This window comes from Parasteatoda tepidariorum, chromosome 1, assembly GCF_043381705.1.
Source record: "Parasteatoda tepidariorum isolate YZ-2023 chromosome 1, CAS_Ptep_4.0, whole genome shotgun sequence".
Taxonomy (NCBI): domain Eukaryota; kingdom Metazoa; phylum Arthropoda; class Arachnida; order Araneae; family Theridiidae; genus Parasteatoda; species Parasteatoda tepidariorum.
The window spans coordinates 104,887,382-104,959,470 of NC_092204.1; positions in this window are offsets into that span (position 1 = coordinate 104,887,382).

Below are 72,089 nucleotides of genomic sequence, written 5' to 3' on the forward strand. Positions count from 1 at the left end.
CTTTATGAAGCAACTTCGAAGTTCATTTTGATTAATTTGAAAAAATTCTGAATCTTAACAAAAATTCTTAATCATGCTTTCCTTTGCAACTTATTTAAAAAGTATAAAGAATGGAAATAATACTCATTTTTGAAATTTCTTTGTTTAATTATATCTTTTATAAAAATGGTAAATAATTAAAATGGAAGCTTATTCATATAATCATGGTTAGTCCTTAATATACAATACAGTGCTGAATAATGGGATAAATCTTACGCTTAAAAATATTCATAACCATTATTTAATAATTTTCATTTATCTTCCATTCTTTGAATTTTTTTCATCATAATAATAAAAACTGAACTCTTTTCATTCCCTCGAAAAGGGAAAATTTTAGATTTCTGTCTTTTCTTCGAAAGATAATTAGGAAGTTATTTTAGATATCTCATTATATTTTTATCGAATCATATTGCATTGCAAAATGCCCTAGAACTGTAATTTAATTCGGAATCGTTTCGAATTCTTGAATAAATGAGCAAATTATGGGAAATTTAAAAGTGGAATTTACGATGATTTTTCTAAGTTTAAATTATGGTTTAGAATTCCAATGACTTCTTAATGTCATATTTTTTAATGAAATTTTTCATGTATTTCTTTTGATATTTAAAATTTCTTAAAACTTTGATTTGATTGTTAAAGTCACTTTAAAACTACACTTATAAAGTGTTTCTCAGAACTGGGAAAAATAATAATTAAAAATTAAATTTGATTAATTCATGTTTCTTTTTATAATAAATTAAGTTTCTGTTAAAATATATGTATCTAAAAATTTAAATAGTGCTTTTACAAGAATTCAAGTAATTATATTTAATTATCTCTTCCCAACACTTGATTTAATTAACACTTGATTAATTGATTTAATTAACATATTCCAATAGCTTCTTATTGGCATATTTTTAACGAAATTGTAATGTGTTTCATCTCACTTATCATTGAAAAGCTCTTAAAATCTTGATTTAATAGTAAGAGTTGCTCCAGCACTGCAATTATAGGGTATTGGATAAAACATAACTAAACAATAATTATATAATAAATTTAATTAATTCCTGTTGCGTGTTATAATAAGCTACGTTTCTTATGTCCACTTAAGATAAGTAAGTGTATAAAAATTTGTAAATAATGTTTTATCAAGAAATTTTGATCAAGTAAATTCTACTAACTTTTCTCGACATTTGATTTAATTCAAACTAAAAAGAGAGACGAACGAATAAAGATGCACTAATGTGCAACAAGATGTTAGTCAATTAAAGAAGTAGAATTATCTCTACTCATCGTTTCATAAAAATCAGACTGTCCATTTAAATCCATTCCATTTAAATCAGATCATCTGTGTGGTATAGCGCAAAAAAATATTTATTGGTTACATATTTATTTTTTAATAAAACGTATTTTACAGAAATTACGTTCATGTGCTAGTTTTTTTTCGTTGAGAAAGGTGAGTGAAATCACATTCTATTCTCCTCATTTTGCTTTAATGGAACGAAAAAAAACATGCATCAATCTGGTATGGTGTAAAAAAAAAGTATTTTTGATTACATTTTTATTGTTCAACAGCATTTTCATATTATTTTTCTCACTGATATTCCTCTAGGATACTAATTAAAATTGGAAAAGAAGAGAGATAAAAAAAAAATCTCTAAAAATCGTAGCATTCTAGGCAAAGATTTATTTTTTTATTTCTAGGGACAGAGAAAATATATGCTAAAATCAGGTTACAGACATTTGTTTTTAAACTTAAAGATGTAAATGCTTATATACCTGGTGCATAAACTGCAATTTTATGAGAATAATTTTGGCGTAGATTAATTTTAACTTTCAATGGTAACTATCAATATTTTACCAGACATAGACGCGTTTGTAAATTCTAAGCGATAAAAAATAGATGAAAATAAAATTCTAACTAGGTTTTTGCACAAAAGTCTTAGTTAACTGTTGAAGTCATGGAAAAATTTACTTATTTTGAAATAATTCTTTTTTCTTAAATTTTCAATGATTTATTTTTTTACTAAAATAAACGTAATTTAATTTCTTTTAAATTGTTAATTTTATTATATAGTATTGAAAATTATATTTAAGTGCGTTTTTAATTTTTAAAAGTATAATTTATTAAAATAGACTTCTGAGCAATTTTGTTTAAATCAAATCATTTTGATAGCAATTTTGTTGTCTTATAAAAATCTTATTAGTACAATAAAACAGTAGTACGCTTTTTCCCTCTAATAGTTCCTATTTATAACTATACTTATCTATTTGGGATCGAAATATATACTTATCTATAAAACTGAGAAAAATGAATGTGTAAAGATATATAGCAGAAACTAAAAAACTGCTACCAAGTTTGTTTGCAATGTGAAATCGTTCCCACATATTTAAACATTCTGGCGTAGTATGTTCCACAACACTTAATAAATTAATTTTCCGAGAAAAAATAAGGAAATTTGTTTTTATTACTTTTCGTTTGCGTATTCTATATTGAAGCTAAGTATCTTTTAAATGTGTGTGCAAAGAATAAGAGTAAACGCGTAAAGGACTTATCGGGAAATAGTGTTAAGAAACATTTGGAAGTAAAAATGATACCTCTAAAAAATTTAGGACTTAGCATTACATTGTTCATGGAACTTTAGTTGCTTTGAATACAGAATTTAACCCGCCTGATTTACAAAGTGAAAATTTTTTAAATCGAATAAAACACCAGCTTATAGAAATTACAAATTTTATGATTATCTGTGCCAGACTAATTTTTTAAGTCACTAATAATAATGTTTTCATCGAAGTTCATTAAAAAAATTTTTGTTAAGAAAAGTGTTGCTATTTTTTTTATCGTTACAAATTTCTATACCTGCCGTATTTTCCATCGCAGATTAAGTATCTATTATAAGCCAGATTTGTTAAACTAGGTTTCTTCTACGTGTCTGCCGCCGGTCATCAGCAGCTCACCCATGATACTTTAGTATCGCTTTGGATTATTTCAATTAGATAAAGAAAATTGATAAGAAAAAAAAATCAGTGCAATTAGTTAAGTTTATAACTGATATAGAAAGTTCACGGATGCTTAATAAAATATTGACAAATTAGTCTTGACATTATTTTTTAAAACACCAATAAAGAACAACTTTATACCGACTAATACTGGAAAATATCACAAAATCAGAAATAAAGTGCATATTTAATAGAATAGCAATTAGATAAAATATCAATTTTAAATATTTCAATCTGTAGTGAAATTCTTAGGCAAAAATAAGCCTTTTAAAGAAATCAGTTGAAGCAAGTTCAACTTCATATTAACCATAATTGGTTATTTAAAAATTTTGCAATACTTTTTCTTTTGTTCAATAGTATTATAAATACACAATCTGATCAAAAGTATCCTAGGTTCCCTCTAAGGAAGTGGATCTGGAGATTTTTCATTATTGTTTGGCATGGGACCTTAAGTTCCTGCAATTAGAAGCACGAATTCTGAGAAGTAGACACATTCGACAATTCTGCTCACTAAACTCCCTGGTAATATTTCGAGGAAGGCCCATTTCTCTTCCATCAGGATAACTGTTATTGTTCTCACATCTAGACTAGGATATGGTTGCATTAAAAAACTTAGTTGACCATGCCAGGGCCTAGATCTAAATTCCATAGAACACTTTTGGAACGAATTAGGACGCAGATTACGTAACCAACCGAAATGACCATCCCCTCTGCCAACACTCAATTACTATCTTCACTATCCGCCAGTGAAAAACTAGTGTAAAGTTTCCCCAAACATACGCAGGCTGCAACATTGCAAAAGAGGGGACCAACCTCATCATACAAAACAATGTGATCAGAGTCAGCAGCCAGGGAGCATTTGGTCAGATAGTACACAATTAGTATTTCAATATAATCATAATTTGTCTATTTCAGACCACAATATAAATTCCTATTCTACTTTGATTTTTTTTCAATTTATAATAAAGCAGCAAAAAATTAGAAAATAATGAGTTTATTAATAAACTTAAAATAAACCTTTACCTCCGTTCAGAAAAAGATTTTTCGGCTACATTTTTTGGCAGTGATTATGTTACTGACTCTCAATATTCCTTGTAATTATTGGTACTACCTTATGAAATAAAACCAAGAGAATCTTTGTTCCAACTATATCAAATAAATGAACAAATTCTGCACTCTCTCTTGCTCCAAGATCCCATTGAAAACGATTAACGCTAATTGAAAGTGTCGAATTCTCAAGCACCAGTAGTGAACCTGATATTAAATCAAGTAAAGATAATCAGTGGAATACTAAAATTAGAGTTCAAAATTTAATTCAATTTCTGTATCCAATTTATTTTATATAATTACAAAAATTCCATGTTATTATAGATTTAAATCTTTCTTATAGATATAATATGTGAAATGTCTACTTCTTTTCATGGGTTAATCTCTTCCTTATTTACTTGTTTGAAACAAGTCTAAATTATAATGTTTCTCAATTAACTGAAAAACGTAACGTAGTTTTTATATTCTTATTTCAAATTATGCGGCGCTAGAATTTTGGAAAAAGTAATGCAAGGAAATCAATTTAGAGCTCTGTTTTTTTTTTTTTTTTTTTTTTTTTTTTTTTTTTTTTTTTTTTTTTTTAAATAATAAAAGCAGTCCATTTTATATAAGATTCAAATCCAAAACTTAAGTTATTTTGGCTGTTCCTATCACTTACGGTTATCACTGTTTGACAAGTTAAATTACAAATACTTCAAATGATGAAAAGAATTTCGTAAAGTTATTATATTTTCAATTTCCCTTTGGCAGTCTCTCTAACTTGTTTCTATTATTTCTAAAGAATTTATGTCTGCCTATTGTGACATATTTTTTTAATGCCGGCACACATCGGATTTAATTGTAAGCTTTGAAAATGTCTGAAATATGGACACCAAAAAACTGAAACAATTTTTTTCGTCCCTCTTTTGCATTTTGAACAAGTATGTATTTGATTAATTAATATTATTTTAAAAGAATAATGTTCAAAATCAAAGGTATTTATAATTCAAGTTACAGTTTCTGCTAGCCTATAAGACATGCTAATTCCTACTAATGAATTCTGACGCACTGTTATATTATTCATGCATCATTCTGTGAGTTAATGTTTTTCACGCTTGTTATGTACCGCCTTTTCAGGTAAATAGTAATGTAAAATATGTTCTTTACAATAAATTTCCATTTTTACAGTGAATAACATGAACGAAATCTAAACTGTACTGTTACCTCTAAAATTTAGGTTCACGCTATCCAGTGATCAATATAGTAACTTTGGTAACAGTGTTACCCAGGTTCAAAGGAAGATCAATCAAGGAATTATTTGAAACAATAAACATTCACAAACAATTTTATTGTTACTAAATATTTACAAACAAAAACAAGTGCTAATACGTAGATATCACACATGTACAAATTATTAGTTCCTTCAGGTTTAAAATTTAGCAATACGAAATTATATTTTCAATAAAATGCATTTAAAAATATAAGGCTCAAAATTGTCTAAATCCAGTAAAATCAATTAAAAATAAAAGGCACACTTATCTTAAAATCTACTAAAAGCAATTAAAAATAAAAGTCCTTTAAGACTATACTAAAATTGAACTTAGAGTTTTCAAATTCAAATCAAATTTCGGAGCAAATCCCTTGAACGCCCACCAGTATTGCCGCCAGAATTCGTGGATCAGGTCAACATTCCAGTTTCTGATATACAGCACACTAAAACTCCGTTCAAGCTTCCTTCTAGAATGGCAGTTAGCACACTTGAATCAGCAGACTTGCAGCAATGGGACGACTTGGAAAGGCAATCAGATTCTAACTTAGCCTCGCCGGCCTAACCTCGTTCACCACTTTCCTTCATCAACTCGCTCAGCTATTCTGCAAAACCTTTATCCTTGTGTCAGCAAAGCGAATGAAACTTAGGCTGACCTTTTTCCTTCCACGAGCATTAGCGCAACACAAGTGAACGTCTTAAAAAAAATTAAATAAATAAAATAAAAAAATAATTCAACGATAAAAACAGTCACGAATTAAATAATACTTTATTAAAGTGATAAAACAATACTAATTAAATATAAATAAACTCAAATACACATAATTCAACCAAAAATTTTATTTAAAAAGACAATTAAAATGTAAGATAACTATCACTAATGTGATGCAATTTAAAACCTATAATAGTGGTGCCACCTGGAGGCAAATCAAGTTATGCACCATCAAAACTCACAAGAATTCTATAATAAGCAGAGCTAACCAGTGCAGCCATCTATTGAGGAAATAAAGTGAACTATTTCCGTTGGAAAAGTAAACCCATCTTTAAAAGTATTTTTCAAAAAAAAAAAAAAAAGAAAGAAATGCAGCAAATTTTTATTTATTACAAAACTCGTGTCAAAGGGGAAAAATGATCGTTAAGAGTTATCATTGAAAAGAAAACAAACGTTTTTCTTATAATTTTTATACGATTTCAAAACCATCTGTACTTCGAGATAATCGAAGTATTAATGTGCTTACTTGACAAGCAGCTTTCTTGGCTTTAATTTATGGCAATAATAGAATTTCAGCCGCACTCTCTTATATTTTATTTATTCAAGCGCTATGTCTTATTTTAATCAGTGGGTTGCATTGAGCTTAATGACTTTGGCGAAATTCGAATCTCTAACAAGTAAAGAAAATTTCTTCAATTAGGTTTAACTGTTCATTCCGAATAGCTCCCAGAAAATGGTTTCGTCAGCAATAAATACCGTTAAATTACTATGATTTATAAGCATCAATGAATCTCGTTTCAGAAATGCAATTTCATCTTATTTTATTTTATAGCCGTCGTCGAACAGCCGGCCCATTTTTCTGGTTTACAACTACTAATGTTCAACTCCGTAGCCTTGCAATTTTGAACCCAATCCAGGAGACAAGGGAGCTTCTGGATCAAGTATTTCAAAAAATATGCCTTCGTGGAGAACTTTTTGATTTAACTATCTCGCATTTGCATTAAATGGAGAGGAAAGCGAAGAAAACCTCCCAGTATTAGCTTGCCGGAAAGGGAACTCTAACCATAAGGTCTGCACTGTGGTTGGTGCAAGCCGGATGTGGAATTCGTATCGAATAGCCATTGCTGGGATTTGAACCCGGTTCACCTCATGCAAAGGCAAACGTTTTATCCCATGAGCTATCACGGCTCCAGAAATGCAACTAAAGAAAAAAAACTTTATAATTAGCATACAACAGACCATCCTATCTAAGAAATTCATATTTTTACTAAAAGTAACACTATTTTAAATACTTAATTTTCTTAACTATATTATATTTCACCATTTAACACTTAAAGTGGGATATAAGAATGATATTTTAATAAATGAGACAAATTATTTATATTATTTATATAATAGAGACATTTTAATAATTTATATAATAGACACATTTATATAATAGACGCGTTTCCTAAAGCGAGTGGCACACTGCATTCATTCTGGTTATCAAAAAAGATCTTTAAGTAAAATAAATACTGAAAAAAGTGTTAAATGCTTCAGAAAAAATAAAAATTCATTTATTTTAATATAAGTTAAATTAGTAAATAATTTCAACAAAATTACGATGCACCTGTTTAAACGATTATAAACCTATTATATATTATATACTAATATCTTATAAAGGATTATATGATATTATTTAAGAAACATTATTTTTGAAAATAGACAAATGAAAGTTAAATATTTTTTATCTTTGGTGTCAATATATAAACTTTTAGGCAGGAACTTTCAGTTATTGTGCGAAAAATTAAATAGTCGGCATCAAATTAATAAAAGTTTCATACCAAATGTGTTCAGTAAAACATTTGTTAATAATCATATACTAAAACCACGGTAGAATAAGTAATTAAAATATTTTTCTGAAAGTTTGCATTTTGTTCGCTTGTTTCTCAAACATATAATTACATTAGGTAAATTTTCTTTACAGTTTTAATGAAACTACTTCATGTTTCAAAAATTACTAGACAAAACTCCTAACGCTTGATGGAATTTTTTAGTTGATTAATAATATTCTAGATAAAATTATTTGGTTAAACAATTTTTTTTAAGTACATTTAATTAAAATAAGTAAAATAATATGAATTATTTATTACCATATAACGTAACTGATATGTTTATTAATCGACATATATATCTTAGATCAAATATAATACTATAATCAAGAAATTCACAGAAATAATAAACATAGTAAATTATAATTATGACAGTTTTAACAAATGAACTTAGTCTTCTTGATTTTGTTAAAGAATGATAAATTTGATTTAGGGAACTTTATAATTTAGAATTGTGATACAAATTAAAATAATTATTCATTATAATTGAAGTGCTAATTTGATAAAGGTTTTCAGTAACAATTTTATAAGTAACATAAAGTAACATTTTTTTTGAAGAAAGGAATATATTCAAAGTTTTAATTAACTATATAGAAGTTCAGTTAGTCAAATATCAATTTTGAAGCTCTTTGTGAATGAATATAGCTAACGCAAATTTTAAGTTTTTTTCGAAATGGAACATATTTCCAAGAACTTTTGACAGCAAATTAATATTTTCCAACAACGTTATGGCTCTATAGGTTTAAAGAAAGAGAAAGGATTAGAAATTCATTATTACACCAGTTGAATTCTCACGTATAAAAAACAAAAGACAAGGAACAATCTGTATTTCGTATTAACTTTAAACTCAACTTTTTCAAAGTTAAAAAAGTGTAGCCGGTAACATTTTTCTACTCAGCTCTTCAATCTTAATTTGTTTTTGTATGACAACATTTACACTATTACAATGGCTGTAGTTAACATATAATGGAGTATATGATGTCAGATTTGCCTAAACATTTAAAAATATCCCATGTTACAATCAAGAACATTATGTACTTCCACCATAGCCACATGTTGAGGTCAATACGTGGCAAACATTTGAAGAACATATATTACAATGGAATAAAAAAATGTGCGTTTCCACTACAGCCAGTTCGTGGAAGTCAATGTATGGATGACGTGGCAATGAGGATTGCTCGAACATTTAATGAAATTATTTTATATTACCATAAAAAATATAGACTCTGAAAGCAGCCAGTGGTCAAGAACACCGCATGATAGTCGCAATAACGTCAGCATTGCGCAAAAATTTAGAATGGGAATAAGCATTTAAACAAAAAATTTGCAGATATTTCTAAGGCAATATATTTTAATAATTATATGGAAAATCTAATGAAACTGACTCTTTTTAAAATGTTATATTACAAAATGTGATAAGTATAGCTTATTTTAAACTACGAAAAAGAAATCCCGATGATGTCGAGCAAACTATAATTTGAAAAGTAATATAAACGCTTTGTGGAACAAAATAATTTGAAATATAAGTATTTATGCATCATATTTCAAGAGAACTTTTTATTTTTAGCATTTCCTGTCAATAAATGTGAAAATATATTCCAAATATATTTAGGTTTTCAATGAAAATTAAAGTTCTCCGTTTAAACAATTTATGATCTTGAGAATCTTAAGTATAATTAAAAACTTCATTTGAAAGAATATAATTTAAGTTGATCCACAATATATTTAAAAATTAGCATTAATTCATTCCTAAATTATAAGTAATGAAAAGAAAAAACACTGATTTAAATTAAGATGAAAGCAAACTACTTATTCATGCTAATCTTATTACTTATTATATTACTATTTTTTCAACTAATCAATATATACTGATTACATTTAATAAATTCATATTCTCAGAAAAATTGCTGATCAATTTGTTGACTACAATTAAGTGAATTTCAATTTCGCAATTGTTCATCTGTTAGGTATGAATATATGTCGATAAGCGAGTATATGCTTTGGAATTAATCCAATTTCCTTTTCTACTTAACTGTTCTTATAACAAAATGAAGTAATGAAAAAAAAGCAAAAATTTTTAAGGTTAGCTAAGAAAATGATCATTCATCTACTTTGCTCGGTACACTATAATTTGTTTGGATTTGAATCGATTCTATTACAGAATGTCCTTCTGACTGAGTTATTTAAACAATCATTTGAAAAATTTTATTCAATAAAAATGCATGATGTCACGTGAAAACTGAAGAAGTTGAACAGGTTTGCTCGAAAAAGTGAAAAAGCAAATATTTCAGAGGCTGAAATAGTCCTGAGCGCGCGTCCCAACCTAATACGACTTGAAACAAATGATATTTTAAGTTACGAATTAAACACAAACATGGGATTTATCTCAATAAACATACTTCTTTTTTGATAGATTTGCACTTGATACCTTTAAAATACCTAGTGGTTTGAGTCCCTTAATTTTACATTGAAAACTGGAATTAAATTTTTAATTTGATAAAATCAATAACTATTTCTGCTAACAACCAAATATATANGACTGTGAATATATATATATATATATATGAAGAGGCATATTTATAAAATTGTAGTTAACTAGCTTCGTTAGAACTCTTCCAAATTATATTTATACATATATATAAAATAAATTATCACAGTTTAGAAACAGCTGCGAAATGATTTTAACAAATTCACTAAGATGCGGAAAAAAAATTGTATTTTTCCTAAAATAATTTAAGCCATATTATGTTAAAATATTGAAATTGACTTTAAAAAACAGTGTTAGAATAAAATTTAAAGTATGTATGGTCAGTAGGGCGTGAAGGACTAATAAGACTTAAATGACGAATCAGGCATGAAATTTTTTTTTCAAGAATAACATGCGAAATAAACAAAAACTAAAATTTTTCGAGAAGACAAAAATACGCAATCAGAGTACAAAAGAAATCAAATCAGGAAGTTCACCGTGGTCTTTACTTCTAATAAGAAGCATGGGAAACAATCTGCTTCAAAAAATTCTTTTTCAATTCAAGAAATCTAAGTTTTTGATCATTTTTCATCTAATTTTTCTTAAGGAAAATTTCAGATGCGGAACTTGAAGCATCTGTTCGCGAGACAGATTTCTTCCCTCACCCCCGCAATACAACGCGATTAAACAAAAGATCGAAGCCTCTTTATTTTGATGTTTTATTTCTTCAAGTTTTTCGTTTGCCTCATTTCCTGTTAGTTCTTCGAGCAGTTTTTTTTCTCTCTTTTGCTTTTGTTTTGACCCATTTTTTCGAGAGCAATTTTCTGTTTTGCTTTGATTGTTTTTAAGTAGTCCTTTATTTATATCGTAGAATGTGGTTAACCTAGTGTAAGAAATTGCTTCTGTTAGGTCAAGCTCTTTCTTTTACTAGTTTTGTACATTGTTCAGTTCTTATTTTCTTAATGTTATTTTTTTTCTTGGTGTGGGAAAGAACATTTACGAATTTTTGTACGATCTTGCTAATCATTATTAATCATTTTGTTACTTATGATAAATTTGACTGTTTTAAGAATGTATAAAGTTGTATAAGAATGTACAAAAATATTTATCATTTATTTGATATTCGAGTTTTTTTCCTTTCCTAATTTTCTGCTATATTTTCAAACCGTTTAGCGACGAGATTTTCAGTTTGGATTTCAAAAAATGGACATTGTTCAAAATGGTTATTTAAAAAGTAGAAAAAGCTCAAAATGTGTGTTAAAAAAATCGACACACTCAAAACGCGTATCTAAAATGGACTGAGCTTAAAATGCATACATAACAAAACGGACAAAACTGAAAAAACCGTATTTTAATAAGGTTCATTAAAGAAAATGAGCTTATCTTAAAAGGCGTATTTAAAAAAAAATGGACTCAAACTCAAAAAGAGTATTTAAGAAAATCAATGAACTCAAAATGCATATTTAAATAAAAAATAAGAAAAAGGTCAAATTTCTAGAAGAAAATTAACACACCTGAGAAATCCGTATTTGGAAAGATTGACTAAGTTTAAAAGGCATGCTTAAAAACATAAAAATAGTTCAAAACGCTTATTTAAGAAGATGGATAAACCTAAAAACGCGTATTTTAAGAAAAAAGATCCAGCTTAAAAAGCATACTTAAAAAAAAGTCAACATGGCCCGAAATGCGTGTTAAAGAAAATGAATATAACATAAAATCTGCCGTTTTAATGTTAAGTCCAAATTTTTACTACTAATCTAGGAATACCACTTACTTTCTCAAACACTAAGCGTAATTATTACGGAGCAAAGTCTGGGAATTGAAGTTCGTTGTTTCTTGAGTATAGTACAAACTTAGTTTTTCCGATGATCTCGTTAAGTTAACATAACTGTAAGTCACTGGTAGGTTTGTCTAAGGATATTTATTTCTTCATAATATTTTGCAGTAGTTTGAACTGCACCAAGAACTGTAAGCATCTCCATTTAAAAAAAATCTTGTATCTCCAGTACCATGGAATTAACAGAGATTCGCCCACAAAAAAATTTTACAGCAAAGTTTTAGTGGATCTTGCAAGATTAGAAAGTGCTGAAAAAATGAAACAAATGTCTATATTTTAATATATTTTAGATCCACCATGAGACATTAATTTTGAAAATAAATCTGTTGAATAGTTTTTAAATTTAATTTTTTAATTTATTTCAGAAAACGATAAAGTTATATTGTCTTTTATTAGAAAAAAAAAACGAAAGACGAACTTTTTATGTGTATTAACTTTTATATGTTGTCCTTAGTATAAAATTCACGTGGCTTTGTGGAAACAATTTTAAAAGAACTATAAATCTTTAAGATCTCTTATAATTTTTTCTATTGTAAAAATAAGATAATTTACATTTCCAGTCGAATAAGCAATAAAAAAATTTGTTTTTCGGCTCAAGATTTTTAAAGTTATTTTTGTCTTCCGGGATAATTGATGTATTAAGGATATATTTATGAAATTATTTTTCATCGGCATAGAACATCCGATTCATATGCAATTTTTTGTCATGAGTGTTCAAATTCATTATTCTTTAATATTGTACTTAGCCTAAAAGGCAAGGAAGATGTTGGTTAAAACATAAGAAAAAACTAGCCTGCGTGGAGGACTTTTTGTTGAAACTAACCATCATTTTTGCCACAAAAAATATGCGAATCACAAAAATCTCTCAAGTCTATCCCAAACGCAAAGAGATAGCAATTTATGATCAGACTAATATAGTCGATATTTCACACTAACACTGAGATCAGAGCAAGTCTGTAATCCTACACGAATTGGCCAGCCATCATCGACAAATACAAATATGCTATATGCTTTTATCAACAAATGTATCAAAAGATTCTTGAATACAAAACGGTTTCACAAAATATCTAACAAAAAAGTATTTAAAATCAGTTAGAAAAATCAGTCAAATTAAAAATCAGAGAATGGAAATAGCGATAGATTGGACCCACTATTCGAAAACCGGAAAAAAATTTCAAAGTAGAGAAGTTGCTAGACTTGGCAACCCTAAGGTAAAGGAATGAAGAGTGGACCTAAAATGACATGGCCCTGATGTATTAGGTATGCATGAAAGACAAAGCCTAAAAAATGGAGAAGAATAAAGTTCTTTGCCACCAACATGGTAAGATGCAGACTCACTACAAAGGCCCTCCACTCCCTGTGGAGTGTAGAGGTATGAGAAAAAGAAGAAGCCACTGCCGAGAATCGAACTTCATTCGACTTTAGGAGGTGTTCTATACCCAGGGACAACTGAAGTTGCTTAGCATTTGGGGTATTTTCTTTTCTTTTATTCAAATGATATTATTCTAAAAATAAAAACTAGTACTTTTCCTATCCTGCCCTACAATAACTCTATTTTGCGTATTCTTTATTTTTAAAATTAAAAAAGAAATATATACTTAGATTTCATAATTTCTTAAAACGTCACGATTTATTGATTTTTCAATAAAATGCTTTGTAATCTGAATGTTTCATCTCATTTTTTTGTAAAATTTTCTTTCTTACATTTTATTGTCTTTCATTTCCTCGTTTTACTTAGTATAAAAAATGCCATTTTTCTTGTGTTCAGGGTGAAAACACTTTACTAAAAACAATATAATAAAATAAAACTAAGCACAAATCTTACGCTCTTTAAGAGAAATATGGATTTGAATAACATTTGTCATTTCACTGTAAGTTCCGTTGACAGAAACGGGAGAGACAAAAAGATAAATCTTTTTGTAGTGAAAGAAAACATGCGTTCATTAGAATGTGACAACAAAATTTTGTTGAATAAGAATTTCTCTTTTGTTCACTCAAGATTAATAAACCTCAAAAGATGCAATATAAGCATCGTATGATTTTATTCCAGATGGTTTTTTTTTATTTGATTCTGATTGGAAAATAGTTAAAGGAAAAAAAAGAAAGAATAGTTAGTTTTATCTTTGAGCATTTAATATATTGAGTTGGCAACTAAGCTCTATATTATTTTTATATTCATTATAACATTCCAAAATATATTGCTTATAATGTGATAAGATCATTCGGATAATGATAAGTTGTTCCACTGGAATCTATATTTTTTGTTTTACTAAATTTATTCTACTTTTCAAATCATTAAGTTGTGAAAAATGACTGCATTATTATTTTTGCTTTTAATCAACGTTATAAAACCCCAAAAGCTGTTCATGACCTTTGAACTGTGTATTGATAGGGTGCGAAAGCTGAACGAATAGATCGTGATCGGCATGCCATGTTCAAGGTATCAGACTAGTTTAGACAACTTGTTTTTTAAATATTAATATAAAATTTAAAAAAAAACTAGTTTATTTGTTTTATTATGTTTAAAAACCTATACAACTATAAAAAATATTATTTTCCTTTTATATGGCTATTTTTGGTTAAAAATAAGGATTTATTTTTTGCGTACTAGCTAAACACTGTAAAACAATTTCTATCGCCTAAAACAAACAAAAAAAACGTTGACCATTTTATTTAGAGAGCTACGAACTATCTTTTGAATTATTATCATTAGGGATCAGTCTAGTTGAAAAGAGCAAATTAAAAGAAAACAATTATGCACATTTTCTTGCCAAGCAACATGCATAAAAAAGAGATTCGACTGTTTTCTCTTAGTCTGTAGTTCAAAACATGTGCGCTATAATCATAAACATTCATGAAAAACAGACAAATATTTTAAAAACAACATGAGATACCGTGTTGAAGCTGGCGTAAAATAGAAAAAAAAAAACTGGTAATGAGATAAATGCATTTAAAAACATTAAATCGTTTGTCTGTTTACTGTTATCACCTTGCACAAATACTTTGTAAATAATTTGAGTACAAACAAAAGTAAAGTATTTTTAGAAAACTGGGAGAACAGGAATTTCAAAATTTTGAAACTTTTGCCCAAAATAATGTTTTTGCACTTGTCAGGTACCTTAAAATTGGAAATTTTCATCTTGAAAATGAATCTTGTTCCAACCAACTAATTTAATTCTACCACTTTTGCACAAAACAACAAATTGCACATTAAGAAACAAAGTAACTGTCGGAAAACGGAATACTTTCACAACGTATTCCGTTTTCCGACAGTTACTTTGAATCTGGGAACATACTTGCTAACTGGCACAAACACCAGGTCTTGTTATGTAGTTAGATAAGTTCTCAGAAAATGAATATGAATTCTTTAAAAATTGTGCGATTTCTAAAAGTATCCTTTCCAGAAAAATGTCCCATTGCAATCTTGAAACTAAAAAAAAACAAAAACTATAACAATTTGGCCAGTACAGTATGTACAGAAATTTTTAAAACGGAATCTTCATATCTGTCAAAGTTAAAAGATGAGTTTATTCCTATTTAAAGAGGAGTTTATTTCCTTTTCATAAAACTTTCACATATACTGGTAACGTATCACGTCATATTACTTCGTTTATCATTCCAATATAATAATTGTAAAATTTGGTTAGCTAGTTTAAGCTCTAGTTCGCTAGATTTCATAAAAATTGCAAATTTTAAATCCAGGAGGGAGGGGCACGCAAATTGGAATTTATTTAGTTGGGTTCTAAAGAAACAGTGGTAACTAATAATTACGAATTTGAATCTTCTAACCTAGCCAGTTCCATGGGAATTAAATTCAGAATATATCTCATAATCACTGTCATCAAAACTGAGTTTCAACGGATATAGCATGTTCCATTTAGCCAAAAGGAACATTGAAGAGGGTCAAAAATTATAAAAGAACGTATATGCACATTTAAAATTGCCTAAAAATTATACGCATATTTATGCCAGTTTCATGTCTGTATCAAGTCGGGTGTTAGGTCAGATGCTAAGTCAGATGTTAAGTCAGGTGCCAAGACACTTTTCAAATCAGGCAACAAGTCAGATATCAAATCGAATGTCAAGTCGGGTGTTATAATAAGGTTTTAAAACCAAGTGGACTCGCAAACGAGATATTATGTATATATAAGAAATACCATACTTATACAGCTTGACACCGAAAAGACTAGTGATCCCAGTTGTATTAAGTTGCTAATAGAAACTTTCACCTACTTGGAGGTTGTTCAGGTACAAGGAAACCAGTTTTACAGCATGGAAATCAGTAATTTTTTTTCGATTTTTTTTACCGTCTCAAATTGCAAAAATTCCGTTTTTTAATCTCCCGTTCAGTGTTCATGCAAGAATTCAGTCGAGTACCAAAAGAATTGCCGTTATTAACCATGAATCTACCCTAGCAGCAATTTTACCTTGTCCCCTGTTGGGTTCAAAATTGATGCAATATGGGTCCCATATGAACATGCATCGAGAGTCCAATATTGGGATATCTAGAGATTTTAATATTGGTCCTATATAGGGCCTATATCGACCCACATAGAGCCATTAAAAAGCCTATATTGGCTGAATAATGAATGTAAAATATCGGGTGAATCTGACTGTCCCGTATAGGGCCGATATTAGTTGTAAAATAGCAGTGAAATAGCGGGTGAATCGGACGTTTCTATATAGGACCAATATCGGAGAAATAACGTTACTTTGAACCCTTATTGAACCAACATTCGTGAATATAGGTCCAATGAGGGCCCAAGTTATTTTGATGCTAGGGCAGACGCACTACTAAGTGTCCATCGTTATACATCCATTCTGAAGATGCATTATGTGACCTGACTCCATAATACTTTCTATAACAGTAAATATTTTGTGAAACTCTCCCGTACTTCCCGTTCTCAGCCAATTCATAATATAGCGTTACCTTGAATAACATTAGCAAAAAAGGATTTAGTGATGTCGTACCAAATATTTAAATGGAATGACTATAAAAGCAGATCAACAATATGTCTTAATGCAGATAAGCAATTAAAGGTATTTTTTTTAAATTTTAAAATATGTTAACGAGAGCTATTTACTGAGTTCTCATTATTGAAGTTACAGAATGGGGTTGTCTCTTTATTACAAATAGTTTGTCGCTCATGACTTTAAGAAAGTACTAAACTAACGAAGCTGTTCTTACTGAGAAAGAGAAAATAATTCTCATCATCCAAAGGGAATCTCAAGTTGTATCAAAGTACTTAAATGGTAATCTGGTTGAAGGTACCCACGGTACATCCTGAAAGGAGAGAGGGTTCTTTCTTGGTAAAAACAGTTTTATGTACATTGAATTTATGTACATTGACTTTATGAAAATAGTTAATTTTCTGGGAAAGGGAAATTATTTGTGCTCATAGGTTCGATAGCAGAAAACGGTGGTGGTAGCTACAGTTTGTCCCAAAATCTGCAGAATTTTTATTTTTTTTCGAGATACAAAAGGGGGGAAAATTGCAGTTAAGAGACTAAAAAAAAATTCCTAAGTCATAATTTCGCAAAATTGATGCAAAATTTGTGAGTCAATCAGAAGATATATAAACTACAGAAAATTTATAAATTTCAAAAATTTGATTTGATTTTCATTAATGAACTAAAACTATGGAAAATAGCTAAATTTTTGAAAAAAGTGAAAAAATAAGTAATACCTTTAGAAAATCTTCTTATTTGCTTAGTGGCTGTCATAGGATATTATTCCTTCTTCACAAACGGGTTATCTAAAGATGCTTTTCAATAAAAATAAATGACAATGTGAAAATCGAAACCTATAACATTGATATTTTCTTACATTAGAAAGAAACTAGAATGAACCTACATTGTTTTCCATATACCTTTTGTGCCAAATAAAACTGCCAGCCGAAATAAACTAATATTTTAAAAAAAGCATATACTGATTCTTCCATTTTTTGCTGATTCTATTACTTATTTTTGTTATCATCTGTTGCTACAAAGAAACACTATCGATACAAAGAGTTACTGGCATCCTGTAACTTCATTTTTAAATATTGATGATCAGATTGTTCAAAGTACTTTCATCAGAGTAATTACTGCCACTTCCTCAATTACTTCATTTGTTATCGATTCTCGCAAGATAAATGAACTGCGGAAAAGTAATTCTTGATAAATTGTGGTAAGATGATTTGAATTTTATTTGAATGATGTGTGAATTTTAATTGATTGTAAAAAGTGATTTTAATGTTTCCAATTACAAATGGAGACTGAAGTAGAAAATTCTGTTGTGCTGAAACAGCTCCGTCTGACATTACTTAAATGTGTACTTTAATGATAAAGTGGTATAAATTTGAGTTTTTTTGGCTTCATATAACTGCATTAATGATGAATTAATATTTAATATTTTATGCTAATACTTTTTAATTCCAAAAGTTCAAGATTTTTTAAAAAAATTAGCAGCGTTTAGATGTTTTGTTAAGAAAAACCACCCTGAAGTTTAATTTCGCTCTAGTATTAAACAGCTAGTCTATACCGAAATTGCGGCTGAAGTTATATTAATCTCCGTAAATTTGCCTTTTCGAAGCCGATTCAAAAGACAAGGAAACTCTTTGATCAACTATTAGGTCAAACTCACCTTCAGGGAGCATTTTTAGCGTAAAACAACCCTCATTTCCGTTGCAAAGGAAAAAAAATCTTGAATTAACGTTTCCATTTTAATCAGACGAGAACAGGAACTATTTTTAAAGTATGAAGCTGTAAATATTTTGGACAGGAGGTCTATCCCTTGAAGCAGTTCAAAGCCAATTCAGCTTCAGATAGAAGGGTAAATGCTTTTTAACGGAAAGGCGGCGGGAATGAAAGCTAGTCTGAATATTTTCATTTCTTTTTAATATTTTGGAACTCACGATTTTAATCAAAAAATGAATGAATAGAGTGGTTAGCATTTAGTGGCCAATTCGCTCATCACATCTTATGTGGCAGAAATAAATAACATTTTGCAACAGAACTAGCAATTCACGATTGTTTCCTTTCAACGACATACTTTGCTCACAAAATTGAAAATGACTGAGGTTGCATGGGAGCACTGCGATAAGCCTAAGAATGCTGGCAAAAAGACAGATTATTCAATTGACCAATTTAGCGACTATCTGTCAATAAATCGTGCAAGCCTTCTACACTGGTAATTGCAAGAATTGGTAATTGCTGGAAACTCTGTTGCAAATTTAACGAAGGCGCTTTTTGGAAGAAGAAAAAAAAACTGGCAACATTTAGTATACTTTTTCAGCCTATTCATTCTGATATTTTTGTTTTATGTCACCCTAAATGCCTACTACTAATACTAGTAAATGCCTATACCTATTTATCAAACTTTTGTCCAGCGCGATCACATCCTAGCATTAATAACATTTTTCCACCTCATAAACAAGTAGCATTCATTTTCATTCAAATAAGATCTGCAAGCATCATCCTTTCATCTCCTTCTTCCAAGATGATGCATAAAAAATCGAGGATGAAGCATCCAGTCAACATCCAGTCTATTTATTCGTGACAAATTCCCATCCCTTATTACTTTAATTCGGGATGGGATTGTTTAATCGCATCCCGAATACTTCCCTGTTTGCTAAGAGATTTTGAATGTATCATATTTTTGGAAAAGATTTTCTATTATACTCTGGATCAATAGTTCTGTGCCTAAGAATAAGTGGAAAATGTGCTTTTTAGTTAGTAAAAAAAGCGGGGACAAGTATCCTATTCTTTAGACAAAGAAATGTTCTTTATTCCATATAAAAGAAATTTCTCGTCCTATTTATAAATTCTTTCTCTGGAGGCACAATAGAAAGATGGAATTGTTTCTAAAATGCAATATAGATAAAAATCGATGTGCAGCAAATTTCGAACATATTCGTGCATTCTTTTGTTTTGGTTTTACTCTTATTGCATAAAGTCATGAAATGGCAACAATTTGCCGTACGATTTAAATTACGTAATATTTAAGAAAATTGTGAGCAATTAAAATAACCTACGAAATGAGTCCGAAAACCTACGCATGCTTAATCAATTTTAATATAAAGATCAATTTCAACATAATACTGTTTCTGATTCTTTAAAAGAAATTATATCGTAAGACTGCGAAATATCATATGAGATTTTTAGAATAAATTAATCTGTAAAAGTCATTAGTCTTTAAATATAATTATTCCAAAACTTTCTTATTCCAAACCTTTTTTAAAACCATTCAGTTGAAAAATTTAAATTTTTTAATTACATAAAAACTTTTGCATTCACTGTAACTTAATTTTTTTAGCTCATAAATACCTCAATGTGAGAACAAAAAAAAAGGAGACTACAAAAAATTTTGACTACAAAAAAAAATTTTAATACTGATTCGTAAATACGGGAAAATATTATACTTAAAAAATAATAAACTAGTAATAACTCATTTCAAAACCTCAAACTTAAAATAAGAGTATTTCCACTTATAAAGAGATTTATCATTATTATAATGCTAAGAAACAGTGAGCAAAAAAATCAACAAATCACTCAGTGTAACTTCTGATCTAATGATCGAATTTTCATGTCTCAATCTTAATGGTTCTAGGTACTTTCTCAATTGAATCTAAAACGTTTTGCACACAATTATAAAATTAATTTATCCAAACATAATTCTTTTAAAAAATAGCTTTTAATTATAATTAATTTTTCATTGTTTTATTTAGTAAATCAATTTATTTAGTAAATTGCTTTATTTAGTGAATTTGATTCTAAAATATATTTAAAATTTATTCCTCAACAAATTTTATTTATATATTTTAAATCTTAAATATTTCTTTCTTAATTTATATGCCTATCTAGTCCAATATTATAAATATTACGGTGATTTAACTCATGTATGATTATACTAGTGTTGATACCATGCGTTCTTGGTGTCTTGCGGGCATCACAGTCCGGATGTGATGCGGGTATCATACTGATATACATGGGACAAATCTCCGTATTGTTAAAATCATGGTAACTATTTCTTGCATGCAAAGTTTTACATAATTTTAAAGAGTGTGATTATGTACGACAAAATACAAAATTTGAAGAAAATAGGTTTGAGGAATCAAATTTTGAATAAACAACAGGTTTTTAAAATTTGATTTTTCATTGACAATTGGACCGATTTCGATTAAATTTTGAATTTTAACTCATCAACGAAAATTCTTAAAAATGTTGTAAGTATCCCTTGTTGTAAGTAAAAATGTATCCCTTGAAGTTTATAATTCTTTCGACTTTATTTACTAAAATAATAAAACATAACAATTATTAAAACTTATTTCTGAGTGAAGTTTTGCAAATGTTTTTAAATTTGCCTACACAAGCTCTGAAGATATTGAAAAAATTGCTAAAAATGCATGTAACATCAAGGGATCTAAACTTTGGATCGCTTTCCTGGCCAAACAATTGAAACCGTACTCACTCGAGCAATTTATATGGATTAATTGTACGTGGAGATCTGATCATTAGAACAAAAGTTACTCCAGGGAGGAGGTCAAAAGCTATCCGTTTATTCGTAATTTTCTAAATAATAAATTTTCTACAAATATTGATAAGTGTTTCCGCTTTTCAAAAGTTCTTTTTAATGCTATGCATTTAAAATTATACTTTCAATTTCTTTTAGTGTACTCTCTTTAAAGTGATGAAATTAGTACTCAATATTTGTTTATTTCCATTTGGGAAAAAACTTAATTAATTGGTGATATTTAGGGATTTTTTCAAAAATTTTTCTGGTGTACAAAGCACATTCTTAAATGAAAACTAAATAGTATTTCTGTTACTTACCTAATTCGTTGTTTCCTTATTTCCCATAATTTTATTTTGGTAAAATCAAGCACCGCGTAATAAGAAAAATATCTAATTTATAACTCAACCAAATATTTAATCATTCATGAACAAAATACGCAAGGGTCAACACACAATAAATTCAACATTCACGATTCTATTAAATATTTAATCAATAGAAATCTGCTCCCATTGACTCTGTGAATAATTATTTTATCTTGTATGGACATTATTAATTACATGCATGGATTTGTAGGATAACAACCTTAGTTGTAATTCAGTATATTAATTCATAGAGAAATATCTATGCCATGTCATCCTACTCACCGTAATTACATTGTTATTAATTAAGACTCTTGAAATAAAAATTAATCAAAAGAAACTTCGTGAAAAATTAATCACATTGAACTAATGTGAAAAGTAAATGGAATATTTATTAATATGTAAATAAATGAACAGTTCCATTTTGACGAATGCTCTCTAAATGTAGTTATTTTATGCCCATATACTTTTTTAAAATAACCATCTCCATTTGGTTAATCTCAGACCACCTTGAACTAAATGTTAGTATAAAGGCTGGTGCCGGTGTCTTACAATTAAAATTATGTCCCATTTAGTACGATTACGAGTCTAATAGAAAAATCAATTGATATCAAGAGGAACCGCTTCCAATAGTTTGTTATTTTTAGATATTTCAAATTACAAATCGGACTGGCTCAACCAAGAGACGGTAGAAATGTTTTGATTTTTAACTCAATATGACTGGCTGGACGTCTTTTGTATGGTATGCAATTTTTACATCATTTTATAGCGTCTAATTTTACATGGCAAAATACAGAATTTGAGAGAAATAAGTTGAATGATTTCCATGAAACCGAATTTTAAATATACGACTATTCCTTACTCTAAGATTATTCTTTCTTTTTAAAGATGCGACTATTTTAAATATGCGAATACGATCTCTCAGGAACTATTCAATCGCTTTCTTTAAAATTTTCTATTTTGCTATGTAAAATTAGATATTTTAAAATGATGTAAAAAATGTATTACTTTAATTCAAAATTTTTTTCCGAATATTATTGTATAAAATTGTAAAAACTAATTAATAGTTATTAAAATTTATTTTTTCCTTGTAATTATCTTTGGACAAACGAATTTTTTACATTTGTGCAAATTTTTTTTCCTGCTTCAAAAGTTCTCGAGTTATGGTGAAACACGCAAAAAGTTAAATTAGCATTAAAGGGTCCAAAGTTTGGACCTTCTTCCAAGTCAAACAATTCTGACCCTCTTTCCTGGATTGAGGCAAACCCTTATACATTGCTGATCAAAATTCCATATCCGTCAGAAGAAATTGTTTTTCAGAGAAAGTTACTTTGGGGTTCATTATTTATTATATTTTAGGGGACGGAAATCCGAATTCGTTGGAAAAAAAAATGATGTGTTTATTCAGAGAACACACGTTTTTGAGTTTGATTTCGTTACTTTGAATATTGTCTGCACTTATTGATTAGCATGTTTGAGGTCACCACCTCGAACCAGTGAGATTGAGTCTTTGAATGTGAAAACCCAGTCATTAAATTAAAAGTTATTCAGGGTGGTTCGTTTTTTTAAATTTTTTTTTCCTGCTCACTGTATATAGTTATGTGTTTTAATCCATGCGTAACAATAAAAGTCTAAAAGTCCTTGGACAGTCTCAGAACAACAAAACACTGTATATAATATTTTGTAATGTGAAACGGTTCCCAGTAGAGCGGTAAACCGAGAGGCAAGGAACCCAGTGATAAAATGATTTTTTTTGAAATTTTTGTTTTTCCTTTGTCTTTGTTTTAACTTTTTACATTATGTAATTGTAATTGGAAAGAGAAAAAAAAATATTTAAATTTTTTTTTTGAAATATAATATAAAGCTTGAATTTAAAGTAACTTCTATGAAATAAAACAAAAGACAATAAGTAAATGTATGGCCATTTGTTATCGCCCTTAAAAGAATTTTCAATGTTTCAACTCTCATTCAAGTTTTAAGTATCAATTTTTTCAGTCATATATTTTGTCGTTTAAATAGTTGCACAGTAAAGCTAATTTTTTGTTAAATAATCATACTAAAAATGTTGATCAAGATCAATTTGTGAGATTGCTTTACTAATTGATTCAAAATAATAAATCATTTGATGAAATGGAATGGATGGAAAGCTAGAATTATAAACCGGAATTTTCGAAAACAAGAAATACATAAAGATTCGGAAAACAAGACTGATATAAGACCTTATGGAAAACTAGAATTACTTAAAAAAATAAGGCACTTACTTTTTAAAATTACGTTTATTTTGGAAACTTTAGTAAAAAAATATTTGCTTCAAAACCAATTTTTTATTTTTCACATTTGTATACATGGAGCACCTCAATAAGCCTCTCTATATAAATTTCATAGAGAAAACTTTTATTAAATTATTTTTAAAAATCAACTTTTTAAACTTATTGCCGAAATATATCTTTCTTTCATAAATAAGTATATAAAAATCAAGAACCATGTACCAAACTTCAATTGTGCAATTAAAATAACTAATCATACTATTTGTTGTACACATAACTCCTCTTATAATTGAACTAGTCTAACATGTTACTTAAACTTGTACGTAAAAATTATTCACTGCGAAGTTAATGAAAAATAAAAGTTAATCAAAGTTAAATGAGAATCTGCTTTAAATTTGACTCTTAAAGTAAGATTGGTTTATTTATTATTACTTTCAGTACAGAATTTCAAAACCTACCTATAACGGAGTGTTTTATAGGTGAATGAAATGTAGATGAAGGAAAAAGACAATTAAAGAAAAGAAGAAAAATATACAGTTATGTATTTTCCTTAAAATTCTGAAACAAGTTAGAAGAAATAAGTATTCTTGGTTAAAAACCACAGCTGAAATTAAGACATTTATTTTGTAATTTTTTTCTTCAAAAAAATTTAACTTTTTAGCAATTTTTCGCAAACTTTTCAGTATCTAGTTTCGAAATGGGTAATTTTTTACTTACTTCTTTGTTTTTTATTTTTACACCATATAGCAACTGTACGGTGTAGAAGGACTCTGATTATGTTAAAAGTTTAAAACCATTTAACCAAATCCAAGTCTTTCAACAACTATTTCCTTTTGCAGAAGAACAAAATTTTGAAATAAATTTTTGCCATTACTTTTTTTCTTTACAAGAATTTTACACAATTTTTAAAAAAAAATTATCACTCTGAATAATTTTTGATTTAATAATTGGATTTTTACTCACTAAATTTCAACTATATCAGTTTCAAGTCCTAACATTAAGTATACTAATTTCTTAGTGCCTACGTTATTTTAAATTTAAAAATTAAATAATAAAATGTTCTTTCTTTAAATATACAAATCTTTTTAGGAGACGAGTATGGGTACTTGAATCTCAGAATAGGTTGTTACGGTAATCTGTAATATTTAATCTTAATAGTTTAGCAGGAGAGTCTATAAAAAGTTCTGAGAAAGTACGTTTTTGCGACTAATTTCTAAACTTAAAATATTAAATACTCAAGTTAATTAGAACTTTCTTGTATTCAAAATAAGGTTAGGTATTCAAACCATTGAGAATGAGTTTCAGAACGTAAGAATCCGATCGTTAAATCAAAAGTTATTCTGGGTGTTCAATATTTTTTTCTAGTTTTGCGCATTGTACGTCTCTTTAGCATAAGTGTAGTACGTTATAGGAAGTACATAACATAAGCTGCACATCGTATATAAATTTGCCCATCTTCTGTTCTCATATTTTGATTATTTTTAAATACTAAGACATTAATTATAATATTGTAAGCAAATTTAACAGTACCGTAATTTCTTTGTTGATACAAGATCCTTTGCATCTATTTTTAAATTCTTTAACAGACTTACTCGTAAGACGTATTTTTCTTTTTTGTTCAGTAAAATGTAACATTTCTAAAAGCATTTATGTTGTTTATTTAAGTAGACTGTGCTTTTAGCCGGAGGGAAAATTTCTATGCTTCACATAGAATGTCTAACACTAATTATTAAATAAAATACGTGCTTTAATTATGTATAACATTAAAAAAAATAAAGTGATAAAAATAAGTATCGCTTTTATATCCTTTAACGACCTGTTATGGCAAGAAATGCGCTTTCTTAATGTAAATTTAATTAAAGGGTTTCTTAATTATTATAAAAGCTTTCGAAAGAGTGTCTTTACAGTCTTGTTTTTATTTTGCACTTTTCAATAAATATAAAGTTCAGCAATGTAGTTAAATGTATTTTCTATCTATAATCGAAATAAATCTTTAGTGTATATTTTTGAAGAAGTCTAAAATGATGCATTTTAGTAAATATATTTACATCGAATTCTTATAGAAGTTGTTTATTTTTTTTTAAATGGTGTTTTGTGAAAATGTGAAACAAATGTTTAAAAATGTATTTCACGAAACAATTTGGACACAGAGTGTTCTATAAGCACCTCTCTTAATAATTTTTTTAAAACTACGTCAAAAAGGATAGCATGAGAGTGTGAGCATGAGCAAAATAATATTTAAGTGAAAAAGAAAATTCTTTTAAATTACTCGCGAGGAAGATGAAATTGAACTGGTTTGATTTCTTGGTGATCCAGTGTTTCAAATTATTGTCTTGAAACTTATGTTTCCTATGGAAAGGATAAAAATAAATGTAAATAAATAAATAAAGAATCACGTTTTCATCATGGCTTCCCCATAAATGATTTCAGTGCGTTTGTTTTTCCTCACTTAAAGGTTAATGTACGACCTTCTAATGTATGCAAGTCGTATATTTGAAATTTGATTTCTCAGTAACCATTCAACCGATTTTGCTAGATCAAAAGTTATTTAGGTTGTTCAGTTTTTATTTATTTATTTATTTAATTTTTTTTGCTCACTGTACATTGGCGGTTCATATCAAGGAATAGTTGCTACGATTAAATGTAATAGAGCGTCTACTTCGCATTGTTTTCAAAGTTAACTAGACGAAATAAAGTATAATTAAAAGTTTGAGAAACGAGCGTGTAAAATCTCAATTAAGTTTAAGTATATATTCCCTACGTCCAACAATTACATTGACGGTTTCAGTTCAATTTCGAATAGGGCAAACGTTATTATAGAACTTTAAATGGTTGTTTGATCAGTTTAATTAAACTGATTCAACAGATTATACGCATCATATTATTCTCAAAAATGTACCGATTATATTAATACTAACGATATTAACATTTCTCCTCCTAAATAACGTTAAATTCAATAAAATAAAATCAGATCGATATAATAAGAAGATCTAATTTTTTTCTACTTTTGTTTTTAAGTCATTACATTGGATTGACTCTAGAATTTAATGGTAGAACTACTGAAATGTGTTATTCTGCTCTACAACCAAATGACGCTACGTTTTTAAGGTAGCCAACTGGGTTTTAAATATAAATGTAAATTAAAAGAAAAAAATAAAAAAAAATCAATAAAAGCTAAACTAATTAAGATAATTAGTGTCGTGGAAATTATTAAATTAATATGCTTCTTAAAACCCGTTATTATTTTTTCCTTGAAATTAAGCTTTAAGACGGATACAGATTTAAATATTATAACATAATAAAATTATAAAACAATAGAAAATAAAATTTTAAAAAAATGAAAATAGTGAATAAATAGCTCTTTTTAAGGTTTTTTTTTCTCTTTGAGGACATGCTTAGAAAAAAGCAGGAGTTGTCTTTTAAAAATTCAGAAATTAAATTATTCTAACCGTATTGTATTAATGTAGAGCTAAAGAAATATTTTTTTCTTCTCAGCGAATATCTAATTGTATCTTTTTTTAAGCGAACAGCTTATAGTACTCATTTTAGGCGAATATTTTTAAAGTACCTACTCTGACAGAATATTTGAACCTACTTTGTCCGAATATCTTACAATGCCAGTGTTGAGCGATATCTTAAAGTGTCATTTTGAAGTGAATATCTTATCGAAATTTATACAATATTTTATATTATTCCCTTAAGCTGTATGACTGCCAGAGAATTCGTGATATTTTAACAAAGTTTAAAATAGTGTATTTTTTTATTATTGGATTAATCTTTCTTAAATTTTGAGGAATTTCTAAAGCGCAGAGAATTATTATAACATCTTAATTATTAAATACTAACTTTGGATAGGGAGAAATTAATATGACACCTCATTTCTATTTTATCCAATTTCCAACACCTTCCAGTTTGTTAAATCTCGATTTAGCTTGAAAACACTAAGTAGAAATTGAAAATTGTGACCGAACACAACCTGATCTAGTGATGAAATACGATATGTTAAGGATGTCCGAAAAGTTAGTGATTTCTGATTACAATTATCGCCGTTGCTAGCTTTCAACTCTGAAAATTTGAGGTAATTGCCTTAACTAAATCTATGTTATACTTTACTTTTTTGCCGTTCTCTTGACTTTTTTCTTTTAAACATCGTATTAAATCAAAAAATAATGTGTTTCTCTTAAATTTTAATTTTTTGAATAAACATCGAATAAATAATGTTTTAAATTTGCTAAATCTACTGATATAGAGTTTAAAGAATCAAATTTTGCAATAATAGCTATATCATATTAATAATTTTATAACAAAATAAGAGTGCAAATGATCATTTTGCTTTTTTTACTGGAAAACTTGTTTAAAAATGTATTTTTATTTATAAAAATTGATTACAATCATATATAATATGCTGTTTCCTGTTGTGGTGTTATGATAGCTGCAATAGTATATACGTATGTCATAACGTATGAAGCCTGCATTTTCTTCGAAAATCTCTAATAGGAGTTTGAAACGTGGTTGAAGAAATTGCATTTAAGTGTCGGTTTTAGTCTAATTTGATTAGATAGTGAACATAATTATTTCAATTAACCACACTAGAGTGAAATATCATAATTGATGCGTTATTGTAAAAATTGTCTCAGTTTACCTAAGTAATGGAAACTATCAAACTGTCTCAATTTAATTAAGCGTATAAGTTTTACTAAAAGTATTTTTTATAACTGTAATGATCAATAAAAAACCTAGTTTAAAAACTTAAGAATATTAGAGAGTAGCAAACATTAGAGAGTACTAGAATATTAGAGACAGCACAGATTTAATCTGCACAGAATCTGCGCAGATTTAATCAACATCAACATGCTAATAGGGTAGGTTTTTCCTCACTAGTAAAGTGCAATTAAGAGTTTGCCCGTTAGTAAAAAGAACTAATTTTGACGCATTCGAAGTGCCCGGTCTCTCCTCATATATTTACATGAAAATGATCTAATGTGGAATTATATATTAATTTCATAAACTTGAGAAAAATAATTAATTGAATTGCTTTCAAATTAAAATTAAAAAATTTACAAAAATTGAAAGAAACTGAAAAATAATTGATAAATTTTATTTTTTATTCATTAAAAAGAATTTTATTTTACAAATACAAATGCGTTCAGAATTTTTTCTAGTACATATGCAAGTCTTCTTTTTATTTCATGTTCGGGCAGAATCTTATTTTTGTTTGCTTAACCTGAAATATTATGTTTTGTTGTTAATTGCAGAGATAAGAATATCTTCTCATAAAGACAGATTTGATGCAAATGGAAAAATATATAATTCATATTTAAGCGTAAATATTTCAAAAAGAATTTAGATGATAAAATAAAGAGAACTTCTCGCCAAAGTACCTATTTGCTCTTACTTTAACAAATTCTCTCGCAGAATTAAATTTAGCGTAAGAGTTTTGAAGCTAACTTTAAGGACTACGAAAGATTTGGAAAATAGTTTATAAAATTTGACGAAAGTAGCAGTCTCGTTTCTAATTACACTGCAAGCCATACAAGCAGAGTGAAATTAATTATTCTCGGAATACCTGTACTGTGTTCTTTTAAATCACGCATCAGAAAACTTCGTTATGTTAGTAGATGCTTTTATATTTAAAAAAAAAAGGAATGTTTTAACAAATATACTTTAAACGTGTATATGAGATGTTATTTTTACCTGAAAGTAATTATTCAAAAGGCGCTTGCTGAGTTTTTTTTTTTTTTAAACTTTGATTAAAGTTATTACCAAAACAAATATTTTTCTACCTTTGGGAAAATTACAGAGGAATTTTGTTATGTTTATCAAAAGCTTAAAAATGGAGTTTACTTTAATAAAATATGAAACACAAACATGATAGAAGTTCGTATCCTAGCGAATTTCTATTTGACGTACACTGCAAAAGAGGAAAAGTGGAATGTAAAGAAAAGTTAAAATGCTAATATTACATTGAATAACAATTTAAACCTTTGCTATCTTTGTGTTTCATTTTTAATTGTAATTGACTTATTATAAAGAGAATTTCTCTTCTAGAAGGCTATGCAACAGTATAGAAACACGAAATTGAAGCAATACCGCAATCATTCTCTGCTACTAAGATTAGATCCATTATTTTATAGACCTCAACATAGCTCTATTACTTTGACTATATAATATTAATCCAATATTTTTTTTATCATATTTTTCCAATATGTTTATTTATCACATTTATTTTTTAGCTTTATAAGCTCGTGTATCCTTAACTGGTCATGTATACTTTTTTTAAAATTATTATTTATTTTTTTACATATTTTCTCATAATTAAGCCCCCCTTACTTATTTCGTCAACCTCAAATTAACCATATTATTTTTTTTTTAATTTTTCAATAGCCTGATTTTGAAAATGTATATTTTTATTTTTTATATAACTCATTTACTGTGTATTTTTAAAGAAAACTAAAAGCGTTAATAACGTAAAAAAAAACTATAAACGTTAATTTTTGTATACTTTCTAAAACAAAATAAATAATATTAAAAAAGCATATGTAGGATAGTGCTTGAGAACACAATTTTAAACACGTGAATAAGTCAAATACCAACGTAATTAAAGGAAAGAAATACAAAAACACATTACAAAACAAACCTTTTTTAAAGAAGAGATTTCATAGTAGATACTGCCCTGCTCCCCAAAAATTTTGAATCTACTAATTAATAAGTAAACACTTTTTTTTATTGCTAAACAGGTATTAAATATAATAAAGTATATTTACCTCTAATTACTTAATATGTCCCAAATAGGATTAACTGCTTAGAAAAAAATTACAGCGTTATTTATTACAGGATTTAGGATAACCATGTAAATTATTTTTGAATAAATATGCTGAATAATACATTTTTGCACTATAAAAAAATCTAAATAAAAAATTTTCATCTAATTTATATTGGTATGAACTTTCAAATAAATTCAAATAATTGAATTAAATTTTAATCATAGTAAAACTAAAATTAGATTTTTATTTGAAATAAATCGTGCCTTCAGCCATATTTATAATGGGCGCAATGTAATTTATAGTGAATATTGCAGAACATTTTTATTTTTATTTGAAAGCTGAATAAATAAGTAAAAAATAAATTTAATAAATTATAATTTGTATTGTATATGAAAAGGATATAAATTTTTATTTATTCACAAAAGCTGTATCGCTTTAAAGAATAATTATTCACATGTGTGTATCACGTTTTTTTATTCTTTATTGTAAAAAAGCAATACTTTTTTAGCTCAATTTTTTCACCGGTACATGTCAACAATCACGTAGCCGCTTTGGGGAATGTCTGAAATGTTTGTTATATTCGATTTGATATTAATTTATTCGTTGATATTAATATATTTATTCAAAATGTTAATATTTGCTGACGATAGAATAGGAGAAGCATAAATGTTCGAAATACCGGTTAAATGAATACTGGGCACTGGCACTTGACCTTGAAAAAAACATTGATGTAGGGCATACCGGGAAGTGGCACTTAACTAGACTTAATATATATCACGGACATTTACCAAAGCGACTACGAGATTTTCAACATTCACCGGTGAAAGTTAACAACCACCAATTTCGGTCATTCACTGTAACATAGTCATTAATTGTAGACTGGATGTAGTAAAATACTATCTCGCACTCTTTAGAAATCAAACTTGAATCTGCGAAAATAAAATTGTAGCGAAAAAGTGAACCAAAAGGAAATTCATTTTAAGAATAAAATGAATTCGTCAGGCAATGAACTCGCCAATTCGAGATTATTATTAACTGATAACCGAAAAAATATACCCAAACCAAAATTCAGACCAAATTATTTAAAAAAAAAAAACAATAATGTTTAATTTACAATTTACTAATACGCAATAATGATGCCTTATTCAGATTATTTTACAACTGAATTGAATAAATCGCAGTGCGTATAAGATACAACACGAAAGCATTCAGCACTGCATATTCGCCGAACTACTTGATATTCAAAGTTCGACTTTACAGCCAAAATGCAATATCTTTTAGACGGTTACGTATTCGTTCCAGATCTTCGAATCAGGCTTATACCCAATACTGGACTATTTGTTTTTACTTCTTTTCGTATATATTTTGTAAATTGCTCACGATATGCTGACGCAAAGTTTAGTTGGTAAATTTATGTCTGGCTCAAGAAGAAACTAGGAAATACCATTTGGATTGTATTAGATTGTCAGCAGACTTCATCAGGTTTCATGGTTTATCTTTGATACAGAGAAAACAATCAAATTTTCTAAGCCCTCATGATTCATGATCTAGTAAATCAGTATTGAAGGATGGTTTTTGGTATTGGTTAGATAAGATATTGTTTCCAAATAAAATATAGTGATAGTTTAGATAAACGAGAATAAGAGATACTTGTTGGTTTGAGTAATTGTAAGTGAATTGAAAGCTCTTTTTTTGGGGGAAAAACAAAATAAATGAATTAGTATAAGAAGCATCAGAAAAAATGATCTAAGAAATCAAGAAATGTTTTATAAACATTAAATAAAGTCAAGTATCTGCCACTCTTTAAAAAATTGCATTTGTTTTCAGATTTTATTTTGTATTGTTTCTCACAAAACAATTGAATAGGGAACCCTTTTAGGTAGCTTTTTTTTTAGCATTTTTCACTTTCATAATACTTTCCTTTTGCAAACTAAATAAGTATGAGTTTAATACTAATTATTATTTTGATATTGCACAGTTAACCGCTTATATGCTAATGTTCTGAAAAGAGAACAAGAACTTAGGACTTTGAGATTGAATTTAATGAGTGATTAGAGTCCGAATAACATTTTTTCATACATTTAAACTTTGTATTTGAATATATTTTTTGCATTTAGTTTTGTTTCGTTTTCATAAGTATTTGATTTTTAATGAATTTTGGATCCTTGATATTATTTGTAAAATTTAATCTTGCGTTTAATATAATTTAGAAAATTAAGATTTTTTAATATCTTTTTTAATAACTGTTTTTTAATAACTAGAAGCTTTTAAAGGGATAATGTGTCCCTCTTTTAGCCACCAAAATAAAAGTTTTATTTTAGAAATTTTGAAGTCAAAATATCAGTTTAAAATCAAAAGTTCCACTTTTAGAACTCCTCCATTTCAAGGATTCTATTTTTAGATTTCAACTGTTTCTTTAAAATATGTTGGGTGCAGCTGATACAATTTGAATTATGACAATTATTCAAGATAAAATAATGATGCTTAAAAGGAAAAAAGTATAATTGATGAATATTTAACTTTTGTTGACACGAAATTGCAGCTGGTTGTTAACAAAGTGATCGTGGCAGAATACTCAGAAAGTTATGCAAGATATGCGCTAATTGTATTTCCCCATGCTAACTATTATTAAAATTTATAAAATGATAGCTTTCGGGGGGCTCTTTTATTTTTTAGACTTTCTTTGACAATGATAGTGTTGAAATTTAACAAAGGGGTTTATCAATATGTTCCCAACAGAGTTAATGAAAATATTCTTGCTATTGAAAGTTTTTTCTTTCTGATTCTTGGGATTTATTTTATTTACGTGATGAATTCATTTTTACGATTGAAAAGGAACCATCAATAAAAGTTATGAAAGAGAATTAAATTGTTAATATAGTTAAAGAACTATAGAAAAATGTGTGATGCCACAATAGGCATGACATATTTCCTAGCTTTAAAATTTCTTTGATTTCTTAAACTTATTTTTTTAATCACTCTTAACCAAATTTTAATTAAAGGACACCAATTATTTAATTTTGATTAAAATTTGTAGAAAGCAAATATAAAATATTTTTTTCTTTTCTTTACGATCAGTGTATCGGCTAACTTTTTATTTCAATACTAATTTTCACGAGTAAGACTCATTAATTAACTGTAGCGACCAAATCGAAAAAAAATTCCATTTATAACTCTTTATTCTTTATTTCTTACCACAACAATGCTTCAGTTGCATGGTTATACTAATTCTCACAGCCTTTTTGGTGATTCACGTTCGCCAAATGATTTTCAAATATAATATTGATCTTAGGGGGGGGGGTTGGCTTCATTCTTGGCTATGTTTTCTTTCAATAATTCACATTACTTTGAGCTCTTCCCATGTTCCTAACTGCTCATTGGGAAAAATTCATTCACTTTGAATTTCCAATTTTTGGCGACTGGGGGTGTCCTTTTGGGCCTCCCAGTCCCAACCGTGGAAAATCAATCTTAATAGAAATCCTCGATATGAAGAGAATGATTTTTTTTATCCCTTTAAGGGGTTTTTCTTGATTTTTATATTTTGAATATGGCTATTTTCAATCTAATATTTACTTAATAAATCAATTTTTCTCAAGTAATATTGCTTACTTCTCTGAAATTATTATCACTTTATTACATCCAAATTAAGACATATCTGTAACGGCAAAAAAGCATTGGAATGATGATCACCGCCTCCACAAGAAGCGTTAGAGAATTTTTATTTTATTTTACTTGTTTACAAATTTTACTTGTTCTTAGCAACACGTCTAAAAGATGCATAACGATACAAGACTTAATAGCCTGGTAGGAAAAATTTTCTGATTCAAATTTGGAAGAGTTTGAAGTTTGCCAGCTAGTGCCTGGTGAACCAGGAGTTTCAATTGATACCAGAAACATAAAGGAAAATAATATAGAACCTGCCATACTTTTCAATGTCAATATAATATTGTTTTTAACAGTAATAAGTGTAGAAGATAAAGTTAAAAATAAAATCTTGGAGGGAGTTCAGTGCAAATTAAAAATGACGAAGTCAAATCCCAATTAAAAAAATTAAAAAATATGAAATGGAAATTAAATGAACCAACAGAATTGAAAAAGTCGAAAAAAATTTCCTACAAATTTTATGAACTATTGTGTTCTTCTCATTGTCTTCGTGATCTTGTTGACGTATTTTAAAAACCATACCTATAGAATATGTATAATGTATCGTTCCGGCCGCCCGAAGAATTCCTAAGTTTCAAGTGTAGAGGGGTACACGATATATCCTTCGGCGTCGCAAAGTCCTCCAAATTCCCATAACAAATCCCTACCTCTGAGGATACTGAAGTGAAGATTGATCGTTCTCTGGTTTAGGTCAAAGCTACAATCAGTGGATGAATAAATGGAGAATGATTTGCTCCTCCTATAAAGCGGACTGTACCGTGTATGTGGCTGAAATTATGTTCTTGGACATAGAAAAAATAAGAAACTCTACCCCTGCCTTGAAAATTCACTTGATTTCAATCAGGTTTGGTGGCATTGGTAAGTGACATAAATAGCAACAGCAACATCGTTAATGTATAATAACTTCATTCTCAGAGAATAGTTTAAATTATTAAAATATTTTTAAAAAAAATGTTGTTTTAGATTTTCATGAACTTGAACGAAGATATGCATCAAAGACAATTGAAGCGATCTTGACCACCAGCGGTTAAACGTCCTTACGTTGCGTTCCAAAAATGAAACATCGTTAAAAAAACACTTAATTGTTTGTTTCATTCCAGTAAACACTGGAGAGGAAGAAAAAAATATGAACTCATTTTTTGCATTTTCTCACCAAACCGATTACGTTCAGCCTCTGGGTAAAATTTTACGGAATTATTTTTGCTAAGCACTATTCTTCCATTGAATAATATAAGGGAAACCAGTTTATGTGTGCAAGAAAGCTTGCAGTTAAAAGTTTTGAAAAAGTTGGGACTAACACTCAGGGAGTTAATATTAGTTGCTGAGATAATTTTTAGACGCAAGCTCATCCTGTAACATTTTAAATCAAATCAAGTAGATACTAAAATTGATTTATCTTGAAATAGATAATGTGTCTTGGATAGAGTGGTAATATGAACTAATTGAAATTAAAAAAAAATAATAATAAACTACATACTAAAACGCAAAACTAATGGAGATATCTAACTAGTTCGATTAAGGGGAATACTATTATTGACCTTAATTATTATTGAAAAATACTATGATTGAATTACCATACTATTATCAACAACAATAATGCTTAATTAATTTTAGAAATAGGTTTCAATTGTAGCAAAGAAATGAGATTTGTTTTAGAAGGCAAATTTAATTATTAAACAGTTATAATTCGTGTAGGAAAAAGTAAGAACGTAGCGTTATTGAACTACTTCTAAATTATTCAGAAGAAAGGACAGGATGAATCTGAAAAAGTGCAAAAATCCTTAAACTTTAATTTTATTGAAAATGTAAGCATAAATCTTAAATGAAGCTTATTCTAGTTGCAATATATACTGTGTCCTATATTCATTTCTATAAACTACATAGCGCAATAGTTTTTAAAGGACAGTCAACAATGTGAAAATTTTAATTTTATAATAAAATTATACTTTCTATACTTAGTTCAGCGAGAACGAATAGGAAAAGTAAACAAAGCTACCTGATTCTTGACATTTGTTTCAGCTAATTGACAGCAAAGTTATGACAAACAGTGTTAAAATAACTAATAATAAGCAAAGGAAGAATTGCCAACTCGGGTAGGAATCGATAGAAGTAGCTTATGTTGGCGATAAACAGAAAACATTTATGTTTTCATCCATTATCAGTTCTCGCTAAACAAAAGTTTAATATTTGTATTATAAAATTGAAACTTTCGCTCACTTACATTTTTCTTTTAAATTTATTGCACTCTGCAATAAATCACGATAAATTTAAGCGTACATATAGTATGCATATATTGCAACCGGCGATAGTAAACTAAGTAAAAATGGGAGTACTTATGGTATATGCGTATAATGCAGTTAAAATAAGCTCAAACTTCTCCGAAGAAGAATATTTCATCTGTTATACCAACTAAAATATTATCTTTATCACCATTTTTAAAATATTTACATTAAAATTAACGTCCATATGCTATTTGTGATATGCAACACGCTACTTCTGAGAATGCGCAATATCGCCAAGCAGCAGAGTATAAGGTTAGCGTTACAATTAACGTAATGTAAAAGCTCTCTTTTGAAGACCCCTATGACTACATTACTGTACTCTACAGATTCCAGTCGACACTATTTTTAACTGAAAACAAATGTATTAATACACATTTTCCAAAAGCTCCACACATCAACGTGTTTATGTAAATGTCAAGAAAATAGAAACGAAATTTTTCACTGTTTAAAGTATTTTGTATCAGAGTAAAAAAAAATCTATAACACTGACGGCAGTCTATTCTTTGGACAGCGAGATATACGATCAAGGATTTTTCCAAAGAAAATATCCCCAGCATAAAAGTATGTAGAAGAATGGGTTATTGTCAGACATAAATAAAAAAATCGTATTTTTCATTTTCACGTTGTATGACATGTTTTTATTCCATCTGGCAGCAGGAATTCAATTTAGCTTTAACAGTTCAACTATTTCCTCGGATGTATAAATTCTTCTTATAGTTGAAGCCGAAACGTACTGAAATATTTGGAAGATAGTAAGAAAGAAAATTACTATTCGATTATTACACTTTACAGAAGGAAGAAATACTCGATAATGGGATTTTTATAATATGGCCAATACTATTTTTAGTATTTTATTTCTTTTGCACAAGCGATTTTGATTTTAAAACTTTTAAGACTTTAACACGCCAAATTTAATATTTCTTTTCCTCAGTGATTTTATTTTAACAGCAACCACTTTATTTTAAAGATACTAAANAAAAAAAAAAAAAAAAAAAAAAAAAAAAAAAAAAAAAAAAAAAAAAAAAAAACAATTAAAACAAATACATTTATTATCAAGACATTACAGCCTTTGGAACGTTGTGTTTTTATTTTTACGAAAAAAAGCAACGAAATAAGTTGATACTTAACATTTAAACCATACATCTAACATATACTGTTTTTTTTATCTTGAATTTATGTCTGGGTGGAAATCGCTTAATTTTTCTTAAAAAAATAAGTTTTTTCTTAAATTATTTAAAGCAAAATAAGTGCTCAACTCAGAATGTTTTGAAACATTTACGTAGTTGGAGACTTAAAATAAATGCTAGAAAAAATCTTGATCCTTACATGTATAAAAAGAACCTACGTAGGAGCCAGATAGGTCTTTCTGTATCACAAGCAAAGTAATGCCTCATTGGAGTAAAGCTTCAGGCGTCTACACATGGACTCATTGTCTGCGAACCATTAATGGTAGCTAGTTTTCGTCTGTTCAAAGCTAGTTTCCGTTTTTATTTATTTATTTATTGTACATGGAAAGGGGAGGAGGTTAATAATCATTTACCGAAGTGTTACTTTAATTGAATTTGCTTTTTAAAATTAGCTGGGAGCAAAAACTGGAAGGCCAATCAAGTAATACGTGCACGTATATTGACTTGTATATTTGATTGACTCGTATCATTACTAAAATTATTATTTCACTCATTTAGCAAACACAAACCTATTGCAAAACCAGTATTAGCAAAACAGCTGCCTCTGTCACTTTAATGGGTGCTCAAAAGTTGTTTAAATATCAAACATGATGGCCAGCGTGGTGTTTTCCTCTAAAAATATTCACTTGTACTATTTAAAAATGTGGCTTTTATTCATATATTGACTACTCTCTTAAAATGAACGAGTGAAAATAACTCAACTTGAGTGCTATTTAACTCTTTCATCTAGAAAAAACCGGCCTTCTCATCTGGAGTTAAAATCACTCAAGTGAAAGAGTTATATGGAAATAGCTCAATTTGAGTGAAAAAAATTTCACTCAAACTTGAGTTATTTTCACTCGAGTTTGAGTGATTTTCAGTATTACCTGAGTGAATCGTTTTCACTCAAACTTGAGTGATTTTAACTCGTGTTTGAGCGATTTTCAGTATTTCAGTTTGTAAATTGCAGTCAAAATTTTTACTGTTAATATTCGAAATTTTTGTATTTAGTGGTGCCATCTATCGTAAGCGATAAAAAATACTATAGTTTTCGTTTCAAAAAAATTCCTTTTGATAGAGAAAGCCTTAGATAGGAATTTTTTTTATCTTAACGTTTGTTGAATTTAAATATCGAATTAGATAATATAGTACTTGTGAAAGTTTTCGCTGTGAGCATATCGACACTGGCTGGGATTCGAACTGGCTTCCCGTCTGTCGTGAGATTGACCGATTAACCATCTCGGCTGCAGTCCTGTGACAAGACGGCTACAAAGAACTAATTAGTTTCATGAGCTGGGTCTTGTTGGCGAGGATAAAGTTTTTATTTGTTAAATCAAATAAGGTGAAAACACAGTTAAAAAAAATTTTCAGAGTTAACAGTTTGAATAGCAGCATTTTGTGGTTATCCAATTATTTTGATTGTATACGGTAAAACAACAATTAAATGAATTATTACTTAAGAGGTTTTTTTTTTGAAAAATTCCTAACCACTGTAGATTTGAGTTTTTTTTTTTTTTCCCCTAAGTTACGTCATTTTTCTTTGAAGTTTAATTTTTAAAAGTAAGGAGCTCTAAACGAATTTTTAAAGTAAGCAGTTTTATAAATATTATGCTCATTTAGGTTCAATTGAAAATACTATGAGTCATTTTTTTTCGAACAAATTTATTCGTTTAATTTATAAAGCTTTATTTTCAAGCAATAAAAAAGGTATATTGTTTTAAATTGCCTAAATTTTTTTAAGACAAATTTCTGAAACTAAGTGAAATTAATAAATTTTTGAAGAGGACGTTAAAAGCTAAAAAATCTGGATTAAATACCCTTTTTCAAACTCAATTTTGCAAACTCTTTTGATATAAATTTGTTTAAAATCCAAACTATATATTTGTTTTGATTAGAAAAAAATAAGTATAATTTTTGTTCTGCAATAATCCTAGCTTAGTATGAATTCGAATAAAAAAATTAACTAATTAACATTAACTACTTGACTTTACTTTAATATTGTTTTTACCATAAACTTTGCTCAAACATAGTTTTCTTAAGTCAAAAAGAAATAAATAATAAAAATTAATGAAAACGACATTTTTAATAAAATTACTAAAATACAGAAATATTTAAATACCTAATTTTAGGCATATTTTAAACTAATTAAATTGTATCGCTTCTGAATTATAAATAATTACAATTAAATCAAGTATGTATTTTATGAATTTTAACTATTATGAATATAGATAGTGTACGTTATTTCCGTTATCAATATATATGTTTAGAATTTTTACCTAATTGTAAGAAATTAATATATAATCAAAAAGAAAAAACATTATAAAAATTTAATATACCAGCCAGGAAAGCAAGATTGAAGACATCAAACTCTTTCAATTTTACAACAATGCAAAGTAACTGCAGTTTTTCTGCAGATTCATCAGAAAGTATACTTCTGAAACAATGACTGCATAATTACTTCAAATTTACTGCAGAATGACCACGGATTTAAAGTTTCAGTTTTTTCTAAATTTATGATTTTAAAGTGACCTCACTTAAACTACAGTAATTTTGTAGACAATAGCTAAAAGTTTTTTCGAAATAAATTACTGAGAAATTACTTCGCATTAGCTGCAAAATAACTGCAGTGTTTTTACAGTTAAGATTGCACTACAGAAAATTTGCAGTTAACTCTAGAAAAACTACGAAATTACTTCAGTTCTGTAGAATAACTACAGTTTATTTTCAGCTGGGATATAGGTATATAAATTCAAATTGAACTATATCTCATAATAAATATTACTTTTAATTTTGCTCCTATTTTTTTACTATTAATCTATAACTATTGTAAAATTCTAATTTATTTGCATTTTCAAATACTTTAATTAGCATTGTACTTTTAATTAAATATTAATTCTGCATTTTCAATTTTGCCTCGAAAATTGAATTTGAAGAAAAGTGGTAAGAACTTTTATGCTAGCAGCAAAGGAAAAATAGTTTGTATAATGTGATAAATACTTTATGAAATAAGAAGATAGTATTAATTCTGAATTCCAATTAAATAAAAGCTAAAAACAGGATAAAAACAGAAAAATTCAAAATGCTGCTTAATTTTTTTAAATATAATATTTTCCACTTTTTCTTTGAATGATATATTTATAATAAAATACATTGAACATCTGAAGATTCTGATTTGAATGAATGGATGTTGCAGATGTGAACTTTCATAAATTAAAGACAGTCAACTTTATTAATAGAAAGCAATTTAAATAACAGCAATTATAGACTGTATGAACAATAATTTCGTAAATATCTTTTATAAAAGAAGTATAGAATGATATGAAATTAATTATCCAGAAATGTTTTGTACCAAAATTATACATCAAAAAAACTAAAACATGGATATAAATTTATTATATTAAAATAAAATGTTAAAACTTTAATATGAAGTCTGAAAAAATTCTAAAACTCTTATCAGATATAATATATTCCCACATGCTTTGACAAAGATTCTAGCAGGGAATCAAATTTTTTTAATATTTCATAATCATCCACATTTAACACTTTCAATTTTAATAAATTTTTTTGACAAATAATTTAAAAGAATAGTATATTTTATTAAAAAACGCTGAAAAACAGCTAATTTAAATGGAATGTGTATATAACACATTCAAAATAAAAGTATTTTCAAAATAAAAACAACAAAGTATATCTACTTACTGAAAAGTAAAACAGCGTCTTCTTCAGAAATACCGCTGTGAACTAAAAGTTGTTTTAATTCTTCTTAATTCAAAATATTAAATGACATATTCTCCAGAAAAAAAAATTAAACGTAAAATAAAAAGGAAGACATAATCTATTTAGATCACAGAACATAACAATTTTATTTAGATTTATTATCGTTTGCTTTTTAAAATAAAACGATAGAAATTCCAGCTTATATCTCGCACACAATTAAATAATAAATAAATCACTCAAGTTTGAGCTGAAAGCACTCAAATATTGCTTAATAAATACCACTCAAGTTTGAGTTAATGCAAAGCAAGAGTTTCGCTCAAATAAGAATGTATTTCAATCAAGTGGAGTTAAAAAAATTTAACTCTTTTTTGAGTAGGGGAAATAACTCTTTCATTTTAAGAGAGTAACAGCAACCTTTAACTGCAAAAAGCGCTCATGTTTTTTTTAAACTTATAAAAGAATACATGTATAATCTTCAAATATTTTTCTATATTTTATTGCAATTTTTATACACACTAACACTTATTTATGGTAATGTCATACTGTTCGCATAGATCACTTACTAAAATTTCTCTCAGCTTAACAACGATGAGTGAAATTGCTAGTGATAGGCAGTTACACCCATTAATTCTTAATTGATCCGTTAATTTTAAATTTTCGCTTTCTTTTCAAGTTCAAAGGGTGTAGCTATAAATTATCTTTTTCAAAGATAGTCCATTAAGCAGGGAAAAACAATAAATAATACTTAACCTAACAATAAGAAATGTCTGATGATCATAAGAATTAGCTATTCAAAACAATTATAAAAATAGTATATTGTTCTCTTAAAATAGTTGTTTCACTTGATCTGCTGATTGTAGTAGCGCTATAAGAAATTTCTGTTAAATTCGGAGACTTGGTCATCAATGTATACGGCCAAATTCCTTCAAGATAAAAGCTTATGGCCTGAAATTGAAACGAACCACAGCAAAATTATTGAAAATTACAGTTAAATGAAACTTCCAGCTTATTAAAGATTTTAACAGCATTGAGCTGTGGACGGATCTACGATTCGTTACAAGCAAGGGCATGAGAACGTTTCTCTTGCACTACCTTCGCATTCATGATCATGGACAACAAATAAACTCCTCCTCGACAGGTACCACCATTACACTACTTCCATTCATTCAACTTTTTTAACGGAACAAACCTTGGTCAGCCTTGATCTGATAAATAAATCACCTGAGTCTCCAGCATTTTTACGAGACAAATTTTAATTTAAGGTCAGTGGACAGATACTTTAAGGAAAGCATTCACAGGCAGATCTGTATTTTTTTAATCAATACAGTTTTAAGGGTGCAAATTCATTTTTAGAGTCAGTGACTAGAACATATTTTGTGTCTAACAGAAAGTTACTTAGCTGAGAATTCTTTTACGGTGCACTTCATCCATATTTTAAAGAATAGAGAGCCGAATCAGATGAAAAAATAAAACATGAAAAAGTACATTCTGTCCAATTTTATCTTAAGTAACCACCTTTTCAACGTAAAATACATACATAAGAAGTGATACGAGGTAAAAAGAGAAAAGAAAAACTTGCAGTTTAAAACTGAAATTCCGTATTATATCAAGAGCTATTCTGGGTGGGATTTTTTTCCCTCTGAGGACTATAAGCATAAAAAGACAAAATACTCTACTGTTATAAATAAGTAAAACTCTTCTATCAAAATAGTTTTTTAAAATACAAAAATACTGCAGCTTAACGAAAAAAATCGTTATTTTAACTTAAAAAAAGAAGAAAAGAGATGAGGAAGACCTTTTCTGGAATATAGATGTTAACGTAGAATTTTTCTTTAAAGTACTTCTTTTATATGCCAAACCATCAATAGATTTTTCAGACTTTTTTAACACTAGAAAAACTATTTCGAACACATTTTTCTACACTTTGAAGTACTGGAAAATTGCGCTTCTAGAAGACTTCAATAGTATTGAAACGACTTTTATATTTGTATCTTTTTCTAAAAATTCCAAAAATGGGAACAAAGATTTTTATTTTATTTCTATGAACGGTTTCTTTTTCAGAATATTTATTCAAATCAAAATAGAAACTTTAAGGTATCTAGTTCTAAATTAATTTTTTTTTTCATTTATTCTTGTTTCAAGAACTCAAAGTAAAAAAAAAAGAAGGAATACCATAACTTTTGATTTATTAATTATATTTTTTGGCACTGAAAATTAATGGTTCGAAGTTTAAGTCTTAAATAATTTTTGCACTCGCAAACTAGGGAGGAAAGTAGCCGCGATCTGAGAAATATGGTTCCAAAAGTTCAAACAGTGTAAGAGTTTGAGCCTTTTAATGCTTATTGAACATTTCAAATATTTTGTTACACCTTCAGAAATTTTTTGAGAAATCAAATGATTTTTAAATACAATATCAAAATTTGCTTCCCCAAAGATAGCTTAAGACAATTTTTAAAAATTGTCATTTTCGCTTAATTTTTTAAAGAGTAAAAATAAATCAATTTGTGAAGTATACGAAATTTCCCTTCACCTTCGTTGCTTAAAATAACAAAATACAATATAAACTCCCGTATAGCTTCTGTGTAATGGAAGTAAGAAAAGTGTATTCTTAAATGCTATTTAATCGAATCCATTTGAATTTTGGGTGCTATCGGTAAATCTACACCTTTAAAAATAACTTAAATATTTGCTTAACTTTTATTCTATTTTTCTTAGCAATTATTAGATAAAATAAAAATACTTAAGTGTGACGAATTATTATGTAACAATTGCTCTATTAAAGCATGAAAGAATTTTGCTATTATGTTTTTTAATTATTTAAAATTTTTCCGGATATACAGCATACCGGATATTGAATTAGCATTAAGGGACCAAAACATTTAATCCTTCTCCAGTTAAACATGTTGTGTCTATATCCAAAGAATCCAAATCTGCCTAGAAAAAGGTACGTTTATTCAGTGAAAGTACGTTTTTGTTTTTCAGTTTGATTTCTTCGCTTAAAATATCGACAGCACAAGACCAATAGTATACTAAAGAATAACTCCCCGTACGGTAAGAAATGAACTTCAAAATATAAACATAAGATTATTAGATCAGAAACTATTCGGGGTGTTCACTTTTTATGCACATTATTTCCAAGATTTTTTCAATGCGACAAGGAATTTGAGTTGAAAAAAAAAGTCTTTAGTTTAATTAATAAAAATATCATTTCAAATATGCTATAAAAATATTTATTATAGGTAATATTTTTAATGAGCATAATCTATTAAGACTTACAGATATAAAAGCAAAAACATTAAAATTTACTTCGTTAGCAAACGCAAACAGTTTTAGACTCTTCAAAATCAGTTATTTTTGAGATTGTGTTTTCAATAGAAACTATTGCCAATGAATTTCGTCCCTCGTGTCATTTGCAGACTTTCGAATAATATGGGTGGTTTTAAACATCGAGATGTTTTAACATATTAGAGCAATAATTCTCCTTTTGTTTCACTCTATGTATTTCTTTCATCATTGTAAGAAGATCGCTTCCTTACCCCAGTTTAAAATCCGAAATGCAAATTCTATACATTTATTTAGTTTTAGATTATATATATTTTTATTTTTTTTAAAGAATTACGAAATATTATTGAAGTGTAAATCAAAGTACAGTTTTATGCTCTATGAAATGAAACTAAAGACCTAACATCCTTATAAAAAAGAAAGCGTAATTAATTTAATAGAAAAAGTTACATTGGCGTACCTGCACTGGAAAAAACCAGTTAAAATAATTACAGATAAACAAATAGTGAAAAGAGCACTTTTTAAATAGAGGATAAGATTTATTTTGATGTTGTTCTGAAATTCTTATTTTAAAACTTTCTAAAGTACTTGCCACCTCCGGTGACCAGCTAGGCCATCCTTTAATTAAGTAACATTTCAAGTATTTCGAGATTTGACATCTAGCAAGCAAAAATTAAGGAAATAGTAAGTATAGAAAACTCATATTGCTCAAGTAAGAGAGAGTTTAATTTTTAGATCTTACATTTTAGTTTGAATCATACTGAATTTGTTATTAAAATGCTTAGAACAACACATGCTTAAATTAAATTAAACAGATAAGCTAATTGTCTCAATGGCACCTTTGATCTAAAATGAATCAAAATAATAAGTTTGTGAAAACCAAACTGTACACTTATTCGATATTAATAATTTTGAGCCAATAAATTTTATTTGTAAGGTTTTTTCTGGATAAAACGAAACAACCTTTAGGTATTATAAGTTTCTTCAAGTTAATAGAACACATGGTTATAATAAAACAGTAAAAAATACATTTTAAATAAAAAAAAATCTAGTTTAAGGGCAATGTTCAAGAACGAAAAGAAACAGAGCCAAGTAAATGAGTTTTTGAGTTGAATAGTTAAAATCCGTCTTTGCCTTTCTTTGCCACGAACTGGAAATTTAAATGGAGTTTAGCTTACCAACCAGCTTTATTTAACTTTTTTAAGTCTAGCCAAAAGAGTTGTGCTATTAATAACTTTTCTTAGTATTTAGACCAAGGAGTTGAGACTAAACTGATCTAAAACTTTACTGTTTGTACTCAAATACGTAATTTATGTACGTTTAAGAAGTCTATCCGTTGTAGGTAACCAACTTCTCATCTTCTGCAATTCCAACACAAACTGTTCATACTTATGACTAATGAGTACATAATTTTCATTATGGCGATGAATTGTTAAAAATATATCGCGATATTTTCCAAATTAATCTAATTTCTACACTGGTGTCAATTATTTTTGTTTAGCAGAAAAAAATTTGAATCATTCAAAGTAATATTACAGGGAATCATTATCGGTCTGTATGATATTCACGATATTGTTATATTCGATGCGAATATGTGGATTATCGTCAGCCAGTGACCCGTGTGAATCATACTCTGGTGTTGTTCTACGTGTTGGCAAACTTGCCTTTATGAAACTAATAACCGTTAAGAATTAATATTTTTTGGATAAAATTTATGATATTTTCAAATTAGCTTAGTTTGTTAGCAAGTTAGCTTAGTTTGTTTTAAGTTAGATTAAGTTTGGCAATTTGAAATTCGGAGTCAAAAAATATGGGAACAATTATTTATTATTAATATTAATAGTTCGTGTTAAATGCTTTAGTATCAGAATTTAATAAATTTAAAGACCTTGAAATTAAAATTCTTTTTGGATGAATAAGAATAAGCATATATGTTTAACGTTAACTGTGACGATAAAATATAACGCTATTTCAATTGATTACTTAAGTAATCTTGCATCTAGTCCGCTTTACATTTGTACTTAAACTATGAGTTTTGCTAGCTTTAAGGATAGTTAATTTTTCAAGTAGTTTCGTCTAATTGTATTATTCAGATAATTTATAAAAATGCTGTTTTCATGACAGTTTCATGACATGACATGATATATATATATTAAGCTTAAACATGAAACTTAAGGGAATGCACCCCGACTCTTTGCTTAGTGAATAGCTTAGAGAAGAGACCCTTTCTGGAAAATGCGGAATTTTAATGTCAAAGAAGTGCTTTCTTTTTGTTGCCCACTTTCTTTTCCATCCAAAGGGAAACATTTACATAAAGAATTTTAATTACAAAGATAGTTAATTTAAGAATATATAATTAAGAAAAAGGAAAATTTATAAATATTTTTTTCAATAAAATTATTCTTTAAATAGGGAAACGAGGAGTAGACAATGATTTTTTTTATTAGTTATGCATGTCGGAATGAACTATTTCTGGATATATTATTACCTTGTTAACGCTTAATTGCTTCAGAAGAAGTAAATACTTGCTTTACAGATGCAACTTAAGTTGCCAGGATGATTCTGAGAGTGTCAATTACTTGATTGTCAACGCTTAACTGTTTCAGAAGAAGTAAACACTTGCTTCATAGATGTAACTTTCTCTGCCAGGACAATTTTGAGAGTGTCAATTACTGGATTTCATGAATTTAAATTTAAATACAGTCTTCAATGCATTCAGCGAAATCTTTTCATTTTGAATTTTTTTTAATCAAAACTGTTTTCAACAATTACTAAATTTGATTGCAAACAGGTAGCTTAAAAGTATAACTCATTTGTTTCGTTGGTTAGGGATTAAAAAAATTAAATAACATAAATGGAATACACATGAGCAAATAACAGAAATCATTGAAGGTTTATATAAAGCAAATCTTTAGAGCATCTCGACCTTTATGCTCCCCCTAAAGATTAAAACGTCTTCTAATATGAGCACAAATTGCTGTCAATAAAAATATCTTAAATAATTAACAAAAGAAATATGAATTTGCGAACAACCTTCTTTTTGAGAAACTGCAAAATGACTTAATTTAATAAAATAAAATGAAAAAATATGGATTAAATGGATGGCAAATTAAAAAAAAAGAGTAGTTATTGGAATAGACATAAAACACTTATTAAGCACTTTAACTTTTTTAATGCACATTAGTTACTCGTTTAAACGATTAAACTGAACTTTTGGCATTTTAGGGCATAAACTTGATGACATAATTTCGGAATTTCTTTTTATTTTTGAAGGTAAGTTGATCATTAAAAGCTTTATCGTCATTTTTATTTTTTTAAAGAAAACTTAAGCAAATTACAGAAAAAGACACGTAATTGTAAATAAATTGCTCAAATTTTGTATAAGTAGCCATTACACGGAGAAAAAAGAAACACTGGTAACATGGTAACACAGTAATAAAACCAAAAATACACAGTATTTAAACAGTAATTTTAGTAATTTGTTTTTTTTGGGGGGGGGGGGGGGTGCCTTGNTTTTTTTGGGGGGGGGGGGGAGTTGCGGAAATTCTGATCTTTCAAATCAAAGTTGAAAAGCTGAAAAGTAAATTTAGATGAAAAGTAAATTTAAATTGAATAATGGTTTTTATGCAATGCTCTAAGGTATCATGATCAAATTGCTAACTTTTACAGCATTTACTGCAATAATTTTAGCTAAAGTCATTATCAAACAGCATTGGTAAAAATTACCTTGCTTTTTGGTCCTCATCCACAGCCAGAAACACGGTAAAGTTCACAATATTTCAATAGTTTTGACCAAGTTTTTTCATAGTGTAAAATAAATTTTTTGCACCTTATTATCTTTGAATATTGCTGTTTGATAACTTCCTAAATTTTGCTTATTTCTTTCGTAAATATTGCCTTTTTTATCTTATACCATTTGAAAAAAATATAGTTATAATAGATTTTAATATGTTTAGTTTTAATAATATATACCATGTACAGTTTGGTAAAAAACTTAGTTGTACTGCCCACTAAAATTTTTATATTATACTAAAAAAACCTCTTTAAACAGTATTTATATTAAAATTGCACAGTGCGGGTGCTTTTGTCATAAGTACTAAATATATTAATAGTATACATTAGTATATTTGGTACATATTCAAACTGCACCAAGCACAATATTAAAAGTAATGCCTACTATCAAAATTAATTAAACATTGTTGTGACTCATTACGCTTTTTCACACTACCTTGGTACAATTTAGCTATTAATTTTGCTTTTTAGAACAGAGCTTAGCTTTTATTTCAGTAAATATTCTATTGAGACAGTTACATTAAGCAATTAAACAACTATTTAATTGTTTTTTTTATAAAGATTTAATCTAAAAAACCGTAAGAAGTAATCTTCAGTTTTAGGCTGCGTTTGACTTAATTTAATGAAGAACATCATTTATAAGCGTTGGTTGCGTATCTTAGCAAGATATAAGCTTTGATATATTTCGGGAGGGAGTGAAAGCTGTTAAGATTGTAATTTTATTTTAGAAAAAGTGTTTCTCAATATTTCCGTATCTCTGAAAGTTTTTTTTTCTCTTTCTTTCAAGCAAATACGAAACTTTAAAGATTAAATTGTTGTTTGCAGCACAAGGTGAAAAAGAAAAAAGGAAAACATTTTGACGGAAAATCAAAATTCGGCAGCTCCACAGTTTTAAAATACATTTCTCTAATAATTCATTTATCTATTAAATTTTTAAAAAAATATTTTCAGTAAAAATAGATATTTTTATTAAAATAACTAGTACAAATTTAATGCAAAATTTTTTGAACTCTAATTAGAGTTAGTTATTTTTAAATTAGAAATCGAATTTCGTTATAGATTTATAAGTGATTTTTTTTATTTTTTTCTATTTTTGTAGCAAAATAAAAAGTTATTTGTTGATAGAAAATAAAAATATAATTATAATTTTTAGTATGTAAACAAAGAGTTTTTAAGAAATCCTGCGTGTTATTCTTGTTATTTTTGAAAAACTGTTTCCCTTTCAACAATTTATATAAATATTTGTACATTCTTTTTCTAAAGTATATGCGCAAAATAAAAAAATAATAAACAAATTTAAAATCATGAATGCAAAACTAACAAAGTAGCACAAGAAATCATTCGCGTTTAAATTTATTTGTAAATGCAAATTTTACTAATATATGGTAGATTGCATGTTCTGACATGTTATTTAATTATTTTTATTTTCTATTAGAGTATGGCGTACCGAAAAAGATGAAAAGTTTGTAGGCAAATATGTACTTGCTTAAGGCTTAGGTAAATATTTTCCTCGTCAAATGCTACCTATTGCGCACGCTATTCCAAACTTTATCTTCTGATGTTTTTCTTATGCTTTGAAATTAAAATTAGGAATTAAGTTTGTTTGGAATATATTTTTCAAGCAATTCTTACCATGAAAAATTTCAAATACACTGGTTTGTTTGCTTGTTTTTTCAAAGAAATGAGGTTTATTTCTGGAAAATCAAATTATGTTCAAAAACAATTTCCTATTTCAGCAATTTGCATAAAAACCCGTTTTGAAAAACAACAGTTTGAGGTTTTAAATATATTTATTACTTAAACAAATATACGTGAACATAGTAAACTTTTTAATTTAGAAAATCGGAAATAAAAAAAAATGCATAAAAAATTAAAAAAATTTAAAATAATTATTTCGCAAAAAAATGAAATAAAGTCATTAAAATTTAATTTTTAATAGTATTTTATAATTAATATTTTTAATTAAAATTTTTTTGGATCTTAGAATTACTAAAAATTTCATAACTATCCCCTTACTCTGATCAGCATCATCCCCCAGCTACGGTCATGAAACTAGCCCTATCCTTAGGATTATTTTTTAATGGTTTGTTAGGAATGTGACGTAACTTTGATCTCGGTTAGACGAAGTGGACAGTATTTGAACTGGTATCCTTCTATCCAAACTTTCACATCTCAGCAAGCGAGAAAATTTTTAGCAACTAAAGACTTGCCTCTTGCCAAATACAAACGCCAGTTATTTATTCAGCCACTAGGATTGAACTCGCTACCCCCAGCTATCCAACTAGCTATGTGAACGACGCCTTATTTAACTCTGCTTCTGGTCAATTTTGCTTGCAGTTTAATGTTGATAAACTTAGACAGATTTGAAAAGATCTTCCAATAATTCAGTGTTACCGATTTTCCGAAATACCTGAGTATCATAATTGTCAAATAATTGGATTCAATTTTCTAGAGATAAAATCAGATTTAATGAAATGCGAGATTTAATAGTGCAGAAATCGGAAACGCTAATTCGAAAACAAATTTGAATTACGTAATCAAAGTTAACTGCCATAGACTGACGATGTAAAAAGTAAAAAAAGGAAATCAAAATGTACTGAGCTATCATAATAACAGCTTTAAAGTTTACTAAGCAATCTAAAAATTTCTTTTATATTTGTTTCATTTTCAAGAGCGAGAATTGTATCATTGCTAGTTGAATTGCTTGTTTTCTTTTAAAAGAAACATTGTAATTTAACTAAAATTAATAAATTTAAAACTATACATAAAATACTATTTTTTGAGTATATTATTTAGAACATCAGGCATTAACGCTATTTATTGTTAATTTAAAACGAAAATTATTCTATTTGGTTCTGCTTAATATTATTTTAGAACAAAAAAATACACTATTTTTGTTTTTTTAAGGAAACTATTAAATATATTTTTTTCATTCTATATCTTTAATAAATTATATTTTCGAATTTACTAATATATTTTTAAGAAACTATATGAAGAAAATATTATAAAACAATAGATTAAAACAGAAATTTATAATTCAATCCAAGAGTTCAGGCATACGCATTATTTTCCTCTTTACTCTCCCATAAAGAACACTTTTTTTAATGGCAAAATTAGTTCAAATTAAACTTTTTGCGAAGTGGAAAATTCATTTTAAACTATAGAAACATTCTAGTAAATGATAAAACATTTCGCAGTACTAAAAATAAGTTATAGTTATTGGCTATGTTGGCTTTAAAAAAAATGCAACCGCATATATTGTTTATTCTATTATTATTCTATTATTAACTAATAATGCTCCTTACTGTTTTCTGAAGTTTTTTTCTTAACCCGTAGAAGAAAAGATCCTGAAACTAAATAAGTAACTATTCGTAGGAAATTTTTTGATATTTTTATTTTCTTAAAATTGAAGGAATGCAATAAACTGTAATAAAAGAACTTCAGAATAAATTAAATTGCCAAAATAAGACAAAAGCACAAGTTGTTGAGAGATTAGCAAATCATTGTTCATGCTAGTAGACTATTAGGCTTCGTTGTGCTTAATTTATATGCTAATCATTCTATGCCCCTTGTTTGTCAGTTATTTATGGGAATTCACGCGGACACAATACATTTAAAAACTCATTGATAATGCCTAAATGTAAATATCGCCTGATTTAAAATCATACAAATATGATAGAATTTGCTTAGAAAATTTTCTGCTTCGATTGTTTTTATAATTCTCCTTAAACAAGAATATTGAAAAGCGATTTGTTCCTTTAAGCAAACTAATGTTAGTGATATAGTAAATTATCAAATTTTGGTAAATATCACGAGATAAACTGTTTTTTTCACAAACAATATTTTTACTTGTATTTTTTGCCAAATTAGCTTTCCAACTTTTAACAATTACATAACTTTTTTTTTGTTTTTAACAAGTCTCATATAAATTCCATATTTATCGAACAATTTCCGTGTTCCTACTTCCGACGATTTATTTTTACTCCAAGATTTATTTTTACTCGTCAATATTACTATACCTGCAATATTTAAAATATTACGCGTTCCTTCATTTAAACTATTGCTCACTCCGTTTAATTCTATCAGAAAACGAATTTGAAAAACTCCACAAGCATGTTATAATGCTACTTAAGAAATAGCAAACTGCAATATCTAACACAAATCTAGCCAAATAGGGAATAACATTCGTAACATGGCAAATCTTTTTAGTTGTTTATGCTCTGATATTAGGTTTCCTAAATTTATTTAAGGCTTTTTATGTTTCAGAATTTATAAACTAAAGAAGACCTTATAAATGGTAAAATTACTCGTAAATTTAAACACTAATCATAACAATAAAACTTTCTAGATTAACAAGCCTGGTCACACACCAGATATAAGCGAAGAGACACACCGGAAGTTCAAAGTCGCGTCAAACCTCTCAGATTATTGAAATTAAAGCCAGTTCTGGAATTAAAAATTAAAAAAAATTTCCGTAACTTCTTAATTAAAGATTAACTTTTACATTTAAATGAAGTGCTATTTAAAAATATATTGAAAATTATCAGATAATTCTTTTGAGCTATGTAGAACAGACAAAACTAGTAAAAATCAGATTTATTAAAACACTTTTAATTAATATTTCTTGATTGTTAATCAGCTTTCGAACAGTAATCCACTTAACAAATATCTATAATCATGTTACACATCATTACATTCTTTACACCATTTCGATATTCCTTTTTTTATTATTTGTGTAATTTATTTGTATTATTTACTAAGAAAATCCAATAGATTAATGACATATAACTGCAAAATAAATGACTATATACAATTAATCAAGACTCTGAATAAATTTTTACCACTGTATACTATTTTCTAAATTTGTATTAATGTTTAGATTTTCAAACGAATAAAATGTGTGAAATTCTTAAAGCAATTTTTTATTTATTTAAAGGAAACACTTTTTATAGGAAATCTTAAACTTGTATTTCTTTTGAAAATGCATTTAGAATTCAGGCTTATGTAAAACTTCATAAATATTTTGTGAATTTTTCAAGAAACCGTCAGTTTAAGGTCATAGAATATTTCCCTTCAATTTCTTAGCTACATCATATGGAAATAAGATTTCCTTCTATTAATTTATTTTGTATATATATTTTGTATTTGTATATATATATTTTGTATATATATTTATTTTCTTATATATATGACTTTTTAAAAAAATATTTGTTTACTTGATTGGGATTGTATCTTTAATTCAATGTTCAATTTTAAATCATGAAGCATATACATTTTGTTTAATAATATTTAATATTGATACCTAGTAAGAATTTTTTAAAGTATTCTAATACATAATGGTCATGTGGCACCTAGAAAAATGGTTGCATGATATATATTTTAAAATTATTGTAATTTGTTAAGTTGTTTTTTTTTTCTTTATAAAAAATGTAGGGGAAATCTAATTTATGAATAGGTTATCTTTCTTTTCATTCATAGATTATCTTGAAAAAATAATCCACTTAGTATGTTTCAATATCCACGTTGTGCACACCTGGGGTTTTCCCCCTACTTTACTATCATCTTTCTTTTTTCCTTTCCTTTGTACCCTACTCACAAACGGCTAAACAAAAGTTATTATCTTTACACAGTTCAAGAAATTTTTATACCCACATCAATCAACATAAACGCAGCATAGATTAAATTTTGTTTCATTTCGAAGTTTTTAGCTTTACCTGGTTATGTTTGTTATATCACTTGTAACTAACAGTTGTGATGGGTCAGCAATAACCTTATATATGGAAAATTCTTATATTTATATAGTTTAAAAAATTAAGATTTTTGCTTATTTCTACTTTGTAACTTATATTTTGTTTGCACAAATGGCTTATTACGCTACAAGTTAAATGCTTAAGATATAAATTCAAATCAATCTTTAAATTACAATTTATTCCTTCAGCATATTTTACTATTGAAACCTTAAAGGAAAGTTTTACAATTTTGTTTCTCATCATTTCAAATCATATTTTCAAAAATAAATTTATATTAATGCAAATAGTTTTAAAAATAGAACTCTATTAAGTTCTATTTTTTTGAAAAGGCGACCTACAACTCTTCAAATAAAGTGATTTAGATCAGAATTCAACTCAATCTATAAATCACATATTTATTTCTTTAGCGAATTCTACACTTGAAGCCTTGTGGGAATTTTTGAAACCACAAGCCAATTTCCAAAAACAAACAGAAAACTTTTATTTTATTTTGCCAATCACAAAACAAAGTAATTTTGCGGAAAAAACCAAGATATTTTCTTTCCAACATCAATTTTCCTCTTCTGCAGAAGTGAGCTTTAAAAATGAAAGAAAAGTAAAACACTTTATCATTTTTGAGTGTCTTCATTCTATTGTTGCTTTAACAAATATCAGGAATCGCTTTCGCTCCTGGGCGAAATTCAGCAATTGTTGAAACGAATTTTGTTGAACACTTATGTTTATATGGTTGCTATATTTTATTTCTTCAAGAGATGTGTGGTGGTATAAAAATTAAATATATTTGACTTCTAGAAGCTTTTCAAACTTAAAGTGTTTGCTAAATATACTCGAACGCTCACTAATTTGTTTTGTCGTATTATTTAAATTTTATTATATTATTTTTTTATAGAAATTTAATTACTCAAAGGTAAAAACTTTATGAGATTTCTCATATAACATAACAAAACATAACAGCAAAAAACATCATATTCTGTATAAAAAAAAGGATTGCGAATTTTAAAATTTGTATTCTTGCAAAAAATTACAAGTTGAATATGCTAAATATAAAATCTTAAGGAGCTGAAACGGTTAGATACTATGTGATTGAAAATTTCATTCGCTTCAAAAATATATAACTTGCTTTAAAAATAATAAATAAATATAAAATTGCTAATTCTTTTGGTCCAAATTTAAAATCAAAAGTTAATTAATTAATTTCTTAAATCAAATTTACACTTAAGGAACATGATAGAAATTTCCGTTTTCAAGATTGCGAGATATCATCAATTGCTGCTCATCGTAGAAATTTTGGCCATAAATTCAATTTCGAAATGGCCAAAACTATTTTCACTCTAGTCGCATCAGCTCATCATAATGATTTGGAATCTTGTATTCATATAAATGATAATTCTCCTGTTAACGACATTAATTCTTCACGACCTCTTCATCGTGGGTAGAAATGCATTTTACACTAATTTGCCTCTCCCGGCCACTCTGGTTTTTCTAGTTCTGCTTTTTCCTTTTATTTCTCTCTCGGCCACTGTGGTTTATCTAGCCATATATCTCATCTTTAGTTTTCCAATTTTTGTTGCCAACTTTACGTTTTAGAGCCCAAATCACTTTTGTTTCTTCTTATGCACATCTAGCAAGTATTGAAAATGGGGACATATTTTTTAGCGCTTGAATGACTGCTATTTCACATTTATATATTTTAGAAGGGAATAAAGTTTCAGTTATATGTAATATTCAATACGTGATCGAACAGAATATTGCAATAAAGTATTTTTCTGCAATATTTTGAAAACAATAAAAAAAAAATACTAAAGCTAGTAACTCTCTAGCTATGTAAGCGTGCTTAACCCATACGTTGTGTACGTAACCTATATGATGTATCTCGGTCCCCTCCACTCACACTGCACTTAATCATCCCAGTGCAGAAATCTACTGATATTATATATTAAATAATACTGTTTCTGCTTAAGTCCATGGGGGGTGGATAAAATCTTAAGTAATATTTAACAAATTTAAATGATGAGTGTAACGTTTTCTTCGTAAGAAAAATATTTTTTCCACAAATTATGTTTTTAAAACAGAGAATAATCCCTATCAATATAATAACTACATATAAACAAAGTACGACCACAAAGGGTCAAAAAAATATTGAAAATGTTAAGTTTCATACTGATCGGCATTCATTAAATTTACAAATAATGATATATTTGCCAATAGTGCTCCGAAGCTGTCTCTACAAATCAAAGATAATTATTTATTGTTTGGCAACCACCTTAGCAACAAGATTATAAAGAATTGAACGTATTAAGCCTTGGCAAGGAGAAGAAAATAAATATAAGAGAAATGTATAAGTGAATAATAATAATAAGACATCAAGTACAATAAAAATAAGATAGCAAGTACAAATAAAACAAAATAATTAACATTTGACCTGTTTTTTCCCAATCTTGCATTCCAAGTCAACATTTACAAACGAAATTGAAATATTTTCCAAATTATTGAAACTATGACTCCTCAACTTAATTTTTGAATAAAACTTTAAAACTCAATTTTTTGCATTCAAAATTCAAAAATAGTAAATGCTTTGTTTTTGTAATTAAATGTAAACTCAATATAGTAAATAATTGATCTTAAATTGCAATAGTTGTTGTACTCATAGTACTTATATAACTTTATAACGAACAGAATTTTGTTTCAGCGTAATGCTATAAACATTTTTTATTAAATATTTCATTATATTTGTGTAGATTGAAACAAAATATAAATTAAAATTAATCTTTTTTAAGTCCAAGTTTATTAGAAGGTGAAAAAGTTTAACTTCGAAGCAAATTCGTAATAATATATTAACTACATTATTATTTAAAGCCTTCATCTAAAATTGAGACTCTTGGATGTGAAAAATCAAAATACGGTTCAGCAGACATATTTAAAATTACATTATGGAATGGTAACGAATTTTATAATATTTATGAAGTTTGCTGAAACAATATAAATGATAATTAGAATTATTAAATATAAAAATTGTAATTCTATTATAGTAATACGAATTATAATAATCATTGTATGCAAAGTAAGTATAGAAGAAATAAATTCACAAACATTTTAAAATGCAAATTAAGTTATTTAATATTTTTCCCAGCAAATACCTCAAATTACCTTTCGAATATTACTTTGTAGTTTCAAGCACATTCTAAAACATTTTTCAGAAATTATTTCCAAGCAACTTAACAACCCGAAAAGGAAAACTGAAATAATAAATTACTCCAATCGTTGTATATATTACCTGATATTTAATGTTACCATTTTATTTTCAGTATGCAGCAAGGATTTTCTTTGAGCGCGTTCTATTATGAAAGCGTAACTACAAAAGTTCTATCCAGCCATGCCATTTATTTGAATACAAAACTACTATGTTTGTGATCAATCATTTCAAGTTTTAAGAGAGTTTAACAAAGCATTTCCTTTAAAAGTTATTGCGCTAGTGCCAAAAGGAATCAATTTAAGAAACCGCGTCACAACAGCAAACAACAATTTCTGAAACAAGTTTCACAAAGTTTCAGATCAAAAGAAACTTTCTTTTCCAAATGTAACCCAAACTTTTTTTGAGAGTAAAATGAAGAAGTATTTTTAAAATGAAATGTATTATTTACAATTTAATATGGCTTTCATTTACTAAAAGAAACACAAAAGATCGACACTTTTGCACTTTTGTTGCTGAATAATTTTAGTTTGGGGAAATTTGATGTTTGTTTTCTTTATATAATTTATTTTTTTCAAGGTAATATTAAACTCTTCCTATCAAATAAGCCTATTTTAATACACATCTTAATTCAATCACTTTCACTTTCATCTAAACAAAAATCAAACATAATTTCAAACCAATATGAATTTTCCATAGTTTTAATTTTCAGTTGATAAGTTCAATTACCCGGACAAAAAAATGGTCGTCCTAATATAAACAATAAAAATCATTGTTTTATACTATGTACATCCACCTATTGTATTGATAACCACATTAATTTTGCAACAAAAAAAAGAGAAAAAAAGGAAATCCATGAGGTTTTGCAGCCACGTCGCAATTATTTTATGTTAGTATTTGAAGATTTTATGGCACAACTCTACAAAACATAGTGGAATTCTGATGTTAATGCTGCTCAAAAAGGCCTAAAAGAATTCCAGTAAGGTTCAGATCAAGTGATTTTGCAGACCAAAATACATGCAATACTGTGTAAGAGTATTTATTAAAGTCCGACACATATTCTTCCAGTTCGATGAACTGCACTGCTTTCATCTTGAAAATAAGAGTATCTACAGCTTATTTATCATTACGATGTAAAATGAAAGACATTTACCTGACAATACAGATTATTAAAATACACTAGTTCATGTTAATTGTCATATCAGTGAGTACAATTTATCTAAGAAAAACGCTTCCAAAACATACCAGACATATATATATATATATATATATATCTATATATATATACAACCAAAACGTAAGTTCTGGCCATTGGCGAAATACTGCTTGTACTGATTGAAACGTGACGGTGCATATTATTGTCCGCTGGGTTGATTGCTGGGCAGTCCTCTGAACTTTTTCCAGCATTGTAGGAATAGCAGGGCCCGCACTTCACAAACCGCCCCATCGCGTCTGTCTGAATCTCCCCCTGGGCCAGCAAATTAAAGTTGTCTGCTGCCAGCAAATTAAAGTTTTAAAGTTAATTCAATGAAAAGCTACAGACAAATGTTTTATAAACGCCAAGATCGCCGCCAAAGTTTTGGCGACAACCGAGCAGTAGCACGCCAAATACAAATATAAATTCTGCTGTACGATGACGCTTTAAGTGCAATTCCTAATCTGTTGTAGCATATGATATAAATCAGGTTTAGCTAAGTATATTATGAGAATAGGTTTATATAATAATCAAGAATTTTCATTAAAACTTATTGCTTTAAGTTAAATAATATTTAGAATTTAGTTAACTAATTACTGTTAGTACAGTAATATTAAAAATGTTTTCTGTTTTATGTATTTAATTTTAATAAAATTTTTGAGCTAAGTTCAAGTGTAAAAATAGGTAAAGGTCTAATAATTTATATTAGATAGTTTAAATTAAGATGAGAAAATCTTTCGTAAATGTTAATATAAGTAATTACAAAGAATCATGCTGTGTATTGTTAAACAACTTAAAATATTTTAAAAAAATAAGGATTATGGAAAGTGTTTTAGCATACAGTTGCTCATGCTTAATCGTATATTGGTTAACCCCACTTACACACAAAAAAAAAATATTATAAATTCTTTTATTTTTCTTAAATCAATGTTAAGTTACTTCATAATTTTTGTTAAAGTTAAGTGAATAATGTTTTTATTGTGAATTACAAGTTAATATTCATATAAAAAAAGCACAATTTTTATAGGGATTACGAAAATACATAAAAGTTCGATACAATATGAAAACAAAATTATTTATCAATAAAAATAAGAAACAACTCTTTTTCTATTAGCTTTGAAAATGTTGGAAAACTTGTGACAGTTCTCCATGAATTTCTATAAGATTTCTTATTACCTACTGTGTTTATTATTATTAATTTAATGAACTCGCTCTCATATTGGTAACTGGTGATCAAAATTTCTAGTTTTCAACTAGTTTGAGTACTAAAATCTACAGGAGCTCTGTGACTGTTGACAGTTTAAATTACAATCATTTCCTGACCACTATAGACAGAATACAATACCATTTTATTGACAAATAAAACTTCTCAAAAGTATATTTGATCACTTTCCAAGTAGCAGAGGTGCTCCAAATTTAACTTGTACTCTATTGAGAAAACAAGTTATAACTGCTTCCGAGCAAGTTATAACTGCTTTTCGTTTAGCTCTTTAAAAGTAAATTTATAATAGTTTTTTGCAGAGAATCTTTTAGTGGAAATTTAAATTTTTCAATTAACTTCTTGAAAGCTTTTCAATGCTAACCTTATATTTTGTGGTCCTAGAGACGAACTAAGAAAATTTTATTGCTTATTGTTGACAATTCTGTTAATAAAATTTTCTGGCCTACAAGTTGTTTTTCGCTTTCTAATTTCTAAAAAATACTATTCCAATTTTTATTCAAACTTCATGGGTGCCCGTTGCGTAATGCTTTTTAAATTTTTGCTAAAAGTTAAGCGAAAAATATTTTTCTGTATATCTCAAGCTAATATTTATATGAAAATAAGGCCCTTTTTTTCGCTTAGCTCTTTAAATGTTAGAAAACCTGTGCCAGTTCTCCGTGAATTTCTGTAAGTTTTATTATTTAATGTGCGTATTATTAATTGAATTAACTCGCTTTCATGTTTGCTACAATAGTAACTTGCAATTGAAATTTCTACTATTTTCCAACTGAGTAAAGTACTAAAATCTCTACTGCGTCTCTGTGCTCATCAACTTCACTTTCCAAGTTGCTGAAGTGCTCCAAATTCAACTCGTATTCTATTGACAAACAAGTTACGATTGACATCAAGCAGATCTCTGAAAGTAGATTTTAGTCATTTTATCACTAAAAGGAATTTTTTTTTGTTAAGCTAAATATCAAATTCTTATATCGAGTTTAGTATAAAAGTGCTAGACTGATACAATTATTAGTTTATTAGACACAATATGCTTTAATATTAGATAGCATTGAACACTAATTTAAATCTAAATTAACAAGTACAGCTTAAACACAGCTTAACGAAAAAATTAAGCAACTTTTTTTTACAGATAATTTTCTTATTTTATTGACATAATCTATTTCGGCTTGAGCAAAATAAATGTTGTTTGCCTGTCAGTCTGACAGCAGCACAGTGAGAGTTTAAGCGCAGACATTTTAAGTTATTGCAATAGGCGACGAACCATATAAAAGGACCAAAATTTAATTTTAATCAATTGGAAGAGTTTTCTTCGAATTAAATTCTGTTCTATTTTAAATCAATGAAATTAAGAAAAGCAACTGTTACCAATCAATTCCACTGATATAGACGAATTTTTAAATTTATTAATAGTTTAATTGCTTTACCAATCAACCTATTTTTTTATCATCTGCAGAATCATTGGTGTGCATAAATAATTTAATATTTTGAGAAGTATTATTTTAATTATTATTATTAGAATTATGATTTTAAAGAAGGATTAAGGACATTTTAATGTATTAAGCAAATTCATTTTTAAAATACAGTAAATTCTCATTATGCTTCAGTCTTTGGGACCAAGAGAAAAAGTCCAAAAGATTTTAAAAACACTGAGTTCATGCAAATAAGAAAAGCTAGTTAGAAAAGTTTCAATAGCTGGGTAAAACTACAAATAGTCATGAATAGCGGTTAAACCTTCTAATTCCTTATGATTTCGAGGAACGTTTTTGTCATCTCTGTTTTCGTTGAAACTGAATAATAGTAATCGCTATAGCTTAACATTCCTTTACCAAAAACTAACGTTTTAATTGGTGGTGGGAAAGAAATTGTGCATGATAAATTTTTAAAACATATAGGTGGTATATATATGGTGGTTTCAATATGGGTGGTGTGATAGATAAGACACTTTATTCAAATTCATAGAATGCCTTCCTAGAAACAATAAAGGGGAAAAAGTCCCACGGGGAATAAAAATGTACTGAATGTACTGAATGAAGAATATAAATGAAAAAATTATATTACTAGATCCAGTACCTTACTTCCTTTTATCTGTAGCGAACATATATGGCAACGTTACTTTTAAAAAGTAACGAGTAAAAGTACAAGTATTCTTTAAAAAAGTAACGATTTAAAAGTACATTTCTGGGAAATCGAAAATTCAAAGTAACCAAAAATTTGTAACGAAGTACGTACTTTTTACTTGTACCGGCGGTACCAGTAACGAAAGTAAAAGTACTGCCATATATGCTGACGAAGATTGTTTATTTGCTTTAATTTTTTATCTGAAAACTTTTTCTAAAAAAATTTGAATATTTTTTTCTATTCAAACAAAAAAAAATAATCAAAATTTTTAAAAAAATGTGTGCTGAATTGAAATATTTGTTTTCGGAATGATGCATAAAGAATTATACTTATGATTATTTTACTATATAATGATCAAGGACCTTTGAAAACCTTTGTATAGATGCAAAAGGCATAAAATAGGTGGCGCAGAGGTGATAGGTCACTCTATGTAGTGTTACATTTTAATAATGGATAGTAATTTTCATTTTAATAATTCTCTCCCCCATTCAATGAAAAATAATTTTTATATTTATAAATTTTATTAATGCATATAAAATATTTTTTTTAAATTTTATTAAGTACAATAAGATTTTGATTGTGAAAACACAATTATATTTAAAAACCTATCTTGTTAACATAGCTTAAAAACAAGTAGGTTAAAGAGAGAAATAATTAACGACAAAGTACTTATTTTAAGCATCTTATAACTAACCTGTACAGTCCGCAAAAAAAAAACGAATCACCCTGAATAACTTTTTTTTTTTTCGGACTGTACATACTTTAACATATGTAAAACTTCTTCATTTCCTAGAAACACCAGCCTCAATTTCGTACACTTTAAAAACCATTAAATTTAATTTAGAAATCTAGCCAACGCTATCAAAACCATTTTTTAAAATGAGTTGATAAACAGCAATTGTTTTAAACCTTGACAATTCCATGGCAACCCGTTCTTTTCCTCATTTTCAACAAAAAAAGTAAGCGAATATAAAATGAAGATCAAGAAATAAATGTTCCAACTCATTTTGGCAACAAGGAATACATGGTCAGCGATCAAGGCAAAAAATGGGTAAAAAAACATTTAAAATCGCAATAACTTTTACAACTAAAACTAAATTAACTAAAAATAAAAATAAAAATGAAAAGTTGTGATAAATAGAGTTGTGTAAATAATTAAATTAACTAAAATAACAATAAAAAGTTGTGATCACCTTATTACGATCAGTGGTCACCCATTGGTTAAATGCTTTTTCTTTATTTGTTGACTCCGTTAAACGACGCAACATTTCGAATCATGGGTTACAAAAACTGTCTCAATTGATGTTTGTCGTCAGATTGGCTTTTAATTCCTGGCTATGGTACGTGTTTCAAGACGTCACAAAATACTTTTCCTTCTCCAGTATTCATATTTATATTGAAATCACCGTCAAGCCAGCAATTATACGTTAATAATAAAAAAGAATATAAAAATACTTTAAATTATTATTATGTAAATACATTAAAAATGCCTGCTAGTGAAAATAAAAAGAAAAACAGCAGCGGTCGCCATAGCAACGCATGCAATTACGACGCATGCGCACTGTTTACTATTACTCTTGAACACAGTTGAAAAGTGTGTGGATGCCATCAAATCCAAACCAAGACCCATTTTGCCAATGGGTAATAAAAATTGCCTTTTCAGGAAGTAAAAATTTTAACTCTGAAATGGAAAATTTTTTATCAATTTTTTCAGAAATTTTCCTTAAAAAATAATATTGCTATGTTGTATTTAATTTTTATATAACTACTTAATAAATGTCTTTTTGTCAAAAGTATGTAAAAAGANAAATCGATTCAAATTTACTTTTCAAAGGAGATTAAAATAATTTTTTTTTTTGCTTTTTGGACAGAAATCCCCTAAAAAAATTGTTTATTGCCAAGAAACTTCGAGATATTTTCTATTAACAATAAATTAAACCTCTCCGAGCAATCACTGAACATTATTTCAATTTTTTTACTATCAAAGCTTGGTTGCGTAGCAACCTAGTAAAACTAAGCACTCCTCTTTTGAATTAGTCAATGGGTTATCTTAAAATATTTATTTGCGCAGGCGACTTTTTTGGCGGTTCTCTGGACTATCGCTAAATATATAAACCTTTATTGCGGCCCAATTTACCACCCAATTTTTTAAAATTTTGTCTACCCCCCTAATTCAAGTGTTTAGTTTCCAAATATGTAAAAAAAAATATATGTTTATTCAGAGAAAGTACGTTTTTGTGTCCGATTTCGTAACTTAATTAATAGTTAGCACTAATTAATTAACATATTTGAGGTCACTCCCAGAAACCATTAAGATTGACACTTAGTTCGTGAAAATCCGATCATTAGAACGAAAGTTATTCAGGGTGATTCATTTTTTTTTTTTTGCGAACTGTACAATATTGAATATCTGCTAAGACATTATTTGGAAGAACAATTTTTTTCGATAAGATTATTTCGATAACAATTTTTTGCGATAAGAACAATTTTTTAATCCAAACAAGTAAAATGCCTCGTAAAAGTTAACAAAATTCTTAATAAAATGTGTAAGTAAATTTAATTTATAGTATTTAAAAAATAATGTTAATAACACCTACATTTCACTTATTTATCCATTCTTAAATAGTAGAAAATCTTTTTATTTGGGAAAAAATACACCTTTTCGAAAAGAAAAGTTTTCTTGAAACAGAAGTTTAAAATGCAAACACATTGAGAATCTCTAAACTAACATTTAAGTGCGAAAGAAGCAAAAAAATTATGGAGATCTCACGATTTTCTTATGAGTTAAATGAGATGGAAAACATCAGAACCAATTTAATTGCATACTGAAATGTTAAAGTTTTTAAAGATTCTTTTTTAACTTTCCTGTCCTCTGGCAATCAAACAGGTTTAAATATTTTCAGTCCAGTTCTCCTCCGAATTATTCATTAGATTGGATTGTTTATTTTCATTTGTGACCCTTAATGTGAGATTGTGTAATGAGATTATGTATCTTATTACAAAGTTTTTTTTTACAAGAATTCGAAAAGTATATATTGAAAGTGGTTAATGTGGAACCCCTGCTATACTAATCTACTGAAAATGACAACTAATTTTTCTGTATCAAATGAAAATGCAAATGCATGTAGTATGCCGTGTACTTCCTCGAGAAGGGCCATCCGTCCTCATTGCCCTTTGATGACACTGTCTGTTAATATTCCTTTAAAAAAATTATATGTGTAAATGGTAATTACACACATTTAAAATTATTCGTGTTAATAGGTTTGATTCTGATACCAATACAAATATTTACTCTGTTAGGATTTTTCTGTTCTAAATGTTTCTCACCTGGTTAAATTTTGAAATAAATATTTTTTTTAAACGTCCCTTTAAATATGTATTTTTCACATAATTTTTAGTTTAAATCATAGAAAAAGCTCTCAAGTATAACAATCAATCTTTTTTAAAGTGCGCACAATGATTTTCTTTTAGCATGTCTTTTTTTTCCATAAACAACTAATTTTTCTTATTTTGATAATGGGTGAGAGCTACTTTTTGAAATGCACATGTAAAATAGTATAAGATGGTAATTTTACAGTCGTTGAAAGTCAGATTCAGCTGTTACATAGTAGTAAACATTTTGTTAAATATTTAAGGTGTTAATTAAGAGCCCTTTAAAAACTCAGTGTACCCTTTTCTGTGAGGAAGCACCTTGCCGTTTTTTATTCCAAGGGATAACTCCGTAGTAGGCGTAGTAATGGAGTATTGAACAAAAAAAATTTAGTTAAAAAAAGTAACTAAATAAATAAAAAAAATTGGAGAAAAGAAATTTCTTCAGAGATGTTATTAATATTTATGTAAACTTTTCATTTTATGTTTTACATCTATGCCAGTTGTATAGAGAAATTACGGAAATCGCTACACAGTCAAATCCATCATTATTCTTATCTAATTCTTGTGTTTTATGTAAGGAAAGAAAATATATGAATTTCACAAAGCATCACCATTAAAGTAATTTAAAAATTCACAGAAATATAAATTTATTAAAGTATTGGAAAATTATCAGCCTTTTTATCTAGCAAATTTTTAGCAACCTTTTTTAATTTATTACTGAACTGATTTCATTACATATTATTGTTTTCATGCCCATTTTAATATGAAAAATGTTGAAAATTTTGAAGTTTTTTGTCAAAATAATACAATTACAAATTTAATCATAAAAGTAAAGAAAAAAAGAAATACGATTGATAAATTCGTGTATGTAAGTAATATATGTTTAAAAGTAATTTTTCTTCTATACCTTTCCTTGAAACAATAATTTACATTAGAATATCATAATTATTTTAAATATTAAAAGTAATAAAATTGAGCTCCATAAAATAAATAATGAAAAAAAACAGTATGTTTTTGAAAATTAAGTATTTTCTGAGAAAAGAAGTGTAAAAAATAAAAGTGACACCCTGTATAACTTTTCATTTAACAGTCAGATTTTCATGTACTAGGTGTCAATCTTAAGGGGTTCGGGAGTCAGTATTCTATAATTTCATTCAAAACGGAATTTTATGTTCAATATCTTTCTAAATTAAAAAGCAGGTGTATGTTTGCATGGTGTTACAATATGTATTTTGATGAGTCGAAAATTATTAATGAATTGATGAAAGCAAGAACTTTTCAAGATGGAAATTTTAGTTTTAAAGGCACATTTTCATAAAAATACTTATGTTGTTTAAAATATATGACTTGCATAATTTTTATTCTAATATCCTCTCTTTCAGGATATTGAAAATGTCAAGCATTGTTTGTTGCAGTTGTTTTATTGAAGTTTTTCAGAACTCTTCTACGCTATTCCAAGTGATTCTATGTAGACAAAGATATTTATTTCTCTATTGTCTTTATTATTTTTAAAATTAAATATTAAATATAAATAGAAATTTGTGTAATATTTGTATTGTTTATGGATGTCTTTGTATTTATATGTCTTTGTATAATAAAATGTATGCAAGATACAATGTTGATTATATATTTAGCTAATTTCTGGGTACATTTAATTCATTACATGAGATAATCAGATGACTATGTTAGTAAATTTTTGTACCATACACTTATATTTTGCTAAATTTGCTGCAAGACTAAATATAATCAGTAAAACATGAATTCATGATCAGTTCCGCACTAAATCATCATCTGTAGACAGCTTCTTAATATTATCGGCTGTAGGCTGTATTTAATTTTGCTTAGGGTACAATAGTATCGCTAGATTCCTTAGAAATGCACAGCTTTTATTTTAAAAATCCATTTTCAGCTTCATTATATGTTTATTTTATGCTTAGTAATTTATATACATTTATTGATTACAAGTTAAAACTTGAACAATTACTTGTGAGATATAAAACTGGACTGCAGTTTTATTATTAAGTGGAAACATAGATTATGCAAGACACATCATCTGGACAAAGTGGTTGAACTGTGTAAAAAATATTTTTCTTTACAAGAATCAATTTAAATGAAAAAATTACCTAAAAATATTTTCTTAGTTCATTTATTAATAATTTATTCAAATATGTATTAGATAGCTAGATATTTATTTAGCTAATTGAATTTAATTAAATAAAGATAATTTGAGGGTGTTAATTGAACCTGTAACTAGGTCAATGGCCACTAGTAAATCTCAATAGACTGAAGGAATGGTGCTAGATGCATATAAATTGCTGGCCCTCAATTATTGATTCATTGATTAACCTCTGCTGGAAAATGTCGGGCAATCACTCACCCTGCGTTTTTTAGATGACGAATCCTGGGTTTACTGGGAAGAGGTAGTCCAGCTTTGTTGGGTAGACAGGAGGCCAGCAATTCACTTTAGTACTATCGAAAGTGACTTAGATCCTGCACAGACCCGTCACTTTAAGCTGCTGACTACCAGCAGTGAGGCTGGACCTACAGATTTGTTTTTGCTGGATTTATATATATATATATATATATATATATATATATATATGNCTTTTTTTCCGGTTTTTTAATTAACATTTCATTTATTTTTTTTTTTTTTTTTTTTTTTTTTTTTTAAATAAAATGTTTGTTGTTTTTTTTTACTTATTATTTCCCACCCCCTTTTTTTCATATGTCTATAATTTTTCTTTGTTTTATTCTTCATTTTGAACTTATATATATATATATATATATATACAGCAAAATAAGTTCAAAAAAACACGAAGAAAATTAATAAGTTTCATTTATTGCGCATAAGCTGCAAGTAAATAAAACTCATAAAATAAGTTCAAAATGAAGATAAAAAAATGAAAATTATTTGGAGTAATATAATCCATTTCGGGCAAATTCGTGGCTAAAATTATTTACTAAAAAGATTTCTTTGTTAATTTATATAATTTTTCCATTTGCAAATCCATTTCGGGCAAATCCGTGGCAAAAATTGCGTGCGAAACAGGCAATTCAAGTTTCTTTCTCTTTTCTATTTTAAATTTTTTCTTAAAATAATTATTTTATTTCTAAAATTATTTATAGTCAACTTCATTAAATTATCCAGTATAATATTACCTTGCGCACATCCATTTCAAGCCCATCCTTGGTAACTAACAAATCAAACGCACTTCAGTAATGCAGCAAGAACGCACCTTAAAACAAAACTCATCTAGTTACGCTCAATTTGCGCTATTGTCTTCATATTTTGCAATCTGACAATCTTGTTACGAAAATATTTTAAGTCATTCTTGAAAAATTTCCCGTTCATGTAAGTTGATTTGAATTCGCTGCTTGCCTTATAGATTATGTTTTATTCTGTTTTTTCTTTATATTTTATTTTCGGTTCTTGCGTGTTATTTTTACTTATTGTGTTCTATCTTATTTATTTGTTGTAATTTTTGTAAAAATTGTTTGAGTGCTCCTCACACTATTGTATTGATGTATTTTGCTTTGCCTATATTGATACAATATTAGAAAGTACTTTTTTTTTACTGATATAATCGTGTGGGCTGATGAAAAGATTACATCTCTTATTTTCAGGATTTTTAAAAAAAAATTATCTCTTTTTTTTCGGATTTTTATTTTTGCTATTTTTTTTCCAGTTTTTTGTTATTTTTATTGTAATTTTTATTTTTATTTTCCCCCCTTTTTTAATGTGTCTGTAATCTTCCTTTGTTTTATCCTCATTTTGAACTTACATATATATATATATATTTAAGTTCAAAATGAAGATAAAACAAAGGAAAATAGTAGACATATGCAAAAGGGGGGGGGGGAAATAATAATGAAAAACAAATACTATAATGCTACTCGCTTTATAGTATTTGTTTTGTTTTATACTGCTTTTTCTTTTTCTTTTATTTTATTTTCTGTTTTTACGTGTTATTTTTACTTATTGTGTTCTATTTAATTTGTTGTAATTTTTGTAAAAAAATTTTTTTTGAGTGCTTCTCACACTATTGTATTAATATGTTTTGCGTTGGCCATATTATTGATACAATATCAGAAAGCACTCTTTTTTGAGGATATAATCGCGTGGGCTGATGAAAAGATTATATCTTTTATTTTCTTTTTTTTTTTTTTTAAATTTCATCTTTTTTTTAATCAGTTGTTTATTATTTGTTTCATTATTATCCCCCCCTTTGCATATGTCTATTACTTTCCTTTGTTTTATCTTCATTTTGAACTTATCTAATGAGTTCAGTTTACTTGCAGCTTATGCGCAATAAATGAAACTTATTGTTTTTCTTTACTTTCTTTGTGTTTTCTTGTATTTATTTATTTTGTTGTATATATATATATACAGGGTGTTCCAAAATTATCCTTACAACTTCAGAAATTCATAACTTCGAACATAAACAAGATATTTATATTCTGTCTTTTGCATGTATTACTGCAACTAATAAAGTTTTTTTCTTCAATAGGCTGAAAAGTTTTAGGTGAGGATGTGGACACCACAACAGAAAACTCAATGCGTCTCATGGCCGTATTCGCTCCACATTTTCTGGAATTGTGCTGGGTCGTCCGGCTCCACTTTTATGCAATACTGATCCGGTGCTCATGAAGCCTATGTGCCATGCACGGATGGAGAGTCTGGATGGTGGATCTCTTTGGAAATTTGTCCTGAAGTTCCGTTGAACCTGTGTATCTGATTTCGTCTCTATGAACCATGAGATGCATTGAGCTTTCTGTTGTGGTGTCCACATCCTCACGTATAATTTTTCAGCCTATTGAAAAAAAACTTTATTAGTTGTAGTAATACATGCAAAAGGCAGAATATAAATATCTTGTTTATGTTCGAAGTCATGAATTTTGAACCCTGTATATATAAAACCTGAAAACCCTGTATATATATATATATATATATGATTAATAATATATATAATTATGCTTAATTTAATTGCTNTTATATATATATATATATATATATATATAATGGTAATCCAGAAGTAGGCCTTATATGTTGACCAATGCTAGCAGCAATACTTTGGTGCGATAAACAGCAATCCTGGTAGGCGACAACTCGATCTCGATCAAACTCAGACAAGCGCTGGTAGGCTTTTCGCCTTCTTACACGAGACATTAAACCTTTTTTTACCGAAGAACAACGCTCTGATTCAATTTCTGTATGAGAAACTTGCTGTCAACTTTTTGTATGAGAAACTTTTATGTACATTGCACGGGTCGCTACCACCACTTGCTTTAATGAATGAGCTGATAATCATTTGTATACCACAACATGCTTTATCCGTCCTGCAAATTTCATGTTTGTGGTGTGTCACTTTCCTGATGTAGCAATTTTAATGGTCAGTAGTGTGTATATATACATATATAATTTTAATTATTACTCGAAAAACAAAACAAAAAATAATTATTTCTTATTATTAAAACTAAATCTTAGCTTCCTGCCTTTTACCTTAAAATTTGCAAAATGAAACCAAAATAATTTTTGGTATCCTTTTCAATCTGTATTTCTACGAAGTAAGGAAATAATTATTACATATATATTAAAATTTAATATTTAATTATTTTCCGAAAGTGAAAAGCCGTTAATTTAAACGGTTGACATCAGGAGATTAAAAAAATCGAATTTGCTTTCAGAAATGGAGTGAATTGAAACTGAAATTAATTAAATGTATCGCAAATATTATTGCATCACTATAAATAACTAAACGCTTAGCTGATTTGAGCTTTACCTCGTAATAATCAGATTTATTTAATTGTGATACAGAAAGTGTTTATAAACATTTTAATGATTTACTGATTTATATCAAGGAGTTTAATTAATTTTCCAGGTTTGAAAACTTGATGCAAGGAAAACTTGTTTTTAATGAGATTTCATTTCGTAATTTGAAACAAGAAGCATCTAATTTATTATTTGCACCTTAGGGAATAGCAAGTTAAAGAAAGTATATTGCAAATGATTTAGAAAATTTTTTGAAAGAAACATTGGTGTACATCGTGCCATTAATAAATGCAAACGCGTCATGCGAATCAGTTTTAATTGCAGTTTTTGATTGCAGTAATTATACATAAATTAAAAAATGTCTTAAGTATCTAAATTCACTTCTGGGTAGATGGATGAAAGTGAATTTTATTTTACATCTTTAAAAATATTATAAATGCAATAAACATTTTATCAAAAAATGTAATTAAACAATTTTTAAATAATAAA